General features: G+C 36.7%; 2 protein-coding genes across 2 annotated transcripts; one reads left to right on the top strand and one right to left on the bottom strand.

Annotated features, from left to right (window-relative positions):
• Positions 1 to 6,584: 6,584 nt before the first annotated feature.
• LOC116182210 lies at positions 6,585 to 38,193 on the top strand. The gene is made up of 5 exons (XM_031502735.1): positions 6,585 to 6,733; positions 8,526 to 8,738; positions 29,150 to 29,301; positions 33,514 to 33,587; positions 38,006 to 38,193. The coding sequence occupies exons 2-5, from the start codon at positions 8,694 to 8,696 to the stop codon at positions 38,170 to 38,172; spliced, it is 438 nt and encodes a 145-aa protein (XP_031358595.1). The 5' UTR covers positions 6,585 to 6,733; positions 8,526 to 8,693; the 3' UTR covers positions 38,173 to 38,193.
• LOC116182209 (zinc finger MYM-type protein 1-like) lies at positions 11,294 to 14,331 on the bottom strand. Its single transcript, XM_031502733.1, has 2 exons — positions 14,242 to 14,331; positions 11,294 to 14,088 (listed from the first exon to the last, which is right to left on the bottom strand). The coding sequence occupies exon 2, from the start codon at positions 14,076 to 14,078 to the stop codon at positions 11,541 to 11,543; it is 2,538 nt and encodes an 845-aa protein (XP_031358593.1). The 5' UTR covers positions 14,079 to 14,088; positions 14,242 to 14,331; the 3' UTR covers positions 11,294 to 11,540.
• Positions 38,194 to 54,922: the final 16,729 nt, after the last annotated feature.

Here is a 54,922-nt window from a genome sequence, read left to right as displayed (position 1 = left end):
GAATTTTGAATCGATTCGACTCAATTTTTGGCATTGCGTATTATATGGCTAAAGCTATGCCCATATTGAATTTCATGCAATTCAGTTGATAACTAACGGAGATGTAAAAGCGATCGAACATTTCTAAACAAAGTTATCGTTCACACGGACAGATAGATGGACAGACAGACAAAGGAACAGACGGACAGACCAGCATGCAGACGACAGATAGCAATGCAAAATTATAAACGATCTCTAGGATCGTTAATAAACGGCAAAAGTGTAAAATTATGGAACATGTAAAAAACGGTTTTTTTGTTTTTTTACAATAACTTTTTTTGTAAGCGGTACAGAAAAAATTCCTTCCTTGGTACAAGACTCGACACCATAACGAACCAAATAGCGAAAAAAGTAGAACAATAACTCTTAAGATAAAGAACTAGTAGCGTCGCAAAACGAGCGGACGGACGGACGGACGGACGGACAAAGTGGCCACAATAGCGCATTTTTTTTTTTTTTGTGGAAATGCGCTAAAAAGGAATTCCTGGTTTTAAACTGCAGGTATTTTACCTATACCACCTACATTGAATTTTACTACTGCGGTAGAAGCATGAAAAGAATAATGTATGAAGCAAAGAAATTTGAAAGTGTCACCAAAGAAAACGGCTGTCCCGTTCATGGTTTGTTTCCACCATTTCAAAAGAAAATATACAAAAACAAATGCCGGTTCGGAATGCTTTTAAACATTAAACGTTTCACTTGAATTGATAGAAAAGCTTAACTATACCTACAACTATTTAATAATACATAACTCGTTCAAATGGTTAAGCTTAGATCATGTTTCATATTTCAATCTATAAGTGTGAATCACTTTAAGTAGTCTGTTGCATATGCCAGAGTTGTTTAATTTTTTTTATTTCGTAGTTACTGAACAAGTAAAGAAGTGAGAGAGTGAAATAGTTCATGGTATGCTCTCTTATTTGATAAGAATGTCGTTGTAGAGAGCTTGAAATTTCTCAAATTACAAGTTCAGCATCTACAATGTTTCTACTATTGAACTATAAGAATTAGAATGGGACGAGTGAATTTCTATGAACTACTAATTACTTAATACTAAAATATTGCACAACACAATAATATTCAGAAAAGCGCAGCACCATGTATGGTACATTATTATCACCGAATAATGATCAATAATAATATAGTAACCATTTTTTATTACATTTTGTGGAAGTTTGCTTAATTTTATAGTAATCTGTGAAAAAATCTAGGATTTTCTGCCAAAATCAAAATCCTACTGACATTATTTGGAAACAAATAGAGATAATAGTTATTTACATAAAGGTAAGGAAAATGCGAGATTCCTTTGGGGGCGAGTACTTTAATTTCCGAGTCAGGTAATGACATTTTACTGACGAGTTTTGTATTAAATTAAATTAGCATGTGCGGCCAGTAGGGAATGCAATACCGGCATCACGGGATCCCGAAATACCGGGATCCGGCAACATTTTTGCGGGATTAATCCCGCACATAAATGGAGCGGGATCCCGCGGGATTTGCAGGACTGAGAAATTAGTCGACCAAGGGGACGACTGTTTACTGTGTTAATGAAACGCATAACGGAGAAGTTATTTTTTAAATAATTGTTAAACTTTTTTCGTTAAAAATGTACTTACTATGATTTTTGAGGCACTTTAGAAGGTCACCTTTTTGTGCTTTACAGGTGATGTTTTTTTGAGTTCTAAGTTAGGCTGAAGGTACTTTTTTGTTAAACATTGTGATAATTAGCGATTTATTTTAATACAGAAGTTAATTGCTAATTTATTTAAAGTTTTGCGGGATCCCGCAAATACCGGGATCCCGCGGGATTAACATCTAACAATCCCGCAAATACCGGGATTGAGATTTTGCTGCGGGATTGCATTCCCTAGCGGCCAGTAAAGTGACAAGCGTCATAGGAAACTTAGTCTGCTCTGCCTGTGTCATGGAAACTAAAATTTCCTGACAGAAAGTAGGCATGAAAATGAAGGTTTCAGGACGATTATGGGTAAAAAAATTATGGCGCAAATTCTACATAATTCAATTTTCTACAATAAATTCGAGTTATCATATTCGTGAAGGGAATTTTTCTTAAATGCTTTTAAAGTCGAAGGGACGCGTTTGAAGTTTTGACTCCACCATCAGTAATATCTCGTCGGGGGTTACCATATTCCCTCTGTCGGTACGGTACCCACCTCCAACGTCCCGTTCACCCGCAATTAGAGTTTGCTGTTTTGACTTCCCCATCAGTAAGATATTATCGGGGGTTACCACATTCTCTTTGTCCCGTTCTCTCGCAATTCGCATTTTGGTGGATTTCGTTAAAAACCCGGCACAAAATAGTACTCAATTTTTGGGTACTTCTCATAGCTCAAGCTTCTATTCGTGACACAAGAAAGAGAAACAGCGATTCGAGCTTTTGGGCGCCCAAAGTCGGCTACTCCTCGAAGCGCGCCGTGCAAAAAGTGGTTCATTTCGCCCATAGAAAAAAACAAAATTCCGCCACGCAAAAGTTGTGCGTGTTGGCGAGATCTTTCCGACGACACCTATTTCAAAACAATCAGATAAAAACTGTAGAAGAAGATAGAAAAAAACTGAAAAATTTCCAGGATAGTATAACACGTTCGGGGATGGCACCCAGATATCACCGACCCCACATCTTGTAGCCCCGTCCCTAAAGTTGTTAACTACACGGCCGCGATAGGTACCTGCGTACAACTCCTCGTCTTTTTACAAGCGTTCTTCTACGGGCTCCCATTTACTGCCAGCCAGCCAAAATGGGATTAAATGCTATCTTTTTACAAATAAATTTGCAAAAATGCGCTAAAAACGGATCAAATGCATGGAATAGATGGCTATAATACGCAACCAACTATACACGAAATCTTTTTAGCGCATTTCCACAAAAATAAGAAACAAGTTAAAAAGTAATCGTGAACGATTTACAAAAAGCGCAATTCCACTTGCATTCATTTCCCATTTAGCAACTTCTGTAAAAATCGTAAAAATCCGGCCACAAATATGAAAGATAGCGTTGCACATGTGCAATCCATTTTTGACGTTCTACTTCAATTTCTGTTTATAAGAAGAATTTCATGGCAATGCTTTTCTAAATACGAAAGTTGGAATTGCGCATGCGCAAACCTCAATTTTGAAAGTAACGTTATAGTCCAGTCAAATTACCTTTAAAAGTAGTATAAACTGGATGTTGTAATTTCACTCAACGAAACCAAGTGTATCCTATGTAAAAAATCCGCTGAATCGGAAAATCATAGTAACCGTGGCCGGAAACTCCCGGAACATTGTTATTAACAAAAAACGAAGAAAAATGGAGGAAATGTCGTGTTTTTTCGCATTTGACTTCGAATATCTGGTTAACTATTGCTCTGAGGGCATTTCGGAATTCGAAGAATTTTCTTAGTTAGCAAATGGAATAACTCCCGCAGTATAACAACAAATATAACTCTATAATAAGCGAATGGAAAGCTCTCTGAAAAACGTACATTAAAAAAAATACGTCCAAATCCGATTAATAGTTCACGAGAAATCAGCTTTTGACTTTGAAGCCAGTTTTCGAAACAACCAAAAATGATTTTGCAAATCGGGTAGCACCGATCGATTCTTTACAGCGTGAACTTTTTTATGCTTCTATTTGACCAAAATGAATTCCGAGTGCCAAGGGCCGATTATAGAGTTAACTTTTTTGTTATATCTCATTTGTTAGTTAACTAAAAAAATTCCACAGTCCGTTGATTTGCAAAAATTATCGGGACAATTATTGGAAAAGATTGTTTTAGGGTTAAACTATGTATAAAAAAATTGGGAACGCTCTTGTAGTCAACATTTACAAACTGTTAATTTTAGAGATTCATTTTTTACATTTTGCCACAAAAAACAATAACAGTTGAAAATGAGCTTTCCGGACCAACTGTATCGTATAGAAAATTTTATTCTAAACAAGTTCACTTCTATTCATTCTTTCCCTCAGAGCAATAGCTAACGAGATATTCGAAGTAAAATGCGAAAAAACACGACATTTTCTCATTTTTTCTTCGTTTTTTGTTAATAACAATATGGAACATGTTTCCGGCCAGGGGGACTATGATTTTCGGATTCAGCTGATTTTTAGCATTGGAAATGCTTATGTTTTGTATGGGTATGAATTTACCAGTTTGCCGAGTAGAAAAAAAGACAGTGGTGTCGCGTCTAGTGTTGATTGTACCGTACTCGACTGCAATCGTTAGATTCAGGAAAAGTCGCGGATACTATCGATACGGTACTTACTTAACAATGCGCAAGGGTTTTGTTAATTCGAATTTAAAATTCTCGCACATCGCCCGTGATAGTATTACAAGCATGTTACGCAGCTTATTATTCAGAAAGTTTACGTTTGCGACATGAGCGAGCTTGCGAGCGAGTGGAGCAAGATTATTCCGTGTGAATAAGGGTTATTTATGGCTTTATGTTTATAGGTTATACATTTCCAATGTCTCCGATAGTTGCAAGGATTGCGAACTCTGTGAATTTTTTTACATAGGATACGCATGGTTGTGCCTATGTATCAAATTTCATTTAAATACTTTTATAAATAAAAAAATGTGCAATTCGGTTTATAAATGGTCGAGATGCGGAAGGGCACTGTGAATTTTGAATCGATTAGACCTAGGATTCGATTCAACTTTTGGCTATGCCCATATTGAATTTCATGCAATTCAGTTCATAACTAACGGAGATGTCAAAGCAATCGGACATTTCTAACCAAATTTATCGTTCACACGGACAGATAGAGGGACGGGCAGACAAAGGAACAGACGGACAGACCAACAGACAGACGACAGACAGCAATAGCTCTTAAGATAAAGAACTAGTAGCGTCTCAACGAACGAGCGGACGGACGGACAAAGTGGCCACAATAGCGCATTTTTTTAATTTTTCTGGAAATGCGCTATTGTGGCACCTTTGTTTGTCCGTCCGTCTGCTCCTTCGTTGAGACGCCACTAGTTCTTTATCTTAAGAGCTATTGTTCCACTTTTTTCGCTATTTGGTTCGTTATGGTGTCGAGGCTTGCACCAAGGAAGGAATTTTTTCTGTGTTTATTGCTAAAAAAGTTATTGTAAAAAAACCAACAAACCGTTTTTTACATGTTCCATAATTTTACACTTTTGCCGTTTATTAACGATCCTAGAGATCGTTTATAATTTTGTATTGCTGTCTCTCGCCTGTCTGTTGGTCTGTCCGTTTGTTCCTTTGTCTGTTCGTCCCTCTATCTGTCCGTGTGAACGATAACTTTGGTTAGATGTCCGATCGCTTTTACATCTCCGTTAGTTATGGACTGAATTGCATGAAATTCAATATGGGCATAGCTTTAGCCATATAATACGCAATGACAAAAATTGAGTCGAATGGATTCAAATTTCACAGGTGCCCTTTTCGCATCTCGGCCATTTATAAACCGAATTGCAAACTTTTTTATTTATAAAAGTATTTAAATGAAATTTGATGCATAGGCATTTGGAATAAAGGAAAATCTAACGCCAGTTTCAAAATTTGGTTTTGCGCATGCGCAGTGCCAGCTTTTTTAGTTATGGAAGTATTCTTATAAACTGAAATTAAAGTAGCATGTCAAAAATAGATTGCACATGCGCAACTACGCTATCTTTCATATTTGTGGTCGGATTTTTACGATTTTAACAGAAGTTGCTTCTTACAAATGGGAAATGAATGCAAGTGGAAATGCGCTTTTTGTAAATCGTTTACGATTACTTTTTAACTTTTGTAAATCGTTTACGGTAGTATGCTATATTTATCTATGTTTTCTTTCTTGTTAGATGATTAATGGGGAGGGATGGAGCTCTTCACACTGGCATATATTCAAAATCTACACTATACAATGCAACATGAATCAAGCCCTTAGAGAATTTCTCCGAAATATTGCATTTTCCCTTTTTAGGTAGGTTCCTCCAACATTTTCAAGATATTCACAATTACGTTTTTACAGCGCCGGTAGATTTTTCTCTAGACGTTTTTTCTGCCCTTTGGGAATACCTTTTCCGACACTCCGTTCTGTGGATATTTGCACTAATAGTTTTGACATCAACATTTGATATGTCATTTTGCCTTTGTGAGTATCCTCCTCCGATGATGAGTCAGAAAGAAGGGCGGTAGTTGGTAGAAACAGTTACTTTTATTGAGACCTTTAATCAGAATGCCATGAAAGATAAAATTGCTTTTGCGTTTGGAACTTGAGTGTTGAGTATTTTACATCGACGTCACTCGTCCCGGTTAGCATGATTCGCTTTATGTTGGCAAAATAGAATTTACACAAACTATATTCTTCAATAATATCTTTGAATATAAAATTTATTCAAAGATAATATTATGTAGTCGGAACATTGTGAAATTGAAATCCATGGGGCGTAATATGGCGTGTGGTATCAAATTTCTAAGTTCTGCACATACATTTCGTGCTTGTTTTGTATATCAAATGAAATGTTAATGCGTGTGTACATTTATGGTGTAAGTACGGTTTAGTTATAGGTTACCGTTAGATCTAGCGAGGTTTACCGTGAAATGATTAGTGCTTCGCGATGATTAGAAGTGTAGCCAATTGTAGTGTTTACCTAACTTTCAGTAATTTTATTTACTTTGCACGTTCATGCTCAAACGCCTTATTCTGTACTTAGTACGCACGGCTGCTTTCGCGTGTTAGATTCTTGTAAGTGCACAATGTTTGCATTCTTAAATGCATCCCTGACTGAAACTACTCTTCTGTAAAGCATCTTGTGTAGGCGAATTTTTATGGAAATGGTTTAGTTTTATTTTTTTGTAACAGCGATTTTGTGGAGAAATAATTTAATCATTACAATCCTTGCTTCTTAGGTATTTTCTCCATTCACTCTAATTAAGTAGTGCTCGATTGTGCACCAATTTCACACATTTTTAAAAGAGCCCATTCTGGTTCTGTTGTTCCTGTTATATTTGATGCTCGTAATGGTGTTAGTTTCGTAGTTGTTGCCGGTAATTATAGTTCCGTGGTTGATTTAGTTTTGAAGTGAAATTCACAAAGCACATAACAAGCCATATGAACTGGTAATTTATCCACTGGTACATAAATGAGGCAGAAGGCAATTAGAAATTAGTATATATGTTTCAAAAGCCGTTCAAGGATTAGAAAAACAACACGTAACTTGAGACTGCAGTGTATCTCAGCTGTTTTTAAGGATAACGACTTGCGGTAGTTGGGACCCTTTGTCATTTTTCTTGAGAAACTTTTAATACCACGAGCATAATCAGTGTCGTTACGCTACTAATAACACAAAAAAGTAAATGCTCACAAACGATGTAAAAAAGCACATTTCCATAATAAAAAAATACTTTTTAACAGATTCTCAAAATTAGTTAGATCTGCATTTGAAAATGATCACCGATAACTTTTACCTAGGTTTACATTATAAAATTCTTCAGACTTTGTTGCGGAAATTTGAAGTTTCTACCCCATCTATGGATAAATCTTATCCTGACTTGTAGTGACGTTCCGTTCTCGAGATGTTCGTATTTGATCTCACCTACAAATTACGAGTACTAAGGTTGTTGCCCAATAATAAAAATGTGTAATGGGCGTCCAGGTGCAAATTTGGAGAAAATCTTTCCTCACTGCAAATCTGATATATTTATCTCTATAAAATGTTGGGTAGATTTTCCTTCGACGCTTTTGGCCTACCATTTCCACTTGCACTAGACCCCGACAATATAAAAGTTTCGAAGAAAGTTAATGAGATGTTGATGTTAGTGTCAGGTATCACACGCTTCCAGTTTTCCCTTCGTCAAGTTCCTCCGCGCTCAGTTTTCATGGCGCCCAGCTGTCACCGCCATTAGCCATTAGCCATAGCCAGGATCCGCGTCCATGTGGTACTAGCTCGGACATGAAAGTCTCTTTAGCGGCTGTTTCAAATATATCATGCAAACTAAGTACTACAAGAAATAGAATTGAATGAATTAAACAATTACCGACTAAATTTACAATAAGAAACGAACATTAAAAATAGAAATACAACAAATTTTTCCATGCTATGTCATTTGGAGTTAAAAAATTCCCAGGTCTTGTGATATAATTTGAATTACGCTATATACAGGATGTTTCGACGACCATTTCCAATATTCCGACCGAAATTACGTTATCAACACGTATTTTACACTACAATGTGGTTCGCTCTCGTTTTCGTAATTGTTTCAAGCTATGCGGTTTGATTACATTTGTTGTTTAAAATTCAATTTTTCCCTAATTACAGAACATTTTAAACGTTCGCACCCCATAACAAAAGTCGCTATGCAGACACGAATATACAACGAAATGACGTCTTTATTTCAAAGTAAATTAAGCAAGTTCATATAACTTGAGGAGTCCACCACTACCAGAGAAGTGACTAGTTGATTAGAATACGTAAACACCCTTTACCAGAGGTAGATAGTTAAGGCTTTGAGAATACTAATGAACGTGTAAATAACAGTGTATAGGGTCGCTACTTGGCGCGTCTTCGAAGGCTTCGGGAATTATATTTTATACACGTAAACTGTAAGGAAGTCCGGACAAGACTATTTTATGTAAAACCTCGCGCATAGACGACAGCGGACAGTGTACCGTGGATCAAAGTGAAAGTGAAAAAATTCGGTCAAAAATGTTGAAGTTTTGTACACCTCAGGGAAAACGTCGAGATTATATGGTATGTACCTACTTAGTTTTAATATCTATATACAGTTCACGGCGACTACTATTGCTGGATACATAATATCGCGAATTATTTCAAGTAAGGCCGACAATTTTGTTTCGCTTCGTATATTAAAGTAGGTTTTACCAAACAATTCCTCATGGAATAATTATTGGGGAAAGGCCATCGACACCTATTGAATGAAGAAAAAAAGAATCAATATCATAAATTTGAAATTCTTCATAAAATATTTTACAGTAGACTGCTTAAAGGCAGCGCTTTTATTAGTTTCTTTTATAGGTCAAAAGCCAGTAAACTCGGGGTGTACCTAATAAAGCTCCGGTGAAGAACGTAAGAAACTTATTATACATAGGTCCGCTACTAGATTTTATAAATTAGTTTTAAAGCAACAAAAAAAAAGTATTAGCGTGTGAGAATTGATCCGTTTAATTATGAAGCTTTTGTCGTCCATTTGGTAAATATGAATACAATCAAACGTTTCCATTAGTTTAATTGTTAATTTCATATCAGAAATAATTGGAAACAAGTTGCGTGTATTTTAATCCTCTTTTTCGTCGTTCCTTTACCTCCGCTTTAGTAGTCTAATCATGTCTCCATTGCACTGAGCCAGTAGTGACCATTTCACTGTTTTCTGATGATAACAATAACACCAACGAACGCGAAATAACTACCCTGCAGACTTGAAACACATTCAAAGAGACCAACGAACTATAGAACTTGTAGAATTTTTTTGCCACACTCGCCAGTGTATGTAAAAATGATTTCAAACATTTTTTTGATATGGTCCTTTTAAACTGTATGCATGTGGTTGTTTCTTGTGAACACGATAACTCATAAACGCCTAAACCGATTTTGTTGAAATTTGGAACGTATATAGGTTGGCATAGGGAATCGCAAACGTCCTATTTTGGTTTCGCTCCGTTACCATCTTCAGGGTTTTTGAGGGTGTTAAAAGTTTAAAGGGCCATAACCGCTTAAAGAAAATGTTTGTAATTTTTTTCGTAGATATACATTGACTAATGTGGCATAAAAAACTCTAAAAAAAATAAATCACAGATTTTTGTGTCTTTGTGTTTCAGAAGTTTTAAATTGAAAAGTTAAATAACTCGTATTTGCGTTATAATTTTTTTTAAATTTGTAGTTTTCTGGAAAAGTAAGCCGCATAGTGAAAAATGTTAAATACAAAAAAAATGTCTTGATGAGTTGGACAAAATAGTATCATACACTGTTTGCGTCGGGTTCTAACTAAAGACGCCAGAAGTACATATGGTCGGAAAGTCGGAAGTTTTATTAAAATTTAACATATTTGCCTGCCTCTTCCAGCCTTAAGACAGGGGAACTCACTAGCAGACAGGACGCGATTTCTACTTAGCTATGTATCAGGATACTTTACAAAAAAATCAACCATGTAACGATAACCAACATTTTTCTTAGCCAGATGTTAGGCTATTACCTTATAAACAATTGCTTCCTTTGAATTTGTAGTCAAAAGGACGCATGTCAGTATTATACGTTCCGTAAAAGTGGTATATATTTATAATTTTGCGAGTAATGTTATTTAATAAACCGATACGACGAAATATCGAAGGATCCTCAGTATTGCCATCACTTTTTTAACCTTGCAAAATACATATCTCGATACATATAGTCAACAAAAATGCATCAAATTCATGTCTTGGTCATTGTGATAATGTCTTTTTTCCAACGATCTAGGTGCAAGAATACGATTTTGACATGTTTTTGATCAAAACACATGTGGCCCCAAAAAAAGAATTTAATACGAGGGGTATTTCACTGGGGAATTTTGGTGTACACGTGCGGGGAATTACAGGGAATTGCAGAAGGAATTGTGGGAATTGAGAGGAATTAAGGGGAATGAGGGGAATTGAAGGGAATTGAAAGGCATTAGATGAATTAAAAAGGAATTGAGGGGGCATTGAATGGAATTGAGGATCGTGATCATGTGCCGCGCATGCCCAGTATCAATCAGCTGTTTAACGGTCGAAACTATAATGTAGCGTTAGTGCTAACAGTATGGACAGTGTTGAAATGTGCTTCTTGTAAATAGAATTATAAATTACAGTGTGTACTCTCGGATACTACAAAGGTGAGTTAATTGTGGTTAAATGATGAAATTGTGAAAGCGGCGTTTACTGAGAGCTTCTACGAGTTTCCCCATGACTATCCACGGTTCATTTAGACATATCGGTCCAGATGGCTGGGCCTGGATTGAATGGATAGAAAAGGAAACAAAAACAAATATTCCAGTATATTTAAAAAACTTATATACTAAAGAATTAAAATCAATTAATCTGAAAATGATCATGGAAGAAGGTTTAAATTGTGCCTACAGTGATATTCACGCAATAGGAATAAATATGGATAAAGATGTAGCGAATCATTTAGTTTAGATCAACCGGCTTTATGGCTCAGTGGTAGAGCGTTGGGCTATAAATCCGGAGGTAGGGTGTTCGAACCTGGGTTGAGGTGAATTTTTCATCTGTGGCGGAGATAGAAATTACCTTAGACAGGGCCGGTTCCACCCAACATGAGGCCCTAGGCGCTAGACGTTGATTGAGGCCCTTGATTTAGCGTTTTGGTCCATAAATTTAATCTCGAATTTAATCAATCGATTACCTAAGGGAAAATGCAAAACAACTATTTAAACTCTTATTAACTGTTTTTATTTTTAAACAAGTTTCTAACAAACAAAACATACATGATACAGTAACCGATGTGTATCACGCAGATTCTTAAAAATATAGAAATCCTACTAGAAAAAAGAAAAAGAACACATTAAAAATTCTTTTTTCTGGTTTTTTGTTTTGAAAAGATATCAATAATGTCATCGAAAGGTATGCTGCTTACCACATCCGATTCGATAAAAAGCATTGAAAGATTAGTAGTTTTATCTTGTAGCAAACTATTCCTTAAATAATTTTTGATCCTTTTCAAAACTGAAAAGGCACGCTCTCCAGAAGCATTACTAACCGGCAATGTCAAAAATATTTTTAAAATTGTTTCTACGTTTGGAAACGTGGATCTTAGACCATCGTTAATATGCTTGTACATAGCAAACGGATCCGTAATATTTTCTTCTTTCGCATAATTTAAAAAATGTAACATTTCCTCTTGAAAGTAATCGACATTAATATCATCTTTATATACCTCTTTTATTTTACTAATAGAAAGATTAACTTCTATATCTGTCAAGTTAGTATCAAAAAATATTTTAAAATTTTTTAAAATATCGGTATAAACTTGGCTCCTTCTGTCTAGTTCACTAATTATATTGTCACAAATAACATAAACCGTTTGTGTAATAAACTTTTTGCGACCTCTCAAAAATACTTCATTAGTTGATGTCTCGTCACTTTGCAATTTTCTTGTTTTTTGACGGACTCTTTCGTCATTAAACACACATGAGTCAGTCAACACCTTAGCTTCATCTTCAATTTGTATGAAATTATCCCGAACATCTATTATAAACTGCTTTAAAGATTTTAATAAGTTTTCGCCATTTAACAAATTAATTTTTGGATCTTGGAGTGCTTTACTTGTATAATTTAACCTCACTAATATTTTATACCATAAAGTTGTTAATAAGGCCGTTTCATATTTTTCAAAATGTTTGATTAACCCTTTTATTTCAGTGCGCGCTACAGGCTTTTCGTCTTCAGACTGATACATTTTCATTAAAGCTTGCTGTATTTCTTTGTAGCCCTTTTTAAGAGCCAATATAGCATCGGCCCTAGCTGACCATCTTGTATCGCACACTTTTTTTAGGGTTACACCATCTTTTGGGAGAATGTTCTTTAATACATTCCATCGGCGAGTTGACGCCGAAAAAAAAGTAAATAGATTTTGACAAAAAGAAAAAAAATTCACAGCATCAAAACAAGATTCTGCTGCGTTATTTCCCACTAAATTTAACGAATGGCTTGTACAAGGAACATAAAATGCAGTGGGGCTATGTTTTTTAATTCGGGACTGCAAGCCAGAGTACACCCCTGACATGTTTGCCGCATTATCATAACTTTGCCCCCTACATTTGGTAATATCTAGTGAAAACTCTTTAAAAGCACCTAAAATTACATTTTCCAAATGTTCTGCGTTATGTGCTTCTATGGGTATGAATCCCAAAAATCTTTCTTTTATCTCGCCGTGTTGGTTTAAATATCTGATGATTAAAACCAATTGATCTACGTGAGATATATCAGGTGTAGAATCTACGCTAAGTGAGAAATACATCGCGTTTCTAATGTCATCCAAGATTACGTCTAATGTTTTTTTAGCCATTAAATTAATAAATTCGTCACAGATACTATGGGATAGATAATTAACACTCCCTTTACCGCAATTTCCGTATTTTTCTAAATGCGATTTTAAAAAATTATCAAACTGACTCAAATATTCCAAACATGTCAAAAAGTTGCCTTTATTTTGGGACCCTACGGTGTCATTAGTGCCCCGAAATGCCAATCCAAGCGAACCCAACAGTTTAACTGTAGCAACGACTCTTTTTAAAACTTCTCGCCAATAATTTTCTTCAGACTTCAACTGTTTACACAGCTCAGCATCAATTCGGCCTGACGATAAACGTCGTTTATTGTAACAACACATAGATTTAACGTGCTCCTGGGAACGTTCGTGATCAGTTAATATTCTACAAATATTTTTCCAGTCATTGCACCCTACGATCATTTTGGAAGAAACACGTGAACGTGAAAAAAGTTTGCAAACAAAACAATACACCGATTTACTAGTGTCTGAAAATATCAACCACTCACGTTTTTCCTTAATCCCATTTGATTTGATGGTGTAAAAGTTTGACTCTTGAAAAGTTCTGGTATATACTTTTTCCTTATCGACGTAGGATGATTTTAAATTTTCAATTTTTCCAAAATTTTTAGGAACACTATCCAAGATTTCACCAATAAGTTTTTCTGAAATGTCTGTTGGCCACTTCGCAATATCCCCTAACTGGAGGCTAGTATCGTCAAGCTTCAAGTCGTTCACAATTATCCCCGTATCCGTATCGCCCGTATCCTCATGATGACGTGAATTTGAAGTTTCTTGATGCAAGGTATTCGCGATAATGTCGTCGTCGTCTTCATCTTTAGTGTTTCGGTTTCCACATTCTGAAGTACTTTGCCTTTGCCTTTGCGGAACAGGAATACATATACTTGTACTAGATGGTGGGTCGAGATTTCTCGTCATAGCAGAGGAGTTAGATAAAAATGACGCCATTGAATTTCTAAGAGCCTCCTGTTCCACAATGCGTTCTTTTTGCTTTTTTCGTTTGGCAGATCCAGATTCATATGACCTTTTCATACTGCCGACACTAAAACAACATTTAAAGTTAAACTAAAAATAACCCAACAGATCAGGTGACCGTGACAGTTAATGAATATTGTAAGATTCAATCTTTTTCTTTTACTAATATTCGTGTTAAAAGTAGGTAATTTGTGCTTCCCCTTTCGTACTTCCTACTTACCCTTGAATGTTTATTTAATAAAATAAATTGCACTTTCGAAGTTCCAGCACTGTGAAAAACTCAGTATAAATTAATATAGGCTTTACTTTAACTTTATGTATAATGTATTTCACGCGAACGCGTCACTTAGACCAGTTTCGAGCATTCTACCGGCTACTCCGAATTAGGTTTTCCTGCAGTTTTCCTAATTCGTAAGGTAAATACCGGAGTAGTATACACCAACTTAAGACCTTCTGCAGAGGCGCCTCTAAAACCATTCATTATGCGGGTCACTCTGTAATTGGGCGCAAGTCTGTTGATGGCCCAGAACAAGAGAGGGATAATAAATAAATAAATAAACAAATCTCAACATTTGTACTGACAGGGTAGATCAAGATGTAGATTCTATTGAAAAGCATGATCAGGAAGAATGCGAAGAACAACTGCCAGTAACCAATCGAGAAGAACAATTCAAAAATTTTATGGATTGGGATTTTCTGTTAGAGAATGAAGCAAACGCGAGAGCAAACGATAAAAATCATGTTGAAAGAGAGATAGACTTAAAGGATTACTCCTCTCGAAATGTTGACTTATCATGCGACGGGGCTTATCTACAGGTTGTTTTACCAAATCAAAATGTAATAGTCATAAAGAAATCGTTTTTTGTTGGCTTCTTGACGAAAATAATGGAAAGATTAGCAACGATAGACTAAAAAGGCTTTACTCAAATAAAAGAAGCACGTCGACTGAAAAATGCTCCTCAAAGAAAAAAGGAAAGTTGCGAAAATTACTAGTGAAAGAGAATATGAAAACGAAGTAATATTGGATGATTCTACCGTTGAAGATATACAGAGTGGCCCAACGAGAAGTATACAGAGGGCTTTTAGGGTATTAAATTTAGAAATTTCGAAAAATCCTCGAACACCGCAATTTTGTATTCGAGGGGGACAACTTTTGGGATACAAATCACGAACCCAAATCTTCACCCCTCTACGTAGGGAGCTTAACCCCTAAAATTTTAAATGGAATCCTATGGCAAATGGCACATTATTTGAAAGCCAATTTAATCGTGATTACTAATCTGCTTTGCTTTTTAAATTCTATTGATTCGTTTCGGAGATATTCGCATTTGAAATGGTTCACTATCAGCTCGTGTTTAGGGAAAATTTTTGGGGAAAATAAAGCACAAAACACGAATGGGAATTGGAGGGAATTGAGAGGCATTGAAGGGAATTATGGAAAATCAGAGGGAATTGAAGGGAATTGAAAGGGAATTAAGGAAATGAATAGGAATTATAGAGAATTTAAAAGGAATTAGAGGGAATTGAAAGGAATTAACGGAAAAGGGGAATTTTGGTGTACAAATATTCATCGGTGAAATACCCCTCGATTTAATATCTTTGAATCAAACACACACGGTTATCAAATGTGCATATGATGTACTCTTTCGGCATCCATATGCGTTTGAAAGCTTTTACAACTCCAAATTCACGTGAAAGGAATAATTTTAGGTACATTAAAACTTTTGACCTAGACCACAGAGAAGGGTTAATAATGAATTGTTACACATCTAAGAGTCATAGGGAATAAAATATGTTGTGTACCGCAGTTTTTCCTGTTCCAGATTCATTCGAAGTCCTATAACTTTTGTTCCTATTGAGCCATTTTCCTGAAAATCAATAGCGCCCGTCCAAACTACTCGTACACCAAATTCCAACACAATCGGCCACTTTTAAAAAGAGTTAGAGCGCACACGGACGAACGACAATACAAAACTATAAAGGATCTGAGGACCCTTAATAATGGATAGATAGCGTATAACATGGAAGTAAATTCTAATCCATCAATTCATTAAACGATCATGCGCATAAAGATGCATTTGAAAAGAGGTACCCGCTATGATGCAATGTAAGAAAGAGACGGAAAACCTAGCCTGAGTGAGTCTTCTTTACCTAACCGCAACTTTTTTACATTATAATAAATCATTATAGTTGCAAGAGACAAGATGGTATTCTTGCTTTGTCAACTCCTGTCTTGGTCCTTAGTTAGTTCCCCCCGACACTGTGCAGCGGCGCCACTTACTACACTCAAATTGTTAATTTACCGCCCGCCAAGATACAGACTTTATTTACAACAAATATGATTTGATTTTTTGAGAGATTGTTTAGAAGTAACTTATCTAGAAAACTGTCGGTTTACTTTTTCCATAAATCGTCTTGATCGAGAGTAAAAAAATAAAACAGATTAGCGCAATAATCGGTGCAAAACATCTAATCTTTAAACAATCAGTCCCTATTCAGTTGCTATAAACTTTTTTTAAAAAAATAGTCCGAACATTTTGTAGATAAAGGGCTAAATTTATAAAATAGTTCTTAAAAAATTTTTTTTTCTGAAAAGCAACTTGAGTTTTTATGGCGGGCGCTCTTATGGAAATTTACATTGGGTGCAGTGGGTACAGAAGACTTCCGCTAGTTTATAGTCTAATGGAGTTATCTTACAAAAATCAAGATCAAGCGCATTTGTTTCAAAACGCAGAGTAAACCGAAATGTATAGATAGAAAACCATTTATAAAAGATGATAGAGAAATGAATTTGTTTCCGTGTTAATATCCGAAATGCTCTTGAATGCTTACAATACGTAAACGATTTAAGATGGACACATGCCACCGCGAAGTTTATGTTCGGCAACATTATATATGGTCTATCATCTGCACCAAAAAAGTCTCTCGTGTCACTTTTACAACGTTTACGAATGATGTACGAACAGCGCAAATCAGAGTTTAAAAGCCCCTTCTCACGCCGCATGGAAAGCGCACGTACCAAGTGAGGTCGCCGTTCTTTTAAAAAATGGCGTCTAGGGAGACCATCTCAATGCACTGGAAGTCATTTTATTTCAGTTTCGCGGGTGTTACCTGACTGCACCCGTCGAACCACTTCACACACCACTTGGTTGCGCTGCTGAGGGACTAGCAGTTGTGTCCGCGACACAGTAGCGCCGCAAAGACGCGCCACACAATTGCGTACTCTGCTACTCCGCCGCGCCACTCTGCAGCGCTTCAAGATGAATGGGTGAGAAGCACCTGCGGATTATAGACGCCGTGCCACAGAATTCCTGTAAATCCGTGCATAGAAGAAAATAAATATATACATATTTAAAGTTTATAATAAAAAACAAGCACCTATGTATCAAATTTCGTTTAAATACTTACTAAATAAAAAAGTTTGCAATACGGTTTATAAATGGTCGAGATGCAAAAAGGGCACCTGTGAGTTTTGAATCCATTCGATTCAACTTTTGGCATTGCGTATTTGTATTATATGACTGAAGCTATGCCCATATTGAATTTCATGCAATTCAGTTCATAACTAACGGAGATGTCAAAGACATCGGACATTTCTAAACAAAGATCGTTAACACGGACAGATACATGGACAGACAGACAAAGGAACAGACGGACAGACCAACAGACAGACGACAGACAGCAATACAAAATTATAAACGATCTCTAGGGTGGTTAATAAACGGCAAAAGTGTAAAATTATGGAACATGTAAAAAACGGTTTGTTGGTTTTTTTACAATAACTTTTTTATTATACCTGAATCACAATCTCCGTTTTAAACACTCAAATGCGTGCGAAAAAGGGCCTTTAAAACACACGTGCTTTAAAGTTGCTAAGTAACGATACTTCAAGTATGACTTTTGAAACTGTCATCTGGATGAAATAAAAAATCCTCTTAGGTCGCTTTCTGTAAATGCAGAACATTTCTTTGGCTTTTGTACCTATCCTTTGGTTGAAGCTTTCACAAACGCGCGTAATTTAGGGTATGCTTCCAAATCTGTTCCACTTTTTAATCGCAGTATTGCTTTGAACTTTTGAATGAATGCACCAAAATATAGAAGATTTAAATACCTTTGACATTTCCTTCATATATGCCAGGATTATCGATGCATTTAAGACTGTATTCGTAAGTAACTTCCTATTCATCCATGGAAACAATTTTTCATATTCTTTATAATACGCTTTACTGGAGTTGGATTTTACACCTACCAACGTTTGTTTAGATTTTACAACAACCGATTTAATGGACGGTGTATTATCTTTTTCAACGGAAATCGTTTAATTCACAAAGACGATGATTTTTATAAGCAAACGTCAAGTGACATTTCCATGGCAATCGTGAAATTACGAACACCCAGCCCACTTAATTATACATGTATTCGAGTATAACGTCAATATGACTTCATTGTATTTCCTATTTTTAAATTATACTGCAGGTATAATAAAAAATACCATAAGATACACGTGTATAATTGGTCTTTAAAGCACTTGCAACGTTAAAGGCACTCCGCTTTGCGTCGTGCCCTTAAACTCATTGCGCGTGCTTTAAAGACTTGATTATACACTTGTATCTTAATATACTATTTTAGCAATCAACGCAGAAAAAATTCCTTCCTTGGTGCAAGCCTCGACACCATAAAGAACCAAATAGCGAAAAAAGTAGAACAATAGCTCTTAAGATAAAGAACTAGTAGCGTCTCAACGAACGAGCGGACGGACGGACGGACAAAGTGGCCACAATAGCGCATTTTTTTAAATTTTTGTGGAAGTGCGCTAAAAACGGTTGAAGATATATGCTAATGAAAGAGTTTCCTGTTAGAGATAGGTAGATATAATCCTCTATCACGTACCTTCTAGAAATTGTTTATGTATTTCGGTTTGCGATTTGAAATAAATGCGCGCGACCGTCATTTTCATAAGAAAACTCCGTGAAACTCGACTAGCGGAAGTGTGATACACTGACCCGAATTTTTCCGTCTCTCTTACATTGCGTCGATCATAAACTGGGTTTACTATATGCTTACACCTAGGCTTATAAGTATACTAAATATAGGGAATCCACACACATATATTATTTTACACCGTGACCCGACTTGCTATCACCGATTGCCATATAAAGAGTAAGAGTACTTAACTTTTTATGACTCCAGAGAATGGTATTTACATATAACGTATTATATGTTTTTTAATGTCTGCTTAATTATAAATAAATCGACCGCACATCATTACGTGGTCGATCCGCGCCATTTAATTGCATTAATTGATTTGCCATTTGCTATCGATATTCAGTAACGTGCAATAAAGCAATTTAAGTTAAATGTACTTTCCGAAGTGACTGCAATTTACTACAAATTCGGATAGGTTGTACTACAATTTCATATTTGGCGCCGTTATCAATTTAACAACTCTAAAAAGCATTATGCAGGTCAGCGTGTAATTGGGCGAAAGCGTTTTGAGGGCCTATAACAAGAGTGGGACAATAAATAAATAAATAAAAAACGAAATGATACATGAAGGCGTTGCACTTGACTTGTTATGTCTTATCTTGAGTTGTATGGGTAACTAGTACAAATATAACTATTAGATAAACTAACAAAAGTTTGGTAATTTTGTCTGCTAAGTAAAAATTGCGTTTAGGGAAATTAAACAAGTTAAAAAGTAATCGTAAACGATTTACATAAAGCGCATTTCCACTTGCATTCATTTCCCATTTATAAGATGCAACTTCTGTTAAAATCGTAAAAATTCCGGCCACAAATATGAAAGATAGCGTTGCACATGGGCAATCCATTTTTGACGTGTTACTTCAATTTCAGTTTATGAGAAGAATTTCATTTCAATGCTTTTTTAAATAAGAAAGTTGGAACTGCGCACGCGCAAACCTAAATTTTAAAACTAATGTTAGATTTTCCTTTGTTCCAAGCGCCTAAGTATCAAATTTCACTTAAATGGTGCCATAGATAAAAAAGTTGGCACTGCGCATGCGCAAAAGAAAATTTTGAGACTGGCGCTCGATGATCCTTTATTCCAAGTGCCTATGTATCACATTTCATTTAAATTCTTCCATAAATAAAAAAGTTGGCACTGCGCATGCGCAAAACCAAATTTTGAAACTGGCGTTTGATTTTCCTTTATCCCAAGTGCCTAAGTATCAAATTTCGTTTAAATTCTTCCATAAATAAAAAAGTTGGCACTGCGCATGCGCAAAACCAAATTTTGAAATTGGCGTTTGATTTTCCTTTATCCCAAGTGCCTATGTATCAAATTTCGTTTAAATTCTTCCATAAATAAAAAAGTTGGCACTGCGCATGCGCAAAACCAAATTTTGAAATTGGCGTTTGATTTTCCTTTATCCCAAGTGCCTATGTATCAAATTTCGTTTAAATTCTTCCATAAATAAAAAAGTTGGCACTGCGCATGCGCAAAACCAAATTTTGAAATTGGCGTTTGATTTTCCTTTATCCCAAGTGCCTATGTATCAAATTTCGTTTAAATTCTTCCATAAATAAAAAAGTTGGCACTGCGCATGCGCAAAACCAAATTTTGAAATTGGCGTTTGATTTTCCTTTATTCCCAAGTGCCTATGTATCAAATTTCGTTTAAATTCTTCCATAAATAAAAAAGTTGGCACTGCGCATGCGCAAAACCAAATTTTGAAATTGGCGTTTGATTTTCCCTTATCCCAAGTGCCTATGTATCAAATTTCATTCAAATACTTTTATAAGTAAAAAAGTTTGCAATTCGGTTTATAAATGGATTCGATTCAACTTTTGGCATTGCGTATTATATGGCTAAAGCTATGCCCATATTGAATTTCATGCAATTCAGTTCATAACTAACGGAGATGTAAATGCGATCGAACATTTCTAAACAAAGTTATCGTTCACACGGACAGATAGATGGACAGACAGACAAAGGAACAGACGGACAGACCAACAGGCAGACGACAGATAGCAATGCAAAATTATAACCGATCTCTAGGATCGTTAATAAACGACAAAAGTGTAAAATTATAGAACATGTAAAAAAACGGTTTTTTGTTTTTTTTGCAATAACTTTTTTTGTAAGCGGTACAGAAAAAATTCCTTCCTTGGTACAAGACTCGACACCATAACGAACCAAATAGCGAAAAAGTAGAACAATAGCTCTTAAGATAAAGAACTAGTAGCGTCGCAAAATGAGCGGACGGACGGACGGACGAAGTGGCCACAATAGCGCATTTTTTTTTTTGTGGAAATGCGCTAAAAACAGGGCCAGATTGAGAGTTATTTAAAAAATGTGTTTTATAAAAACATTATATAACTCCATACTTATAAAAATTATGAGAAAAAGTTTGGTATGAAAGTTTTTTATTTCGCTAGGAAAATATCGTGATCAACTGATTATGAGGGTTAATAAGCGCGGTGTCGCAAGAGGAAGAGAAAACGGTGTCGGAGGAGACTATTCGCAAACGAAAAATGAATCATCTGTACGAGACATATCTATTGGTGACTCGCAACGAATATCTCTAAAACAAAGAGTCAAAGAAGGGTACCTATTCAGAAAAGGCGAGACGCGTATAGACGAAGCATATCTACTGATGTCAGCATTTTAAGTGCAAACAACTCCAAAACGGAGTATCGGAATAGAGTACTCACAAAGGGCGGTTGAAACGTCTGGACGAGACCATTCGATATGGCAATGTGCAAAGTTAACGTCAAAACAAAACATACTAGTATATAGCTTTTCTCCGAGTCGATTAATGTGCCGTGACGTTTTTTATTATGCTGTAATGTAACCGAGCAGATCTGTTCACTCACAACCATCTATATTTACAAGCCGTGCTGAGAATTATGGCAACACTGCGGGTAGGGCCGATTTCCGAATTCAACTCGACAGATTTCAGGTGTATTTTAGGTGTAATAATCCTATTTACCTGTTTTAACACAGTGAAATTGCGACATTTTGCGTTACTCCGTATTGAATCAACAGAAATTATTATATAAATTATAAGTTGCTAAACGAAATATATCGATTTGTTGTCATAAGCTCTAAATCAGGTTACTCATTACTGGACACTTTACAAGTACTTGATCACTTGATTTATTCAAGTACATGTACAATCTCAAATATGACCTACACACTATGTGGTCGCCCGGTTTCGCCGAAAAAAACCTCAAGTAGTAGGTATTCTAGCACGGGCATGTGAAGTCGATTTTCAGAAGGAACCTTCTGACTTATTCCCAGGAGTTCATGCTACAGGAATTTGAAGTCTACGGGGCTACCCTCTTTAAAAGCTTCGTACCTTCACCCACTGGAGTAGCGACCAGTTTACAGTCTGCCATTCCGAATCACACCTGGAAGTCGTTGATAAAACCGCGCTTATGCACAGCGACTTTACCGCCCTTTCAGAAATTAAGTGCCCAGGCGTGTGCTTCACCTCGACCTCTTTCGACAGAAGTCGGTCCGGGTTCGATTCCCGGACGATGCAGAATTTTTTTAATTTTACAAAATTGTTTAGCATGTCTACATTTCGCCAGACTAATGATGGTCGTTCATGTACGATGTCACACAGGCCCGCAAGACCTGCTGTTTCTACATAGTTTGGAGTCTATATAAATAAAAATGAATGTTTGTCCGTCTGTATGTCCCTTATGCCATCCTAAACCATTCAGCCTATTGAAATGAAACTTTGTTGGACGTACGCCCGCAAAAGCTTCTGATTTAATAAAACACTTCCCGAAATTCCAACAGGAACGAGAAAAAACGGGATTTTGCATTTGACAGTCGAGATTGGGGAGATGTGACATTTAGTATGTACGCTTGTTTGAAGGCGTAAAGGTGTACTCCGAAAGCACTTCCTGAAATTACAAAGGAACGGAGGAGCATAGGAACGAGAAAAAATAGATACACCCCATTAACTAATATAGGCAGTACGAAATTGCCGGTAACGACTTTAAATATCAACCGTTTTAATTTTAATTGCATCATAAACTATACACAATAGGATTATGTATGGTATAGCTTATCGGGTCAGTCGCTCCACCGGTCTGTTGTCACATATGGACTCTTTTAATGAAATTTTCCATTACCGTTTGATTTAAATGTGGCTGAATGTTATTGCATTGCCTTGCTCCCAGAATTTCCTCGGGCGAGAAGCGATCCACAGGATCGCAGATCTCGTCCTCTACGTCTGCGTAGTGCATCCGACGTGAAACAGCGGCCTTTCAAGTGACGTCTTCATGAGTCCCAAAATGTGGAAATCGCACGGCGACATGTTAACCATGGTGGCAATCTCGTCCTCTGTGATGTGTCTATTGGGATTTACAACCTTATGCACGCAAACAATGAACTCTTCCGAAATCACGTTGTATTGTCCCAGTCGCGCATTGTCGTACAAGAACTCTCATCCTTCCTAGAACCGCGCCGACCATATTTTGACTGTAGTGTATCTGAAAATATTGTCACCTTACATAGCAGCCGCATTCTGCGATGAATCTCCATCGTCTTCATCCCTTCAGCTGTCGGAAAACGCGCACCTCGCTTTTCCTCCTTCGACCCTGTAGCCATCTCCTCAACTTGTTAATTATCAGTGCGCAAACGCATTAAGGTAACCGTATCATGACCGTACTATGGAACGTATCAGACACGGAAAGTATACGATGCGGACTACTATGCCCACTAGACCGTATCAACTCAAGACCTCTTTCATCAACAGACTCAGAAACAGAATCATACAGGATTACTTTTGGCATATAGGAAAAGGGACAATCGAAAGTTTTAAATACTGGTGGTGCGTGAACAACGTAATATGTACAGTCAATGAATTCGAAACCATTGTATGGACTAATGACATGATTTTATCAGCATAACAAATTGTTATTATGTAAATATAATGTTACACATTTGTTAACATATTGTATATAAATCCATATAGTTTTAATAAAGATAATAATAATAATAATAATAATAATAGACCGTATCAACACCGTATCATACCCGTGCGTAACGGTTATATAGTGACCGGAGCATCCGCGTGTCGTATCCGTACGGTTCCCGTTGGCTCAGTTATACTTGTAAACAAACGCGTCAGGAAGAGGGCTCGAAACGAAAAGTCGAGGGAGAATACTGAGCATTATTTATATCTAGTCGATGACGAAAAAAAATGTCATATGTACTTCCGTATGTTCATCATTTCTGCGCCTGCGCGCACCGGTGTCATATACGGAGCGTCAACGAATATTTTGACGGTGCCTATACGTTCCGTGCATGGCACGCGACGGTCCCACGTTACGGTGCTGGTCGGTGACTAAACGGTCTAGTGGGCATAGTCTAATACTATTCCATGCAAACAATATTTTTTGCCTGGCACGTTCCTATTACGGTCATGGTATGATACGTTGTAGTGGGTAGAGACCTTTAAAATGACATTTCACGTTGAAAATTATGACAATTAGCATTTAAATTAAAATCGGCATAGCCACGCTAAAAACTCCCATAAGGATTGCATTGCCCTATGTCCCCTGTACTGCAAAGTCAAGGTGAGACGGACTTTAGTGTTCCTTAGGTGAATTTGAATTGAAAATGTTCTATGATTATGAGATATGATTTTTTTCGTTTAATAACATTAATAGGAACCATACTGTTGAAAAATTATTTTATTCTACGAAAAAATATTAGTTATGAAAATAAATGTTTACAATAATTGCTCAAAGTGTCCTTCATTGTAACCATATTCTACCCGTTTAATAAGTTGACGGTTTCTTAATAACACTATCTAAGTACTTGATATGGTCAGAATGTCTCATTAATACTATTAAATTTAAAAAAAATCATGCCAATGAAACATGACCCATGTTCATATGACATTTTCGACTCGAATTCATCTAAGAAACGCGTAGTAAAATTTTGTCCTTTTCCTGGCGGGACACCCTGTATGTAAAAAAAATATGTTAAAGTGGTCAATTCTATTTAATGCAACGTGTAAGAGTGATCGCATAATTATGAAAAATATATCCAAATTGTGCTAGTTTATGAGGGAATGACTAAGGCTATACATTTTCGTTGGAGACCGGAACAGCGATCGCCGTCATAAATTGTAGAGCGATGATTTACCTACTTCAATTCGTCTCCATACTTTCATAAACATACCAATCGTTTCATCAACTAGATACTCCTAAATATGACATCGAGGACAAAAGGAATGGGGGTCAATGCGTTTACTCACTTTTTTTAAGAGCTGCTCTCCATACTATCGCAAAACGTTTTCTTGGTTATTTCATCGTGATAATCACCGGTTTTCAGGTTTTCTTCGACGAAAATATTAAATCTGCTCCATAAATGAAGCCTCTTTTGCAACCACAATAGGGTTCAATAATACATCTGCACTAGTGTAATTTATATCATCTTACACTTCGCTGATAATTATCTTGCTATACGAACATCCAACGGCGCCATTTTGAAAAACCTATGGTAGTAATAGGTACCTACTCTATATAAGGACGTTTAAACCGCCAAAGAGTTGCTCCTCTCAAACTTTATTGTGGACCGATGATAGCGTTACGCGTTCCTTCTTCCTTGTGAATTTTAGATAGATTTAGTTAAGTGAAAATCGAGGTGAAAATTGAACAAATTCAATTTTACTCTTTGCGTACATCTCGTAGGTATATAACAGCACAGATAGACATAATATTTATTGAACCCATTAGATTTAGATGGAGGGGAGCGCAGTTCATCGTTTTTAATGGTTTTTGAAAATGCACTTACAGTGTAGAGCCGTTTAATTTTAAAGGATCTCCCTGGTTTATTTTTAGGACGTAGCTCATTTAAGACATGTTCCGATTACAAACCCTCGAAACATTCTCCAGATGGCATACTCATCCTAAAAATGCACAGATACAATTTAAAGTACAGCTAAATAACTAATTTTGATAGCCCTTTGGGCAACAATTTTTCTCATCATAATCGCGTATGTTTGAGTTTAAGATTTGGGTCGTTTATGCTTAAATTATTCATTTCCAGAACTCGTCCATCGGCCCGAAATGTCAGCATCATCAGAACTTCATCTTAAAAGCCGTCGCCCTCGTTTCTTATTCTTCATTAAACCTGAATTGGAAGTTGATCCTAAACCACTTCTGCCATTACAAACAAGTTCCTGAAATTGGCATCATCATTGGGAACACCTTTCGATATTAAGAGAATGATACATTAGCAAACTCTCTTAGTGTTCAGAACACGTTCCCGTTCCCCTCGAACAGAAAAGAACATTATACAGTGAATTTTTTTTAAATGCGAACATAGGAGTTTGCATGCAATGTAATTTCCCTATGTTCGATTTTAAAAAAAACACATCAATCTATGAGGTGTGCGCGGTTCACATTCCCAAATCGTGCAACTTGTGTGACTATGAACAGCAACTGATAGTCTTTATGATGAAGAGCACTCGGTAAGATTTTTTTTAAATCAGCCGTGTGAGGCCATAGCAACTTTAGGATAAATTTACGATAACTTGACTTCACCTGGTACGCGCTGACATCGCAATTCATTGTGAACCAACCTTCAATTATTTGTAGGCCATGTGCACCTGGTATTCCACTAATTTGATTTATTCAATACACAAATGAAGAAAATAAGAAAATAAATAACAAAAACAATTACAACAAATGTTCGAACTGGCCTCCTTGTCATTCTAAGCAATAACCTAACCGATTTCATAATTAAATTGGACGGCGGTATTTTAAAAAATGTGACAGCTGTCAATTGTATCTACTACTCATTTGAACTACTCAATAGATTGATGTGTTTTTTTTAAAAATCGAACATAGGGAAAATACATTGCATGCAACTCCTATGTTCGCATTTAAAAAAAATTCACTGTATAAAAGTCTTCTGTTTCTGTGTTTCTTTATGAAATAATGGAAAGGGAGTGAAAATGAGTCAAAAAGAATATTTCAATCTTGTCGAGTTGTGTTTGTAGTCAATCACAGGCGCGGATTTAAAGGGGGCGGCAGAGAGATTCAAATTCTTGATCATTTAATAATTGATCTAAAAAATCATTTTAGTGAAAAAAAAATTATCCAATTTAAACTTAAATATATTAATACTTAATGCTCTTAAGGCTTCACAAATAAAAAAAAGGATTGCGCATGTACAAAACAATTTTGTTGATTCGACATTAGTATCACGTTTATTTGAAGTAACTACATACAACATTTCATTTATATCTTAACAAAGGGAAATTTGGATTGCGCAAATACAAAAGTTATCGTGGACAACGCACAACTGCACACGGACAGACAGACGGCCGGAGAGACAGACGGGCAGACAGCAATGTAACATTATAAACGATCTCGAGGATCGTTAATAAACGGCAAAAGTGTAATGGTATACATGAAAAACATAGATTTTTTACAATAACTTTTTTTCTAAGTGCAAGCCTCGACACCATAACGAACCAAATAGCGAAAAAAGTAGAACAATAGCTCTTAAGATAAAGAGCTAGTAGCGTCCAGACGAACGGACGGACGGACAGGCAGACGGAGAAAGTGGCCACAATAGCGCATTTCTTTTATTTTTGTGGAAATACGCTAAGATATGCAAAACGGTTATAATATGTAAGTATAAAATTTGGTGCACGAACCTAATTCTACGTATAAAGCCGCGTACAGACCGGATTCCAACGCCAAGCCAACGAATCCAAGCACATGTGACGTTGGCGTTTGTCGTTGGAAACGATTGGAATGCCCTCGTCCACACCAAAATTTAAGATTTGAGTTGGACTGGGCGGGACCGTGTTGGGTAAAGTTCCGTAACCGGTGCTGCTAGTCTGTCAAACAATGTCAAGCGACAAAGACGATTTACTACTGGCGAGTGCGGGGTTTTAATAATGAATTCTTTAATTTCAAAGAAAAAGAAGAAAGCCTAGACGTTGGTGGGTAACAACACCATTTAAAAATGGGAGTTTGTATAGTGGCAGTCACTTACTAGAGGAACTTCAAAATGAAGATGGTGGATATTTTAAAAATTTTTGTAGGATGACCATAGAAATTTTTAATACATTATTTCTTCTTGTGAAACCAAAAATTGAGCGATCGAAGGCAGACAAACGAATAAAAACTAAAATGGCGACAAATCCTGCCCAGACCACATCAAATTTCCCTTTGATGTACCGCTCACCGAGCGAACGCAATCAAACGCCAACAGCGCCGTTGGAAGCGGTTGGAAGCCGTTGGAAGCGGTTGGAAACCGTTGGCTCGCGCGGTACACACCAATCCGAACACCTACAAATCTGTAACCACATGTGCCTTGGCTTGCGTTGGAAAGTCGGTCTGTGCGCGCCTTAAAGGTAACCCTAAATCATTAAATTGTGTTTGACATTTCAATGTGTACTGTCACTTTTTGTCCCGCGTGACGTTTTTCTCCCCCAAGAAAAAAAGTGATAGTTTAGTGCCTTAGTTGAATGACAAAACACGTTGGTTTAGTCCACGGAGTACAACAAGTAAAACAAAATAATGTCGACAATCCCATAGCCTTACTTGACAGAATGTATATCAGCCATCACATCTAGCCTAAAATAGTAATACCTTTATAAACAATGGCACATGATACATAAATTTAACAGACTGTTCTTCTTCTTCTACACTTTTATTCGACATTTGTTTTATTTCTTTAGGTTCTTTTCAACTTTTTCTCTATGAATAAACAAATACATATAAATATAATACAACTGATTAGGTATATTTTCGACTCATTTACAACCTTATTCCCTTGGTATCATTCTAGTATGGTTAAGATATAATTTACAGTAAGTAGCATCTTTAATTCTTCATTAATAAATATCTGCACTACCTACATTAGAAGGTGCTTTCAAACAAAACTTGAAGCCCTAAAGCTTTCTGTTGTATGTATCTCAATACAGGAGCGACGGAGGGTGCATTAGGATATTTCAATTCTCTCTTGTAAGAAATTTGCGGTTAGGCATCTGATTAGCACGTCGGGCACGTTTTAATTTAAATGAATGTATAAAGCAAGAAAGTATTACCATAATCCGTATGTTCTGCTAATAGTAAATTTAGGCAACCAACTATACATATTCTCATATTTGTTGCAGGTCAATCCGGGAAGTAAAGCCGCAATTAAAGGAATACGAGAAGGTGACATTATTACCTCAATCAACAATCAACCGACAAAGGATTTCACGAATTCGGACGCGCACCTTTTGTTAAAGAGTTCGGGAGAAAAAATTAAATTGGGTCTTAACGAGTAAGTTCATTTGCCTTATTTTAGGTAAATTTAATTTGTGTTTGCCTGTGCCAAGTTTCAATTAGTTAAATCTATTTAATTCCACTACAAGGGATTCTCCTCTACCGAACGACCCGCAGGGACTTTCTGCACGACAAATTTTATGTTGCAAGCCTGGAAGGTCCTACCAAAGTGAATTGTAAATGTGCACATTGTGACAAGCTTATTTTTGACCGTCATGCCCCTTATTTACATTTGATCCGTCCAAATATTTAATTTAAACGTATATACCCAAATAAGTAGTTCATAAATATTCATTAAGTGATTTCCCAAACTTAATTTTTTTACAAAATCATTTATAATCGGAACTTTCCCATGTGGATCGATAAAATTTTTTGTCAGAGTAATTACCAAAAACTCTTTTGACAATTAGAACATTTCTACTTCTTCAAACTCAAAATACCCAGATCAGGGTATGTCGCGACGAAAATTGTAGCTGATGTTAGTTTAAAGTTGAATTACGACGGCAAACGCCTATGCGGCCGATAGATCTGCAGAATTGAGTATTTAGCATTAGCAAACAAAATTGTATTATATCGTGTACGAGTTTTTAAAACAACAGTTCATGCATAAAGGAAAAATGGGTTTCTAATTTGAATTTCAGGCATGGACTTGTCACATTTCACGAGTTTATTTTTAAGAGAATACTATAATCAAGTATTTGCAAAGGTCTAAATAGATTTTTAGATACATTCTGAAAAACAAACAATTTGACCTTGAAATAAACCGATACAACGAAATATCGAAAGATCTTCAGTATTACAATCACTTTTAACGACAATTTATTTTAATTTTACATAATACATTTTATACTTAACAAAAAAATGCGTCAAATTCATGTCTTGGACATTGGGATACTGTTCTTAATCTTGTTCTCAGCGATATCAGTGCAAGAATAACGATTTTGACATATTTTGATGAAAATCCATTCCCCAAATGGTCGCCAAAAATAGATCAAATTCATGTTTTGGTCATTATGATAATGCCTTTGGTCTTTTTCCCAACGATCTGGGTGCATAAATAACGATTTTGACATGTTTAGTTCAAAATCCATGTAGTCACCAAAAATACCCGCCTTGGCTTCCTTAGGAATCCATATTGTCAGTTTGCCTTTTATGAATTCCCGATGTGCTTTCTTTTTCTTGAATTAAGTTTCTTAAAGGCTTCTTGAAACCGTGCTTCAGGCTTACTTTGATTTAATTACTTGAACTTTGAGTTGTTAACAGTAATAAATTACTGATGTTCTGCAGTGTGTAAATGTCAAAAATGTACCCTTATAACTTAGGGTTTAAATCGCAAACAAACGCTTGAATTAATATTGTCTTTAACCTTTTTACCGGTAGCCGTTTTGTTCATAATTGTGTTCACAGTTCACACAACTTATGTGCACAAATTTTAATAATAAACTTAGCAACTATAAATATAGCACAATTGAAGGTCTTGCACCTTGGCCCCCAACAACAGTAGTAACAATTTATTTAAGGGCGAACGCCTTAACCTAAAATTGCACTGCATTGAAATATGTTCGCTCACCTATTAATACGGTTACGCTTCGCAATATTCCCGGTTGAAAATTATATCAGCAGTCAGAAATCACCAGGCAATGAAGTTCACCTTTTCCTCAGAAATACACCACTTTATATTGATTTTAGCATGAACCGGTATCTAGACTTCGACAACTATTTTACCTTTTGCGGTAACGTTTAACGTACTATACAGCCGTTAATATATCGTATCTTTTTATACGATTCGTGTAACTTACAAAACTTTTCACGCACGTAATGTACCTCAAATCGATCATGCATCGATCGGGTAACACTACTACTAATTGCGATTCAAGTATTTATCTCTTTAAGAAGTAGCTAACGCAAGCAAAATTACTACATAAAACACCCATGTATAAATCCCAATCGCCTCTACCTCTAATTAAACGAGAGGGCGTTGAAACCAAATACTAACGAGTAGAGATGGTGAAGTAGTTAATTTATATCGGCTCAACCGTCAAATATTGTATATTAATCGGTAATCTAATATATCCTCCAAGAAAAGTGGAGATAAGTGGTTTAGTTTGCTTTGAAGCCCCACTTTATTAATTAATTTATCGTATAGGTGACACTCCCGAGTGTACAGAGGTTTTCAGATTGCCTCAACACTCAACAGCCATCTGTGTCCCTGAGGACAGTCCTGGTATGACTGCCGGGACCGCCAGCTTTACACGCCCTCCGAAGCATGGTAGTTAGGAGATGTTGTGTACCACAAAAACTAGCAAGTTGCGAAATTCGAACTCACCACCTGTAAGGTTAAAGTCCGAGTCTTAAACTGAGCACAACGAAAAAGGTCTATTACTAAAGACACTATTAAATAATTTGTGCAATTAGATCCTTATAATTGGCGACACTTCCGTTCACCGGCTTGTTGAAAGAGAACATAATAAGTGAAAATGTTACAACTTCAGATTTGCGCTCTCTGGCATGAAAAAGAATCCGTTAGTTAAACCTAATGATGCTATTTAGATGTTACAGGGGTTCTCCGATAAGTAATAAAACCGTGAACAACAATCATACTACGTAATATTGAAAATAAATCGTTACGCGAAGATTGTTCCTTTCATGCTATACACGGTTTCTACTTTCTAGAGCCGGCAACAATAACGTTTCGACTCTTATCTGCTTGAACACTCGCCCTCATCTTAACGCGGTTTATTCTTCGAACATTAGTTCTGTTCTCTTTCATTATGAAGCGGAACACGTATAAAATTTCCTATACTGGCAAATTTGTAAATTTATAACAAAAAAATTGTGATGTCTAAAGCGACCAACTGTTACGATTCTCTCGCGTTGGTATCATTTGCAAGTACTCTTTAATAATATGTAGGTAATGAAGTGAAAATGTATTCATTATGTCAAGACAAGATTTCCACCCTGTATAATTCCTCCGAATCTATTAAAGAAGCAATAATTCGTGTGGGTATGCAAAACTAAAGTATTAATTACATTTTGATATGAGCAAGATGGCGATTTAGCATCGCGGTCCCGGAGGAAAATTTTTAGTACCCACAAAACTTGTGGATTGGTGCGCAAATCAATCCAAAACAACCACAATATTTTCGTAATTGGCAAAAAAAGGTACGGGAATACTTACATTTGTTTCAATTGAATTGTTAACTGCCCGATAGATATATGCCTTTCACGGTATTTTACGAGGTATTTTATTTTTCTGTTTTCATGAGAAACGTGCGCTCTCGAGGTCGGTCTACAAACTTAACTTTTTATAGTAAAGTTCCATTTGAGCTAAAAAATTATGATTATTGGAATTTTTGCAGCGAATTTACTTTTTATATTTTCACTGGTTAGGGAGAAAAATTCGAAAATGTAATTTTAGCCGCTCATTTTTCCAATATCACACATATGTTCCCAAGGGATAATCTTTGGGAATCGGATTTTTTTATAAAACTGTTGCGAAAATACGCCTTGTTACCTCAAGTCTCCGTTTCATTTACACCCAGTACGCACCCATTTCTATAAACTATAATGCAGCTAGTCCTAGTCTAGTATGGACGTGTAGAGATGATACATTTGTATTGGCATGGACTTTTATAACATAGTCGGTATGAAGCAGGAAGCACGACGGGTAATAATTTTTCTGTATTTTAGGTTGTTTTGTTAATCCAGAAGTATAGGTAATTTAACCGTTATCAAATTAAAATTAGTTATATTAAACAAAATAACGAATTACAAATTTTAATTTCGCACATACGCGGATGATCATTGTATTTCTCCTTTGTTTAAATATTCCCTATCTTCATTACACATAAAAAATTGACTTCCGTTCGAGCGGTGGTCCACCAGTGTTCAATTAAGCAATTAAATCAATTAGGTTACCTACATGAAAGTGTTAATAAAACTCTAAGTTTATTTCCCAATAAGCCTCACCCTGTAATGTAATTTGATTAAAAATGACCCTAAACCTTCCATGCGGAATTCCTTGGTGTGCGACTGATGTTAAAACGTGACGAACTAATAATGCCAATGTGCCGCCGTGCATACGCGATAGGTACATCGATTTCGTCATTCGTGAATGTGATAATTCTCAAAATTTGATTTGAACTATGTAAAAGTAAATCTAACCATATCTTTATAGTAGTAGGTAATAATGTAATGTATGGTGTTCCAGGGATTGCAAGGGGTCTCCAAAGAGAAGACAATATAAAACCGTGCAGCAAGAAAACCATTCGGAGTCAATTGAACGTGAGTAACTTGATTTATGTTTCCTATATACCTACTGCAGATTTGCCACCGTGCTTAACGTTACAAATAATGGGCGATGCGATGAATACCTATTAATATTTTGTGAATTAAACAATGACCACGTCTTGCTTTGTCTGGAATTATCCAATTTAATACTGTGTACTGCGGGATAAAGTAAGATTAGCACCCACCTGTCATGAATATTAATGAACAGAGAATCCTTTGCTTGCTTGTCATGCAATCAAAAGACGCGTATTACTATTATTTAGAACATCTTTGCCAATACAATTTGCATAAATTATGATTGTAGAACCTGTAGAATAATCTAATATTAATATTCTCGATGTGTCTTGCCGAATTTGTCAAAGTTGGGGTTAAATGGAAATGCTTTCTTACTATATACAGTGAGTTTTTTTTTAATGCGAACATAGGAGTTTGCATGCAATGTAATTTCCGATTTAAAAAAAAACACATCAATCTATGAGGTGTGCGCGGTTCACATTCCCAAATCGCGCAACTTGTGTGACTATGAACAGCAACTCTAATAGTCTTTATGATGAGAGCACTCGGTAAGATTTTTTTAAAGAAGCCATGTGAGGCCATAGCAACTTTAGGATACATTTTTCTTAAACTTACGATAACTTAATCTCACAGGCCACGCACTGACACCACAACTCATTGTGAACCAACCTTCAATTATTTGTAGGTCGTGTGCACCTGGTATTCTACTAATTTGATCTATTCAATACATAAATGAAGAAAATAAGAAAATAAATAACGAAAACAATTACAATAAATGTTCGAAGTGTCCTCCTTGACATTCTAAGCAATAACCTAACCGATTTCGTAATTAACTTGGACGGCGGAATTTTTAAAAATGTGACAGCTGTTAATTGTATCTACTACTCATTTGAACTACTCAATAGATTGATGTGTTTTTTTAAAAATCGAACATAGGGAAATTACATTGCATGCAAACTCCTATGTTCGCATTTTAAAAAAATTCACTGTATTTGATGAATGTATGACCCAGTGCATAATACCATTGTAGTTATAAACGACTAAATACAATGATGATAATACGTAATGTTGTGGCCACAAATCTTGGTTTGAAGTTTGTAATGCATCTTTTCATTCAAGTTAAATAATGTTTTAAGTAATTGATCGTACACATTTTACTTCACGTTGAACTATATCTATCGAGAGGATTACTTTTGCATACACGGTAGCGGTACGAAATTAAGTACTTATATCAAAAAAACGGGCGGTATTAGAAAAACAATCAAAAATGCGTGTCGTTGCTACGATATAATATGTATGCTTATTGCTTAGGACACTCCGACAATGATGGCATCTTTTGCTCTTTTTTAGCGAATAGGTGATCCGTTGAAATAAAACATATGCAGTGTGTAATGCGATGGGGTATACAAGAGGGAATTTTTTTAAAATATTGATTTATGAAAAAAATTTATTCTTCATGATATTTTTTGCTTGCTTTGAAAGTACCAATAACGTTTCGATTGTTTGTGGTTTGATAGAAATACGCTATCTTGTTTATAGTGTAGAATGATAATTGATAACTTTCAATAAAAAAATTTATTTTATTATTTTTCTAGATTTCTATAAAATAAATTTCAGATTACCGAAACGTTATTGGTACTTTCAAAGCAAGCAAAAAATATCATGAAGAATAAAATTGTTTTCATAAATCAATATTTAAAAACAAATTCCCTCTTGTATAGGTACCCCATCGCTTTACACACTGTATACTGCTGTGTGCAATGGCTCGTTGATAGCCTCAGGAAACTTCAATTCTTTTCTAGTACCCCAAACTCAATCACTCGAGGTGGTTTGTTGAGTTAAAGGACAAAATTTCTTTTTTTTGGCTATCCCAACAGGAAGCACTTTAAATGTTTGTTGATATTAACTTTCTAAAAGTGCGTTACCAAAATTAACGCAACTTTCTTCTGTAAACGGACAAATCGCATTAAACTTTGCACGAACTTTAACTGAACTGCATCTGCAGAGATTATTCTGATTGCGACGAATGTGCGTCTTCGGTTAACTAAAAATGCCGATTACTAGACAAAATTAGCGTACAAAGACGTACACGCTCTTTTTCCCGTCGCGAGGTGAACAACATACGGCGAGACACGCGCCTTAGCCTAATAAGCAACGTTAAAAGGACACTCCTACTAACGCCATTTTTAAATTCCACACCAATAAGAAGCAGTTGATGTGTCCCCTCTTTCGTAACAAAATTACACGCAAAAGAAATCGTGCACCTGTATATCCTTTGTCATCAGCGCCAAACACACGTGCGTCTTGATGTTAATTAACTTACATCCGATAACCGAACAAGAGCCCGATTTTTTCACATCCTAACGCGCAAATTCACGTCTTACAAGTTAAATCAACAAATTAAAAACAATTCTGAAATGGACAAATACACATTAAACTAACAAATTCAACTAAAATAAACCAATTCTTTGCTTATTCGTAATGAAATCCCCCAGAGTAAAATTAATGTTTTTATCCTTGGTATTATTTCGGCCTAAATAACGTCGACGACGTTTTTTACACAACATTTTACAAAATGTTTAACCATAGCCTTTTTCCGAGCTTTTGACCCCGTATGAGTCATGTGATCGCGCTAAAAAAATCAGATGCACATTCCCGATAGATAAACTACAGGAGATTTGAAAAAAAGGTGTAAGCCGCTTTCGCGCAATCGCGGACACGGTCGGATCAGACTAGCATAATGAGTTTATAAGGATAGATCGTAAACTAACACATAAACTAATAAAGATAGATATGCAATTGTGGTTGGGGTAAGCTTTGCTGACTGCCAAGGAATCTATAGCCCCGTGGAGTGTTTTTAACTAGGTAGGTATATTGTAAATATAATACATACAAAACATCCAGAGATTGCGGAGCTTCTTGGCAGATGTGTGGATGAGTCGTGAAAACTCGTGTGAAAACTATTGTTTCCTGTGGATTCTTGACGGATATAGTATCTGAAAAACTATGAAGAGGTGATGCATCGTCAATTCTGTTTTACTATCGAGGTCATATCAAGATGTAGGTCCAGGATTTAGTCGAAGTCGTTAGAGAGCTTTGCCATAAGCTGGAGTAGTATTGTGGGGGGAAATTTGAATTTGATTTTATGTTGTTGGGATGTGTGTTGTATGTCGTGGCAAATTTGTTTTTTTTTTATTTCCTGCAGCATCTCACTGTTAATTCCGCGGTTGTTGAATGAAGTTTGGAGTGTGATGAGGTTTTATATGGTTAGGAGACATGGATGTTTGTAATGTAGGCGGTGTATCTCCGAAGAATCTCTCTTTACAGGATGCGAGGAAGGCGATTTAGAGTGCAACACAAAGGCGAGAGTACACGATAGCGCCCGGGGCATGTAAAAGTTTTCTACGCATGCGAGAGAGTGTTCGAGTGGCAATCTCGGATGTAGCCGCGACGGGCAAGAATGAAGTTGCATCGTCTTACAGTTATTGAGTGTCCGATTAAAGGTGATTCTGAGGTCAAAAGTATGATCAGATAGGGGGAAGCGGATGTATTGCAGGATAAGATTGACGACGAAAATATTTGCTTTCCGTCAGTTGGGTCGGTTGGAAATAATTTGGGAGGGAGTGGGTACGGGACTTTCGTTGATAGTGTTGATCCAAGGCCAGAACTTTTTCCTGTCGCGGTAATCTAATTCGGGTGTTGCTCGGTGCCCATTCCTTCTCGGTTGGTTTCTCGTTGAATATTAGGGTGTTAGGCCGGTTTTAAGTCTCGGTTACTGTGGTGTATAAAAATTGTCCAAGTGTTCCCTTTTTGTCGCAGATTTGGAGGGGGGGGGGGGGGTTGATGGCCAACCTAAAGGGGGGGTTTTATCCGGCGCTTAGGTAATAGTTAACTATGTTGTCAGGCTAACAATCTTATTAAGGCATGTGATTGGATGTTTTTTCAACATGCAATCAACAGCATTGTTAGCCTAACAACACAGTTAACTATTGTGTATAATACTGGCCGCACGTATGAGTATCTCGAAAATAGAGTGTTGTAGAAAGATAGTACCTGCAAAGAAAAAATGCAAAATTTAGGAGAATTTCTTATACTCTACTCTAATGCTATGAAGAAATTAGGACAAACTAAACGACGCTGTTATGAAAGGGAAAAAAATATAGGCAAAATAAAGTAAAATAGTAATAAAATTTGACTTTCTTCTGAACATCTCACATTTAACAATTTACAAAGGGACCATTGCCAACAACCGTTACATTGAGCATAGTTGCAACAAAATTTAGTCACCACTCATTATCTCATATTTTAATAATCAATATTTAGGTATAGGCGTAAATTAAAGAAAATGACTATCACGAATTATCCCAACAATATTTAATATTATCATTTAATTATAGAGTCCAATACACAAACGAGCAGCACGAAAACTGTAACGGTAACGATTAAACGAAGTCAAATCGAACCAGTCGAATACGAATCCGAAATATTCTCTGGAACGGTGAAAGTGAATGGACAAGAACATAGTGGTAAGAGATTCTTTTACTATACACCGTGTCCAAGATAAGGATATGATATTTAAAAAGAGCAATAAATTTTCTGTATAACAACGTAAAATATGCATATGGTCGATATACAAAAAATGGAGAAGTTCGTGATTCAATGTTTAGAAAATTTATTAAATTTAGCATCCCGTGTGCCCATAGACATATGAGAATAAGTAGATTGTGCGACGACCTGCGCGAAATGTCAATTTTGACGCTCGCCATAGAATAGATTATAGAATAGAATATATATTTTTGCAAATTATAAAAAACCTTAGGTTAGAAACATGGTTTATTTATTAATGAACTAAGTTAGAAGTTTTGTTTCCCATCCAAAGTAGTTGTAATGAAGCTTTAAGTATATAAACTAGCTATCATCATTAATTGGTGTTGCAAAGCAGTACCTCCGAAAGATATGAGACTTACAACACTTATGAAATAAAATATGATATTTCTCACTGACCGATTTATTACACAATACCCTGCGGTTAACCCTTTCTTAAATACAAGGTAAACTATATTAAAATTAAACACACACTATATATTCTTCCACACAGACGAGTTTTTATATTTCCTTATTTGATCGGCTAGAACTGTTGAAACACTACGAACATTAAGTATAACTCGCTGGTCTGACAAATATGTGAACAAACGATTATAAAACCATAAAACTTTTTGCTAAGCAACTGTTAAAACAAATGCAGTTAAAAACCAGTTGTTTCTGTTGGAAGTTCGTTGTCCGCAATAATCAATAATCTTCTGATTAGGTATTTTTCAACTTCTTCACAAAACACAATTGTGAATATCTGCCGTGGTAGTCCTCCTAGAAATTTAATTGTACATTACTTACTTGAGATAGATTTATACTTACCTCTGTTTTTTTGTTTAATAACCTAAAGCCCCTTCCATTCTCGTTTAAAAGTGTAGTTAAGGACCCTAACAACAAACCCTGCAAGGCAGCCAACAACATCGGCTGTCCCCGGCAAGCCGATTGGGAGTGTAACCCAACTACATCCACAGATGAAAATACGTGAATTTGCATGACTTGACACTACAGATCATTTTATTGTTCTTGATAAACTTCGACTGACACTGACCACAAAGAGGGTTCATATTATGAGTAGGTATTGGGTCGCTTGTGCGTGGGAAAATTCTGGGGACCGTGGGAACTTTTTTTTCCTTTGATGTATGCCGCCCACGAGGTGGCCCTAGACCGTGGGAATTTTTCCTTTGATATATGCCACCTGTGTGGGCGTGGTCCTAGACCGAGGGAACTTTTTCCTTTGATGTATACCGCCTACGTGGGTGGCCCTAGACCGTGGAAATTTTTATTTCCTTTGATATTCTGTCACCTACCTGGACGGTCCTCTACTTCTCTAACCTGACCGTTTAAGGAGAGGTCCTAAGCTTCTACCACGGTATCTATGATGTACGTCATGCGATTGTTATGGCTTTATGAGAATTTGACGTTCACCTATAACGGGCCCTCCGCCGGCGATTAACTGAGGAAGTACGGGCGTATTTCGTACGAGTTAAGAGCTCTCTAGTAGGAGTGGGGCGTCAAACAGACACTGCGCCTGGATTAATTCTGAAAAACTTTTTTCTTGTCCTGGGGTTCGAACCTGGGTTGCCCGATTAAGAGGCGAGTATCAAATGCAGGCGGCCACTAGAGCATTGTTATATGTGTGTTAATTATAATATTTAAGACAAGAACAATTCTTTGGTACATACCGATTTTGATTTATATGTACAAATCTCGAGTACACGGTCATTTACGAAAACCTCAATAACATGAAAGCTTTGGAGATTTATTATTATACTTTTGTTACAAAATTTGTTACGTATGGTGATTACATTACATAGGTATTTTACAAAATATGAGTAGCGTAAAAGTGATCACAAGTCGTTACTTATTGTGACATTATCTACCCTAAGTTTTTAAACCCATACGGGTGTGAAGAACAAGAACCGGCAGGGATAAATTACCTGTGTTATTAATAGAATGTAATAAAGCAAAAGTTATGTGTTCTCAGTTACTTCATTGTAGAAAAAAGCATGCTTTAAGAAAAGTTAAATTTGGCTGCAAGTAATAATTTGATGTTCTAATTATTTTGAAAAAATAGCGAATACATGTATACACAAAAATTAGGTACTAAGCGTAGAAAGATTACGTACTAATCGGTAACCTTTTACACTTGTGCAAAATCGCTTTTCTAGAATTTATATGTTCTATAAATAGCCTCCCGCGCAAGGAATGTTAGGAAATGTGATTCATATTTACTACGATATTATAGTACCGTAATTTTAAGAAAATAGGTCTTTTTAATTAAAACTAAAATCGAATTAGTTGATATCCGTGAAGTCGTCGAAGTGGGTCTTGCCCCTACAGATTGCATGTGTCGAGAGACACCTTTTCCAAAAAATAAAAAGGACCAAGTTGGCGTTTCTATAAATGCAATTTTCTCCTCTACACAACGAATGACATTAAAGGTGCAAACTATATTAGTTACATAGGCAAAAACAGCTTTATTGCATCTAAAGGCGTTAAAACGTGTTTTTTCAAAATAACTCCTAAACGGCACGAGATATCGAAAAAATAAATCGAAAATCACCCCCGCACCCTCCTAGATCGAATTTTACCGAGTAGAACATGATTTGAGAACAAAAATTCCAAAATTTCGGAAAATTGCCGAGACGATTTTGTAGGTGTTTAAGGTGGAAATGTGTTACTTATTATATTAGTTATTATAATAAAACGATTGTATTAACAAAACTCGGGTACAAGAAGTTGCCGAAAGCTTATTCATACACAGCATCGATTGTATGTGTCGAGGAATACATCTTTTCGAAAAAAGGACCTAAGTCTCCTTATCTAAAATGCAACTTTCTACCTCGACACACCCAATGGCATTAAAGGTGAGAAGCTATATTACTTACATCGAAAAAACAGCTTTATTGCATCTAAAAGCAATTAAAACGCGTTTTTTCAAAATAGCTCCTAAACGGCGCGAGATATCGAGAAAATAAATCGAAAATCACCCCGCACTCCCCCAGGTCGAATTTTACCGATTAGAACATGATTTGAGAAAAAAAATTCCAAAATTTCGGAAAATTGCCGAGACGGTTTTGTAGGTGTTTAACGTGGAAGTGTGTTACTTAGTATAATAAAAACGATCTTATTAACGAACTGTACTGTCAAATATGGCTTTTTGGGAATAACTCTTTTGAGATCGAAAAAGTGAATTGGAAATCATCCGCGTAATCACACTTCCATGGATCTCGACGAAAAGAACACAAATGGGGCTGTAATCATTTCGCTAAATAATTGATAGGTCTTACGCGGTTTATAAAAGGGCTCTTTTGTACAAATAGTTTAAGTTAATATCGCGTCCTGAAATTACATTAGGCCTTGAAACACTATTTTCAAAATAACTTTATAAGTTATTAATAGAAATATGGAAAAAGAAAGTCAGTTTCGCCTTGTACTACTCTCTTGGTCTAATTTCGGAGAAACGCGTAACAAATTGACGAAATGGTTATTTGCGCAGTCATACTGGTAATCACCACAGATTACAGCTTATATCGTTAAAATAAGACAATTGTTTTCAACTTAGGCCGAAACAGAGGGATTTTTAAAAATAATGTCCGAATGGCTTAAGATATTAGAAAACAATTGAAAGTATACCTTCTACGTAAAGAGCGCACTGTATTTGTATAGTTAAATGCTCATAATTTTTCTGAAAAAGCGGCCATTCTGACGATTTTGTACAGAAAACAGACACAAATTGCAAATTATTTCTGCAAAATTTGGATAGAAGTTCGAATTTTTCTGTTTGCGGTCCGTGCAAAGTTGATATCCCCAAGCCTTCACGAGCGCTTCGATCATAGTGTGAGTGAAACTTGTTCGCGAAGCAGTTCTCCAGTTTGTTATTCTCTGTGCGGTGAGAGTATTTGAAGTTGTGATTATGGAAAATTTTGTTATAATAAGAGATGTGACTCGTAATGTGCGTCGCTTTAATTTAAGCGGTCGCATTATGGAGTTTAAAATAAAACCTGTACCAAACAATTTGGATCCAGTGCAGTGGATAAAAAACGCCATCATACAACTTATTCATAAGGCGGTAGAGGCTCTATCACCCCACGATATGGTTGGTTTCTCCTTCTGTTCCAAAGACTTTAAAAATGGTGAGGGGTGGTTGCGGTTCAAGCCGGTTAAAGAGGTGGCGATTGACGATGTTTGGAATACTATAACGTCTATCTATCAGTCCAACAGTAGCGGTCTAAGTACCGAAACGTTTTGTTTTCGAGTTACATCTGTACGCTTACCATCCGGTTTGGGTAGATCTCGAAAGTATAATAATTATAAAGAAGAATGCAGAGCAAGGAGGGGCATCGTGTTAATTAAGAATAGTGATAATTTGTGTTTACCGCGGGCGATCGTTGTTGCTATGGCTTATGTGGATCATGACGTCGATTATCACAAGATTAGGACTAACAGAGGTAAAATACAGGACCAAAAAGCTATGAACTTATTAGAAGAAACCAAAATTACAATAGCCGATTGTGGAGCGGGTATACCCGAATTACAGCGATTTCAAAACCCCCTTTCGGGTTACAAACTAACCGTCTATCTATACGGAAGAAAAGGACGCGATGTGATGTTCGAGGGTGATAGTGCGGGAAAACACCTGAATTTATTGTATCACGAAGGACACTACAACGTGATAACATCTTTAACCGCAGCCTTCGCTTGTATTTATTATTGTCAAGAATGTCACGTACCGTACAATAATAAAACGGACCATCGATGTGGGGGAACGTGTGCGGCGTGCCAGCAAAGTCCAGCATGTTCTAAAGGGGAAGAAGTTTGCATTAATTGTAAAGAGTGCAAAAGAGCGTTTCGGGGTCAAAGGTGTTTTGACAATCACAAGATACATAATATATGTACCCAAATTAGTCGTTGTGAAAATTGCTTTGCCATATATCGTAATGCTAGGAAACACACTTGTGAAGAAGTATTTTGTAAGACGTGTAACAATTATGTGGAAAGAGACCATTTATGCTATATGCCGACAGATAAAGGTACTCCGAAAATGGTCGACACCGTTTTTGTGTTCTACGATTTAGAAACAATGCAAGAGGAAAAATTGGAAGACGGGTCTCTCTTACATCAACCAAATCTATGTGTGTTTGTACAGTGTTGTGATACATGCATAAATGAGGAAAAACTTTATTTTTGTCAAAAGTGTGGCTTTCGGCAAAAAATACTGACTGATGACGTAATATCAACATTTATGGGACACATTTTGAATTTAAGAAAAAGATTCAAGCACGTTATCGTTTTGGCCCATAACGGTGGAGGTTTCGATCACCAGTTTATATTAAATTATATCTTAACCCAAACGGATCTTACACCTGAACTAATAATGAGAGGAACAAAATTAGTCTCAATGTTTCTAAATAATGTAAGATTTTTAGATTCACCAAATTACTTCTCGATGGCTCTTAGTAAACTACCTAAGGTGTTCGATCTAACAGAGCTAAAGAAAGGTTATTTTCCGCACTTGTTTAACACATTTAACATCGGGGAACAAAAACTATATAGGACCAATGCCTCTATTGGCTTGGCATGCCGGAAAAGTGACAGAAAACTACGTATTTGACTTTAGGAAAGAATTTATAGATTACTGCATATCCGACGTTGATATATTGGCACAGTCGTGTCTGAAATTTAGACAGTTGATGATAAAGGAAGGGAACGTATGCCCTTTTACCGAAAGCGTCACGTTACCGGGAGCGTGTAACAAAATATTTCGGCGTTCGTTTTTAAAGCAAAATACCATCGGCATCATTCCAAAGGGGGGATATAGACGTTGTGATACACAATCCGTCATAGCTACTCGATGGTTATTGTTAGAAGAGCGCAATCGCAAATTAAATATAGTACATTCGGGTAGGCAGAAGGAGGCAAGAGTGGGAGGTGTAAAAGTCGACGGATATTGTGATGAAACGAAGGATGTATTCGAGTTCTATGGATGTTACTATCATGGCTGCCCCAGATGCTTCAAGTATGCAAGGAACGAGCCTTTGTTAGATAATACGTCGGAGACGCTCGAATACCGTTATGAAGCTACAATTGCAAAATCTAACAGATTAAAAGAGCTGGGTTATTGCGTTAACGAAATGTGGGAGTGTGACTTTCGACAACTTATGACACAAGAAATGTACAGGTATACAGAAACGCATCCCGTAATGTCATATTCACCACTCAACCCGCGAGATGCGTTTTATGGTGGTCGAACAGGAAACGCAAAATCCTTTTATATAACAAAGGGAGATGAACGAATAAAGTACGTTGATTTTACCTCCCTATATCCATACGTCAACAAGTATGGAAAATACCCCATAGGGCACCCTACAGCAGTTCATATTGGGGAAGGATGTAAAAAGTTAAATCTTGACACCACTGATGGACTTATTAAATGTAAAATACTACCACCAAATTTGCTGTTTCACCCAGTCCTACCTCTGAAAATAAATGACAAGTTGATGTTTGTACTTTGTCGCACATGCGCCGAAACTTTAAACCAGGGGGACTGTGAACATAGTGACGATGGGCGGTCGTTAACAGGTACCTGGGTAATCGATGAAGTGAAAAAAGCTATTGAAAAAGGTTACAAAGTATTGGAAACGTATGAAATATGGCAGTACGCAACTGATCAGTACGATAAACGTAGTAAAACCGGTGGGTTATTTAATGAATATATCAACAAATTTTTGGGTATTAAACAGCAAAGTTCTGGGTGGCCATCAGGTTGCGATACTCCTGAGAAGAAGGATAAATATGTTAATGATTACTTTGAGACGGAAGGTGTTACGCTTGACCCGAATAAAATAGAAAAAAATCCAGGTTTGAGACAATTAGGGAAGGCTGTAATTACATCGTTTTGGGGTAAACTCGGTCAACGCGAGAACCAAAGTAAAACCACCATAGTTAAGCAACCTGGGGAGTTTTATAGTATGATGACCAATCCTTCAATGGATATCAATTCTGTTTTACCAGTTAATGAAGACACGCTACTAGTAAACTGGGAATTTAAAGAAGAGACGTATAATCCCTTATCGACTGTAAATGTCGTTCTTGCCGCTTACACTACGGCCCATGCTCGCTTAAAGCTATACGAGTATTTGGAGAGGTTGGAAGAAAGAGTTCTCTATTATGATACGGATTCGATAATCTACGTATCAGCTCCCGGGCAGTACGAACCACCCTTAGGGCAGTATTTGGGCGAGTTGACTGACGAGTTAGAAGAAGAAGGTGTCGGAAGTTACATTAAGGAGTTTGTATCAGGTGGTCCAAAGAATTATGCCTACAAGGCGTGGTCCAGTTCTAAACAATGCGATGTAACTGTATGTAAAGTCAAAGGGATATCTTTGACATACAAAACCTCACAACTAATTAATTTCGACAAAATAAGAGATATGGTCCTAGAAAAAGAAGAAACGGAACCTATTCTCGTATCATCTAAACTTATAACCCGAACGGCGGAACACAATGTACTAACAATGAACACCTCTAAACTGTACCGGCTAAACTCTACAAAGAGATGTTTCTCATCCATAGATGGTTCTTCCCGTCCATACGGATTTAAGAAGCTTAGGTTAAGTGAACATTGAAAAAATTATAAATTTACAAATGTATTACTTATTTGTAAAGTGTATGATACAGTAATTTTTTATAAGGTATAATTTTATTACCAGACTATAAGTTAAGCAGAACCTATTGTAAATAGCAAACTATTGACTATCGCGCGAAAATGTAACTTGATGTTAAATAAACTTATTTTCCCATATATCGTTGTCTTTTCTTTTTCTACTCTAAATTATGAAGTGAAGAGACCTTTTTTTTTGTTTAAACTCTTTCCTGCGAAAGACTTAACGTTGTTAGGTACCCGAGTAATGATCTAAACGGACAACTTCCAATCAACATCTTAAAGCACAGTGGCGTATTGGTTGATAGAGACACTTCGCATAATCACAAAGGGGTCTGCATAAAGAGGTATGATTGTTTGGAGTTACACGTCGGTCAGTGCATTTTAATCCTCTACCTAACCTAGCGACGATAAAGAACCTTTTCGCTGTTTGACAATTTGACATTAATATTAAGGCTATTAAAACTTTGTCCGACTGAAAAATAAAACAACCTATACCGAGTTTAACATAGATTATGAGTATAAAGTTTGGTCATTATCGAGGAAAGCATCTCATAAATAGGAATTTCATAGGGCTTCGACTGACGACTATGAAGTACTCCGTATATTGATTTTTAACGTAGAAAAAATTCCGAGCATAATGAATTGTTTCACGATTTACATATTAGATAGAATTGTTGTCTTCACTGTGAAGACCGTAGATCGCAGGCTGGATAGGATTTTCGATAGTAAAACAGTTTCATTTAGACAGATTCCTTTTAGTACAGAGCCACTAGGTTGTGTTGTTTTGAGCATGCGCACTGGAATATATTTACACATAACGAAAACGTTCAAGACACAACGCTCACGGTGGAAATTTTGTGTGTGGGTATTTTATTTTAGCCATTGTTGTACCTACCATCTGCACGTGCTCAGTAGGCTGCTTAATGCTATTGATATTTAAAGTGACCTGGCGCATGCTGGTGATCACTTTACATGGTACTTTGACCAGGATTGCGAGGTCATACTTCAGCAGATGGTCCGGGGTGTAGAGCGATCCCAACGTGAACGCGAACCCAAACGTAAACGTGGACCCGAACGTGAACGTGAACCCAACGCGAACGTGAACCCAAACGTCACGTGAACGCGAACCCCAACGCGAACGTGAACGAGTTCATGTGTTTTGTTTAGTGAAGTCAATACAAAAGGTCCGTTATAGGTTAGGTTGGAATGGGCGCGCCTATTCCAACCTAACCTATAACGGACCTTTTGTATTGACTTCACTAAACAAAACACATGAACTCGTTCACGTTCGCGTTGGGGTTCGCGTTCACGTGACGTTTGGGTTCACGTTCGCGTTGGGTTCACGTTCACGTTCGGGTCCACGTTTACGTTTGGGTTCGCGTTCACGTTGGGATCGCTCTACACCCCGGACCATCTGCTGAAGTATGACCTCGCAACCCTGGTCAAAGTACCATGTAAAGTGATCACCAGCATGCGCCAGGTCACTTTAAATATCAATAGCATTAAGCAGCCTACTAAACACGTGCAGATGGTAGGTACAACAATGGCTAAAATAAAATACCCACACACAAAATTTCCACCGTGAGCGTTGTGTCTTGAACGTTTTCGTTATGTGTAAATATATTCCAGTGCGCATGCTCAAAACAACACAACCTAGTGGCTCTGTACTAAAAGGAATCTGTCTAAATGAAACTGTTTTACTATCGAAAATCCTATCCAGCCTGCGATCTACGGTCTTCACAGTGAAGACAACAATTCTATCTAATATGTAAATCGTGAAACAATTCATTATGCTCGGAATTTTTTCTACGTTAAAAATCAATATACGGAGAACTTCATAGTCGTCAGTCGAAGCCCTATGAAATTCCTATTTATGAGATGCTTTCCTCGATAATGACCAAACTTTATACTCATAATCTATGTTAAACTCGGTATAGGTTGTTTTATTTTTCAGTCGGACAAAGTTTTAATAGCCTTAATATTAATGTCAAATTGTCAAACAGCGAAAAGGTTCTTTATCGTCGCTAGGTTAGGTAGAGGATTAAAATGCACTGACCGACGTGTAACTCCAAACAATCATACCTCTTTATGCAGACCCCTTTGTGATTATGTGAAGTGTCTCTATCAACCAATACGCCACTGTGCTTTAAGATGTTGATTGTAAGTTGTCCGTTTAGATCATTACTCGGGTACCTAACAACGTTAAGTATTTCGCAGGAAAGAGTTTAAACAAAAAAGGTCTCTTCACTTCATAATTTAGAGTAGAAAAAGAAAAGACAACGATATATGGGAAAATAAGTTTATTTAACATCAAGTTACATTTTCGCACGATAGTCAATAGTTTGCTATTTACAATAGGTTCTGCTTAACTTATAGTCTGGTAATAAAATTATACCTTATAAAAAATTACTGTATCATACACTTTACAAATAAGTAATACATTTGTAAATTTATAATTTTTTCAATGTTCACTTAACCTAAGCTTCTTAAATCCGTATGGACGGGAAGAACCATCTATGGATGAGAAACATCTCTTTGTAGAGTTTAGCCGGTACAGTTTAGAGGTGTTCATTGTTAGTACATTGTGTTCCGCCGTTCGGGTTATAAGTTTAGATGATACGAGAATAGGTTCCGTTTCTTCTTTTTCTAGGACCATATCTCTTATTTTGTCGAAATTAATTAGTTGTGAGGTTTTGTATGTTAAAGATATCCCTTTGACTTTACATACAGTTACATCGCATTGTTTAGAACTGGACCACGCCTTGTAGGCATAATTCTTTGGACCACCTGATACAAACTCCTTAATGTAACTTCCGACACCTTCTTCTTCTAACTCGTCAGTCAACTCGCCCAAATACTGCCCTAAGGGTGGTTCGTACTGCCCGGGAGCTGATACGTAGATTATCGAATCCGTATCATAATAGAGAACTCTTTCTTCCAACCTCTCCAAATACTCGTATAGCTTTAAGCGAGCATGGGCCGTAGTGTAAGCGGCAAGAACGACATTTACAGTCGATAAGGGATTATACGTCTCTTCTTTAAATTCCCAGTTTACTAGTAGCGTGTCTTCATTAACTGGTAAAACAGAATTGATATCCATTGAAGGATTGGTCATCATACTATAAAACTCCCCAGGTTGCTTAACTATGGTGGTTTTACTTTGGTTCTCGCGTTGACCGAGTTTACCCCAAAACGATGTAATTACAGCCTTCCCTAATTGTCTCAAACCTGGATTTTTTTCTATTTTATTCGGGTCAAGCGTAACACCTTCCGTCTCAAAGTAATCATTAACATATTTATCCTTCTTCTCAGGAGTATCGCAACCTGATGGCCACCCAGAACTTTGCTGTTTAATACCCAAAAATTTGTTGATATATTCATTAAATAACCCACCGGTTTTACTACGTTTATCGTACTGATCAGTTGCGTACTGCCATATTTCATACGTTTCCAATACTTTGTAACCTTTTTCAATAGCTTTTTTCACTTCATCGATTACCCAGGTACCTGTTAACGACCGCCCATCGTCACTATGTTCACAGTCCCCCTGGTTTAAAGTTTCGGCGCATGTGCGACAAAGTACAAACATCAACTTGTCATTTATTTTCAGAGGTAGGACTGGGTGAAACAGCAAATTTGGTGGTAGTATTTTACATTTAATAAGTCCATCAGCGGTGTCAAGATTTAACTTTTTACATCCTTCCCCAATATGAACTGCTGTAGGGTGCCCTATGGGGTATTTTCCATACTTGTTGACGTATGGATATAGGGAGGTAAAATCAACGTACTTTATTCGTTCATCTCCCTTTGTTATATAAAAGGATTTTGCGTTTCCTGTTCGACCACCATAAAACGCATCTCGCGGGTTGAGTGGTGAATATGACATTACGGGATGCGTTTCTGTATACCTGTACATTTCTTGTGTCATAAGTTGTCGAAAGTCACACTCCCACATTTCGTTAACGCAATAACCCAGCTCTTTTAATCTGTTAGATTTTGCAATTGTAGCTTCATAACGGTATTCGAGCGTCTCCGACGTATTATCTAACAAAGGCTCGTTCCTTGCATACTTGAAGCATCTGGGGCAGCCATGATAGTAACATCCATAGAACTCGAATACATCCTTCGTTTCATCACAATATCCGTCGACTTTTACACCTCCCACTCTTGCCTCCTTCTGCCTACCCGAATGTACTATATTTAATTTGCGATTGCGCTCTTCTAACAATAACCATCGAGTAGCTATGACGGATTGTGTATCACAACGTCTATATCCCCCCTTTGGAATGATGCCGATGGTATTTTGCTTTAAAAACGAACGCCGAAATATTTTGTTACACGCTCCCGGTAACGTGACGCTTTCGGTAAAAGGGCATACGTTCCCTTCCTTTATCATCAACTGTCTAAATTTCAGACACGACTGTGCCAATATATCAACGTCGGATATGCAGTAATCTATAAATTCTTTCCTAAAGTCAAATACGTAGTTTTCTGTCACTTTTCCGGCATGCCAAGCCAATAAGGCCTCCCTTTCGTTGAATTTAAGATTATCAGGGTCGAAAGCCTCTATTGGAGGCATTGGTCCTATATAGTTTTGGTTCCCCGATGTGTTAAACAAGTGCGGAAAATAACCTTTCTTTAGCTCTGTTAGATCGAACACCTTAGGTAGTTTACTAAGAGCCATCGAGAAGTAATTTGGTGAATCTAAAAATCTTACATTATTTAGAAACATTGAGACTAATTTTGTTCCTCTCATTATTAGTTCAGGTGTAAGATCCGTTTGGGTTAAGATATAATTTAATATAAACTGGTGATCGAAACCTCCACCGTTATGGGCCAAAACGATAACGTGCTTGAATCTTTTTCTTAAATTCAAAATGTGTCCCATAAATGTTGATATTACGTCATCAGTCAGTATTTTTTGCCGAAAGCCACACTTTTGACAAAAATAAAGTTTTTCCTCATTTATGCATGTATCACAACACTGTACAAACACACATAGATTTGGTTGATGTAAGAGAGACCCGTCTTCCAATTTTTCCTCTTGCATTGTTTCTAAATCGTAGAACACAAAAACTGTGTCGACCATTTTCGGAGTACCTTTATCTGTCGGCATATAGCATAAATGGTCTCTTTCCACATAATTGTTACACGTCTTACAAAATACTTCTTCACAAGTGTGTTTCCTAGCATTACGATATATGGCAAAGCAATTTTCACAACGACTAATTTGGGTACAAATATTATGTATCTTGTGATTGTCAAAACACCTTTGACCCCGAAACGCTCTTTTGCACTCTTTACAATTAATGCAAACTTCTTCCCCTTTAGAACATGCTGGACTTTGCTGGCACGCCGCACACGTTCCCCCACATCGATGGTCCGTTTTATTATTGTACGGTACGTGACATTCTTGACAATAATAAATACAAGCGAAGGCTGCGGTTAAAGATGTTATCACGTTGTAGTGTCCTTCGTGATACATTAAATTCAGGTGTTTTCCCGCACTATCACCCTCGAACATCACATCGCGTCCTTTTCTTCCGTATAGATAGACGGTTAGTTTGTAACCCGAAAGGTGGTTTTGAAATCGCTGTAATTCGGGTATACCCGCTCCACAATCGGCTATTGTAATTTTGGTTTCTTCTAATAAGTTCATAGCTTTTTGGTCCTGTATTTTACCTCTGTTAGTCCTAATCTTGTGATAATCGACGTCATGATCCACATAAGCCATAGCAACAACGATCGCCCGCGGTAAACACAAATTATCACTATTCTTAATTAACACGATGCCCCTCCTTGCTCTGCATTCTTCTTTATAATTATTATACTTTCGAGATCTACCCAAACCGGATGGTAAGCGTACAGATGTAACTCGAAAACAAAACGTTTCGGTACTTAGACCGCTACTGTTGGACTGATAGATAGACGTTATAGTATTCCAAACATCGTCAATCGCCACCTCTTTAACCGGCTTGAACCGCAACCACCCCTCACCATTTTTAAAGTCTTTGGAACAGAAGGAGAAACCAACCATATCGTGGGGTGATAGAGCCTCTACCGCCTTATGAATAAGTTGTATGATGGCGTTTTTTATCCACTGCACTGGATCCAAATTGTTTGGTACAGGTTTTATTTTAAACTCCATAATGCGACCGCTTAAATTAAAGCGACGCACATTACGAGTCACATCTCTTATTATAACAAAATTTTCCATAATCACAACTTCAAATACTCTCACCGCACAGAGAATAACAAACTGGAGAACTGCTTCGCGAACAAGTTTCACTCACACTATGATCGAAGCGCTCGTGAAGGCTTGGGGATATCAACTTTGCACGGACCGCAAACAGAAAAATTCGAACTTCTATCCAAATTTTGCAGAAATAATTTGCAATTTGTGTCTGTTTTCTGTACAAAATCGTCAGAATGGCCGCTTTTTCAGAAAAATTATGAGCATTTAACTATACAAATACAGTGCGCTCTTTACGTAGAAGGTATACTTTCAATTGTTTTCTAATATCTTAAGCCATTCGGACATTATTTTTAAAAATCCCTCTGTTTCGGCCTAAGTTGAAAACAATTGTCTTATTTTAACGATATAAGCTGTAATCTGTGGTGATTACCAGTATGACTGCGCAAATAACCATTTCGTCAATTTGTTACGCGTTTCTCCGAAATTAGACCAAGAGAGTAGTACAAGGCGAAACTGACTTTCTTTTTCCATATTTCTATTAATAACTTATAAAGTTATTTTGAAAATAGTGTTTCAAGGCCTAATGTAATTTCAGGACGCGATATTAACTTAAACTATTTGTACAAAAGAGCCCTTTTATAAACCGCGTAAGACCTATCAATTATTTAGCGAAATGATTACAGCCCCATTTGTGTTCTTTTCGTCGAGATCCATGGAAGTGTGATTACGCGGATGATTTCCAATTCACTTTTTCGATCTCAAAAGAGTTATTCCCAAAAAGCCATATTTGACAGTACAGTTCGTTAATAAGATCGTTTTTATTATACTAAGTAATACACTTCCACGTTAAACACCTACAAAACCGTCTCGGCAATTTTCCGAAATTTTGGAATTTTTTTCTCAAATCATGTTCTAATCGGTAAAATTCGACCTGGGGGAGTGCGGGGGTGATTTTCGATTTATTTTCTCGATATCTCGCGCCGTTTAGGAGCTATTTTGAAAAAAACGCGTTTTAATTGCTTTTAGATGCAATAAAGCTGTTTTTTCGATGTAAGTAATATAGCTTCTCACCTTTAATGCCATTGGGTGTGTCGAGGTAGAAAGTTGCATTTTAGATAAGGAGACTTAGGTCCTTTTTTCGAAAAGATGTATTCCTCGACACAATCGATGCTGTGTATGAATAAGCTTTCGGCAACTTCTTGTACCCGAGTTTTGTTAATACAATCGTTTTATTATAATAACTAATATAATAAGTAACACATTTCCACCTTAAACACCTACAAAATCGTCTCGGCAATTTTCCGAAATTTTGGAATTTTTGTTCTCAAATCATGTTCTACTCGGTAAAATTCGATCTAGGAGGGTGCGGGGGTGATTTTCGATTTATTTTTTCGATATCTCGTGCCGTTTAGGAGTTATTTTGAAAAAACACGTTTTAACGCCTTTAGATGCAATAAAGCTGTTTTTGCCTATGTAACTAATATAGTTTGCACCTTTAATGTCATTCGTTGTGTAGAGGAGAAAATTGCATTTATAGAAACGCCAACTTGGTCCTTTTTATTTTTTGGAAAAGGTGTCTCTCGACACATGCAATCTGTAGGGGCAAGACCCACTTCGACGACTTCACGGATATCAACTAATTCGATTTTAGTTTTAATTAAAAAGACCTATTTTCTTAAAATTACGGTACTATAATATCGTAGTAAATATGAATCACATTTCCTAACATTCCTTGCGCGGGAGGCTATTTATAGAACATATAAATTCTAGAAAAGCGATTTTGCACAAGTGTAAAAGGTTACCGATTAGTACGTAATCTTTCTACGCTTAGTACCTAATTTTTGTGTATACATGTATTCGCTATTTTTTCAAAATAATTAGAACATCAAATTATTACTTGCAGCCAAATTTAACTTTTCTTAAAGCATGCTTTTTTCTACAATGAAGTAACTGAGAACACATAACTTTTGCTTTATTACATTCTATTAATAACACAGGTAATTTATCCCTGCCGGTTCTTGTTCTTCACACCCGTATGGGTTTAAAAACTTAGGGTAGATAATGTCACAATAAGTAACGACTTGTGATCACTTTTACGCTACTCATATTTTGTAAAATACCTATGTAATGTAATCACCATACGTAACAAATTTTGTAACAAAAGTATAATAATAAATCTCCAAAGCTTTCATGTTATTGAGGTTTTCGTAAATGACCGTGTACTCGAGATTTGTACATATAAATCAAAATCGGTATGTACCAAAGAATTGTTCTTGTCTTAAATATTATAATTAACACACATATAACAATGCTCTAGTGGCCGCCTGCATTTGATACTCGCCTCTTAATCGGGCAACCCAGGTTCGAACCCCAGGACAAGAAAAAAGTTTTTCAGAATTAATCCAGGCGCAGTGTCTGTTTGACGCCCCACTCCTACTAGAGAGCTCTTAACTCGTACGAAATACGCCCGTACTTCCTCAGTTAATCGCCGGCGGAGGGCCCGTTATAGGTGAACGTCAAATTCTCATAAAGCCATAACAATCGCATGACGTACATCATAGATACCGTGGTAGAAGCTTAGGACCTCTCCTTAAACGGTCAGGTTAGAGAAGTAGAGGACCGTCCAGGTAGGTGACAGAATATCAAAGGAAATAAAAATTTCCACGGTCTAGGGCCACCCACGTAGGCGGTATACATCAAAGGAAAAAGTTCCCTCGGTCTAGGACCACGCCCACACAGGTGGCATATATCAAAGGAAAAATTCCCACGGTCTAGGGCCACCTCGTGGGCGGCATACATCAAAGGAAAAAAAAGTTCCCACGGTCCCCAGAATTTTCCCACGCACAAGCGACCCAATACCTA

The sequence above is a fragment of the Photinus pyralis genome, unplaced genomic scaffold (genome assembly GCF_008802855.1).
Source record: "Photinus pyralis isolate 1611_PpyrPB1 unplaced genomic scaffold, Ppyr1.3 Ppyr1.4_unclustered_Scaffold4178, whole genome shotgun sequence".
NCBI classification, from domain to species: domain Eukaryota; kingdom Metazoa; phylum Arthropoda; class Insecta; order Coleoptera; family Lampyridae; genus Photinus; species Photinus pyralis.
Note: the sequence above shows the minus strand (reverse complement) of the source record. Positions and strands in the feature narration are given on the sequence as shown.

Bases quoted from the DNA above. Each gene is read 5' to 3' on its own strand.
- LOC116182210 (XM_031502735.1), top strand. From the start codon at position 8,694: ATGTTGAAGTTTTGTACACCTCAGGGAAAACGTCGAGATTATATG. The intron at 8,739-29,149 runs GTATGTACCTAC...TATTTGTTGCAG, and splicing joins GAAAACGTCGAGATTATATG to GTCAATCCGGGAAGTAAAGC. The intron at 29,302-33,513 runs GTAAGTTCATTT...ATGGTGTTCCAG, and splicing joins ATTAAATTGGGTCTTAACGA to GGATTGCAAGGGGTCTCCAA.
- LOC116182209 (XM_031502733.1), bottom strand. From the start codon at position 14,078: ATGAAAAGGTCATATGAATCTGGATCTGCCAAACGAAAAAAGCAAAAA.